This window comes from Cyprinus carpio, chromosome A1 (assembly GCF_018340385.1).
Source record: "Cyprinus carpio isolate SPL01 chromosome A1, ASM1834038v1, whole genome shotgun sequence".
Lineage (NCBI taxonomy): Eukaryota > Metazoa > Chordata > Actinopteri > Cypriniformes > Cyprinidae > Cyprinus > Cyprinus carpio.
This window is the reverse complement of record NC_056572.1, coordinates 9,602,554-9,663,708: the sequence shown is the minus strand read 5'-3', so window position 1 is coordinate 9,663,708 and position 61,155 is coordinate 9,602,554. Positions and strand designations below refer to the sequence as shown.

Below are 61,155 nucleotides of genomic sequence, written 5' to 3'. Positions count from 1 at the left end.
AATCCTCTATGGAAAGCATGTTTCACGCACTAGATCTTAGCTGGAAAAGCGGGCCGTACGATGGTCTCTTGAGGACATTGGATGCGCACGGCTCTGCTCTGCTCTGGATTCCGGTGACCTTGTGTCTTTGTTATTTTTCATAGACTAATGTGGCCAGGGAGGGAGGTAAGCTGACACCCGGCTACACAGTGAAATTGACTGTGTCGGGTGGTTGTGATAAGATCTCCCGGTCAGCATAAGTGTGGCATGCGACCCCCAGTGTGGTCCTACTCCATTCCACCGCATTGAGGGGCTAGCCGCTGCCGGGAGAGCCCAATTCCTTTATCATTAGCCATACTGCCATTCTGTCAGAAGTGCCTCCCATTGGTCCATGTTAGACAAGTGAGTGAGAAGGACAAGGAACTGTGAAGACATGAATATCCTTGTCCATTACCTATTTTTGGGTGATATGAACCAAATAGTATTTTAAATCTACAGATATCATGATATGCAATACAAAATTACTATGCCAATGTTTATGCTGTCTAAAATTACATTTTGATTATGATTATGCATCTGATCTCAGGGGTTTAGAACACTTTGAATAAAGTGCCAAAGCATCAGTTTCAGCATCATGATGTTTATATACAGTATGCAATGGTTAAAAATAAATCAAATACATTTTTGTGCTCATTTTATACATCTTCAGATCTGGGCCTCTGAGTTCAATCATACAAATGTGGTTTCCACCACAATGCGTACAAAACAGGATGTTGGAAAATAGGGATGGTTCACACAAAAATGCAAACTGTCATAATTTACTGACCCTCATGTTGAGTCCAAAGCTGTATGACTTTCTTTTTAGCTGAACGTTTATAATATTTAACAAATATTATGAAAGTGAAGAGGAACAAGTGGAGCTCCGAAAAGTTTAGCTGCAAAAGTAGTCCATAAAACTTGTACTTCAATTGAAATCTGAAATATTACGTATTATAGCTATGTTCCTGCAAACTTTATACATGAAGATACTTCATAACTAAGTCCCAAAATCCAATTTCATGTCTTTTTTGCATGTCTTGTAATTGTTTGTTACAAGTTTGAAAATGTGGAAGTGTGAAAGAGATTTAAGAGCTACTGCACAAAGCAAGACTTGTGAATAACAAGTTCAATTTTGGTCTGTTTTTAGACACATTGGACTATTTTTATGGTGCTTCCATGACATTTTATGGAGTTTGACAGCCTCTGTTCCTGTTTTTCACCATAGGAAAAAGAGCATTCTTCAAAACATCTTCTACACTTAGTAAAGAAAGTTGCATACGTTCAGAATGACACAACAGTGAGTAAACGATGACAGATTTTTAATTTTATGCGAGTTCTTCCTTCATCAGCAAGCATTTCTGTAGATCTTTATGCATGAGCCACAGTGGGATCTATCTGGAGCAGATCAGGCCTTTCAGTGGACTGAATGATTGCATAAGTGCAGGGCCGTCCACAATCAAACAACCTTACATTCAGGAACACTTTCCATCCCACACTTGATTGTACGTTATAATTTAAACCTCACTTTTACTATACAATTTCCACACTGTACAGCCATTTTTACCAGGAACACAAGGTAGATATGTAATGTGTAAGTAAAAAAAACATCACAAAGTCTAAACATGTAGATGTTACCTATAGGACCAGCAAAACACACAACACACACCTTTCTTATGATGCTTTCATCTGTGCAAACTAAAATAATTGATTGGAAATGTCTGTCCGAACAGTTTTTCGGGACATTCTGTGATGCATTTACAAAATCTAAACTTTGTGGTCACAAATCTCTGCCTTGAATGATGGAAGCCGTTGTTCTGTTGTGAAGTCCGCAAATAAACCATGGTACTTTTCTCATTTCATGCTAGTCCTAGAAATTCTGAAAGAACCCAAGTTTATGGCATAACATTTCATGGGTCATAAATAATGTTGAGGAATGCTCAAAACGTGTGCAACAACAACATTGCTTTTCTTTTCTTTCCTTTTCTTTTTTTTTTGCCACTAAAAGTTTGCATTTCTATAGAAATTAAGTCCACCTCAGATGCGGTCTGTGCCAGTGTAGAATCCACTACTCTTCGCTTGTGCATATGGCAGTTTTTTTTTTTGGTCCATTTTTATTTCTTTATCTTTTTCTAATTTGTACACATCCACAGGAGAAAAGCAAAAAAGAAGTCTTCTGAATTATATAACATAGTCATCATTCAAAAAGATCTCTTCCTTATTTTTTTTTTCCTTTATAAAAAGTCACAAAGTGTCGCTGCGCAGCGGTTGGTTGGCAGGGAGGGATTTCAAAGAGAGAGATTTGTCCATCTATGAAGAAGGTGAGAGTGTTTCCTCCACTGGCCCTAGTGAGATTCACATTTGACCAATGGGCGATTCCACTTGGTTGCCTTTTGCCTTTGAAATCCAGATTTCTCTGGATGGACATTCCACTTTAGATCTAGGCTGTGCATTGGTGGGATCAAAGCAGAAAGGTAATCCTTACTCAAAATGGAAAAAAAAAATATATATATATATATAATAATAATCCATCTCTTTGGATTGGTGTCCTATCGTTATGATATTCTCCAAAATTTCTCAAGGAGATGCATTCGGGACACGTCCCACACAGTGCAGTAAATCAAATCAATGTTCAAAGGTAGCTTGTCCGTTTGTGACAATCTGCGTAAGATGAACTCTACGGAAAATTGACGAAAGCTTTAAATGGATCTTGGAGACACTGGAACACAATAATAGTAGCAACTAAATCGAGTCATTGATGTTTTAAGTATTAGGCAAATACCTACTGAAGCACGTTGTCTTTCAGTGACATACGATGTCGTACCACCTTCTCAGATCTGTAGACCTCCAAATTTACGTCTTCATGGTCAGACCTGGCCGACCAAACCTCAAGACCTGTTCCCTTACGGGGGGCCCCTCTCTGGTGGGATGAGCGAATGGCCTGAGTGGTATCCGACTCCTTCCCATAATCCCTCTCTTTCTCTTCCTCTACTTTCTTTCTGTCTCTTCCTCCTCCTCGCCATTTTGCCGCATCCTCCTCTTCCTCCTCAGATGTGCCTCTTCATGTGCAGTGCCAAGTGATCAGATCGAGAGAAACACCTAAAGGGAAAGAAAAAAATAACTGATGAGGAAACCTGTGTGACCTGAAATCTGCATCTTTTTGAATCTAAGGAGAACTTATTTTAGTTTTAAAGAACTGATTATAATAGCTTTCAACTTTTAAAATTATGTCTCTTAAATAACTTTGGTAACACCTTTGATTAGGGAACACTATTCGCTATTGTTTAGCTGCTTATTACACCGTGTCTACACCAACAGCTAAAGTCTGTCTACACTGGATGCGACAAAGCGACCATTGGAAATCATTTAAAAATTTGTGTCAATATGTCATAAATAGAATCCAATAGTAGTTTTCTGTCGGGGATTTGTCGTGCTGCGTCTCGCCGGATCCAGTGTAGACAGCATCATTGATTATAATGAGGTGTATAGTATTTTATCGTCCCGCGCCGCATTAGCATGCATATTAGGTGCTAACCTATACCTAAACATAACTACTACTACAACAACTACCAAAGTAGGAATTTGTGTGTGTATTTGTGTGTGTGTATATATTGTTGAAACAAACATTTGGTTGTCCCAATAAAATAATTATTAAAATAAACAAAAATATAATCTTTTATTTTATATTATTTTGAATAATTTGTAATTTATTTTTATAACACGCTATATAATGTTGTATGAATAACTAATTATATACATATATCTATTATTATTATCATTATTATGTAGAATTATACTAATTATAGGCAATAATAATAATAATACATTATCATCATTATTATTATATTGTTAACATAACAAAAAGTTAAATCTAGTTGATTATTGGAGCATCTTGACCCATGCCTAAGACATTTGTTTTCATGCTTACTCTAACCTGTCCTGGAACGGCAAGGGGAGGAACACGAATTGGGAAATCGCGGGGTGTGTTTTTGGCAGGGTCGGACAGATGGCAGATCAAGCCACTGCCAGGAGGCACCAAACCAGCTGGTGTCCCTCCACCCTCTTCCACACCCCCACCCCGCTATCCTGACAGGGGGTCCGGACACGGTCGGGCCAGATTAAGAATGGGCCTGAGGGCCACAGCTACAGGTCTAGCGTCTCGGTCTACTGTATTTACTGTTCAGACGAGAAGGGGAGCCCCTCCGCATGGTGCTCTCCACTGTTCCCATCAACTCCATAATTGTAATGGTAATCCGGGGCTCCCTTGACAACGACAGAATGGATTCCCCAAGGTGTATGAGCAGCCAGGATGACAAGAGAGGGCGGAGCTGAGCTCAAAGTGAGATGCACAAGTCTAACAAGCATGAAGGACCTATTTATACATCAAAGCAAAGACAAGTTAAGATTCACTTCAGAGGTGGAAGCTCTTGGTCAATACCAGGAGGCAACAGTCTCGCAGGCACTGCACCCAAATTGAAACTGTTCTGAAAGAAAGCACAGATCTATGTGCTTAGCTTTGTACCCAAATGGAAATGCATTTTTTTTTATTATGTTTGTTTTACGAAATAAAAGTCCTTCCATGTAAAGTATGTTGGAACATTTAGAGCATATCAGCATGCATTTACATTAATTACAGCTTTTGTGTGGAGTATCCCAAATTTTTAAATTTAGTAATGTCTTAGGCCGCATTCACACTGCAGGTCTTGATGCCCAATTCTGATTTGTTGACTGCATCTAATTTTTTAATTTTTTTACTCCCAAAATCCCCACAAGGTGCTAGAACTAAATGAGGCTTAGTAAGAATTAAATGAGGCTGATTTGTATTTAAAAATTTGTATTAAAAATCCAAAATAGTATTACAATATGCACTACTGTGCAAAAGTCTTTGGCCATTATTTGTAATTTCACGAACAAAAATGATTTCAGTTTACATTTCTAAACATTTCTTTTGCCATTAATTGGAATAATGCAGTGAGATTTTTGTATGCAATAGGAGTCTGACAACATCCAGTGCTCCACACAGAGATCTGATCTCACCAAATTACATGAAGAAACAGATATATATATATATATATATATATATATATATATATATATATATATATATATATGTTGTTTTTGATTGCTTCCATTGTCCTCATTTGTAAGTCGCTTTGGATAAAAGCGTCTGCTAAATGACTAAATGTAAATGTAAATATATAAATATATATACACACACACACACACACACACACACACACACATACACACACACGTTTTTAAATTAGATTTATAACTATTAATACTTTCCGGTTATTAATACTTTTCCTCTCTTTTTGGTTTATGTCAATATTCAAGCAGCAGTATTTTGGATTAGTTGCAATTGATTAATTGTATTCTTTGGTAGACCTACAAGGAGGGCATTACAATAGTCAAGCCTGCTAGTTATAAATGCATGTTTTAATTTTTCTGCATTGCTTAGAGAGAGAAATGGTCTTACTTTAGCAATGTTCTTCAGATGAGAAAATGCAATTTTGGTAATATTATGTACATGGGCTTTAAAGTTAAAATCCGAATCAAAGACAACTCCTAAGTTTTTGCCACTTGACTTGAGTATAATCCTAGTATATTTAGCTTAGGGGTCAATTTCTCTCTCTGCACTTTTGATCCAATAATCAAAACTGCAGTTTTATCTTGGTTGAGTTATAATTAAAAATTAAATTAAATTATAGAAATTTTGTGACATCCAGTCATTTATGTCTTGGATGCAATTTGCAAGGGAATCAAATTGAACAGGATCATCAGGAGACACGGCTATAATACAACATTGTATCGTCAACATAACTATGAAAAGAGATACCATGCCTCCTGATGATGTGACAGAGCGGTAACAAATATAGATAAAAAGCAATGGTCCTAAAACTGATCCCTGAGGAACCCCACGATACCTTGTAATGTTAAGACAAGGTATTATTAATAGATACTACAAATGTTCTTCCACTAAGGTATGATAAAACCAATTCAAAACCAATCCAAGTTCCAGATAGACATAATCACTTAATCTATTTATGAGAATCTGGTGATCTATTGTATCAAACGCAGCACTCAAGTCAAGAAGCACTAGTTCAGGAACTACTACATATAAATAATACTATGCAATAGTTTAGGAACTATTGTGTATTAATAATGATTATATATTAAAAAATTAGTTTGTCTACTGGCCTGTTCAAACAAACTGATTCACTAGAATGAATTGGACTTCCCAATATGCAGCATAAGGAATAAAGAAAATATTTTAGGACATTTTAGATTCCCTAACACTAATGTGAGTAAATTTAATTGGGGAAAAATGGGGCAGATAACTCTACTTGTCACTCACCATGTTCAGTCTGAAAGCTTATTTACAAGATCTGGTGAATACAGAGAAACCATTGTCTGAATAGCAGATGTTTTTAATCATTAAGCTACATTTAGCGGCACAGGTGACAGGTGGACCTTCTTAGATGGAGATTTGAAAATGAAAATATTTCAGACTATTCATCACATTTTTAGAAATGTGATGAATAGGCACACCCAGGGCACCTGTGTTAGATTTTGCTATTAAAAATAATGTTTAGGATATAAATCAGTTTACAAAAATTGCTGACAAAGAATTCCCAAAATCCCTACAAGGTGCTAGAACTAAATGAGGCTTAGCAAGAATTAAATGAGGCTGATTTGTATTTAGTATTAAAAATCCAAATTATTATTACAATATACACTACTGTGCAAAAGTCTTTGGCCATTGTGAATAATATGAAGTTATAACATGAAGTGTAACAATGTGACATGTCAGCTACAATTTGTAGGGTCACATAGGTGATTATCTGGAGTTTTGAGTCTCACCTGTCGCAGTGATTGCACTTGAAAGGCTTAGCGCCGGTATGTTTGCGGTAGTGCCTTGTCAACTCGTCGCTTCTCGCGAACCGCCATTCACAGCCTTCCCATGAGCACTTGTACGGCTTCTCCCCTGGTACAGACACACAAACAGACATGCACACACCTGATTAAAAACGCTTCCTCATGGGGCCTTGAAATCAACGACTCAGTCCAGCCAGCCATCTAATTCATTTGTTTTAAGATTAGCCTATCAGAAGAGTGTTGACACAATTGGAGTTTATGAAATACATGATCGTCATTAGGGCTCACAGCTGTCGGACCAAATGAACTCGCACTCAATGGGCTTCCAATATGATCTTCAGTGTGTTTAACAGATGTGAGAGGCTGCTTTTGCATTTTTGATGTTTTATGTTTTCGTTGTGGATTGGAGCTGCCTTGCAGGAGAGCTTTGGTTCATATGGGGTCTCATCACTTGTTCATTAGCGCTGCTGAACGTAACGTATGAAATGGGGGGCAGGCAGAGTTTATTTGGATCTCTGGGAGAGGTGATAATTGGAGTAGTAATGATGGGTAATGGGGAGGAACCTCATATTTACTGTCAACCAGCTGGCCCTGTCTCCACTGTTGCCACATCTACAAATCTTCTGAAACAAGAATGTGGCGTCATATAAATAGCTTGACAATAAGTCAGATTTTCATGCAAAAATGAATGAAATAAATGAAATAAAACAAATAAAAAACAACATCCAGAAAACAAACAAAACAATGAAAACAACTTTCATTTTACTTTTATTTATATATTTATTAAAAATAATTTTTAAAATGTATTTGGTTATTTTTAAAACCTTATTTTTTGTTTATTTATAAAATAATTTTATTTATTTTTAAAACATAAATTAAATATCCTGTTTTACTCAGATCCCACTATGCAAGTAAAATGGACTGAATTAATTTCATGTTGTCTTCCACGATGGCCACAATTTCATTCTGAGCTGTAAAAACAACAACAAGTTATATTTAGGTCAGAATTTAAGTGCTAAATTGCATTCCCTTTTACACACATTCACAAGCTAGGCACATTAAGCAGGACAGGTTTAGACCTGTGCTCGCTAAGACCACAGCACCAGCCAATTATAAGTCAGGGAGGCATGGATGCTCGAGTTTATCGCCTAGCAACCGGGCAGGAGCGTAACGTAGGAGGCAGCAGTGGAGCCGGCTCGATCTGGCATCGTCTGTCCCTCTGTGCCACCAGCCAATTATGGCTCATACTGGCAGGGGAGGATGCAGTTGCCTGGCAACCAGGATGTTACATGATACATATATGTACAAGTGGATATAGGTGCGTATGTGCAAACGCATGCATACATGCTCATGGGAATGAAAGTGCACGGACGAGGCTAGCAGTGTAAGCTGATACCAGCGGCGAGACCTGAGAATCGTTCCCAATTATAGAGTCCCATTCGGAGACACACCAGTTGCCTGGCAACTCCCCACCCCCATCACACAACCTTTCCTCTCTCACACACACTTTTTCTCTCTCTGAGCACCCTTACAGGTGCCAGAGTCTCACTTAATTACATTTTCTCAGTAAAACTGGAGACAGAAAGACTCATTATGATCTGTGGAGCTCATGGCGGCACCAAGCAGAAAGCCTATTCCTGCCCTTCACCGCTCTTCCAAGTTTTTTTTACGAATCAGACTTCGTTGTAATGAAACGCAGAGCGAGAGACAAAGTGGAAACGAGTGTTGCCACGTTCCTCTCTTCACCCCTCTGTGTCTCCCTGAAAACTTGCTCTTATCTTGTTCCCAAACGCCATTCAAAAAACGCTCCAGAGGGCAATGTCATTTCCATTCACGCCGCCTTCATTTCTGTAGAAATCTCCATCACAGAATTTGTCCAAGTAATAACGCCTCTGAAATAGGATTTTGCCAATTGCAAACGATTTGACAAATCGTTTTGGCATCAGTTTTTTATGTAGCTCACTGCATCTTATTCAGTTTTAGTTAGCAAAGAGGAAAAACAATTTGATTGATGCAGCAAGCAATCAAACAGGACAGTTTAAACACTGATTTTATATATTAATATATTATTATTATATTATTTCTTTTGTTTTGTTTTTTTTTTTCCATTCGAACATTATTTAAAATGTTCCTCTCCAATGTAGCTCTCAAATATTATTTGTGTTCCAGCATATTTACCGTATAATACTTTTGGCTTTTGCGTGTCTCATTCACATCAAACCTGGTGTGACGTGTAAAGCTTGACTATGCATAAATTAGATTTAGGAGTTATGGTGGAGGGCAAGATTTTCAGAGAATTGTTACTTAAAGCTATTGTGTGACTTCAGAAAGCTTGGAAAGCACACAAATTATATCAAATACTATTATGGTACTTTTTTCCCCTCCTTTTTGAACCTTGACAGGGCGTCCTGGTATTCTTGTGCATTCTGGACCATCAGTCCTTGCATCATAATATGTAAGCCTAAAATGCTTCTAATACATCAGAAGGGAGCCATAAAAGGGATACTCCATCCCAAAATGAAAATTGTCATTATTCACTTACCCTCATGTCGTTCCAAACCCGTAAAAGCTTTGTTTGTCTTCGGAACACAATTTAAGATATTTTGGATGAAAACAGGTAGGCTTGAGACTGTCCCATAGACTGCCAAATAAATAACACTGTCAAGGTTCAGGAAAGTATGAAAAGCACCGTCAGAATAGTCCATCTGCTATCAGTGATTCAACCGTAACATTATGAAGTGACGGGAATACTTTTTGTACTCGAAGAGAACAAAAATAACGACTTTATTCAACAATTCCTCTCCTCTGTGTCTCTCCAAATCAGCATAGCGCCATTTTGACAAGTCTGACTAGAACGCAAGCGGCTTACACTCTTCTGTGTCAGCCACGCTACAAGGATACGTTTATGTGTATTTACGCTTTGGTTTGAAAGAAAACAGCGCATAGACACAACGCGTCTCACACAGAAGAGCACACGCCATCTGCGTACTAGTAACATTTGCCAAAATGGCGCTACGTTGATTTGGAGAGACACAAAGGACAGGGATTGTTGAATAAAGTTGTTATTTTTGTTTTCTTCGTGTACAAAAAGTATTCTCGTCGCTTCATAACATTACGGCAGATGGACTATTCTGACGATGCTTTTCAAACTTTCCTGGACCTTTACAGTGTTATTTATTTGGCAGTCTATGGGACAGTCTCAAGCCTCCCAATTTCCATCCAAAATATCTTGAATTGTGTTCCGAAGACGGGTTTGGAACGACATGGGGGTAAGTGATTAACGACAAAACTTTAATTTTGGGATGGAGTAACCCTTTAACATGTGGCATGTTCTGGTTTCAAGACTTGTGGATCTGCCCTGGTGTGTTAACAGGCACGTAGCAGGCGTAGGGAAATATACAGGCGAGTATGTCTCATTCCAGCCGGTCCATCCATCATGAGGCAGTTATTCACTCCGTGGACAGCTTTGGGACAGCCGTCTGAGTGCTTTTGGATTGAGATCGAAGAGACAGAGAATTATGGCTGTTTCCTGCGCCATTCAAATCTGCTGAGGAAGTACTGTCGCAACCTTGAGAAAATGTTTGCCGCCGTGGGGGCTGGACAGGCATGCTGCCATGGCGACGATGAAGTACCATTAATTACATCAGTTTGTCGCTTATTGTGTAAATTAAGATTGATTGTGCAAAATAAGAAAATTAACGATAAATGTGGTGGAAATTACTGAATATTTCTAATGCTCTCATGTTATTAATGTAAGAGCAAGTAAAGTGTTTGTTTAAAACTGCAATTAAACTAAACACTTAATTAAATTTACAACTACATCAAACAAATGATGCCAGGGTGTTGCTACGTGGTTGCAATGCTAAGATATGTTTTGGCTCCCTCCCATAATAAGTCTATGGTCTGTTATTTTCGGTAGACCTTCAGTAGAGTGAATCATTGACTGTATTTATGATTCACTTATTTATTCTACTCATTTATTCATGACTCATTCATTCAACCCATATTATATATACACAGACATAAAATAAAAACATATAGAAAATTTGGTTGAATTAATGATTCATTGACTCACTCATACAGTAACTTGTATTGTTCCTGAACGAATTAGTGTTTTAGAACAAAAAATAATTCTAAAGTACCAGTACTTCAATGACTCACTCATAATGAAAGTCACTATTTTAAATCAAAAGTCAGCGTTTTAGAATAAATCAGTTCTATAAATGATTCAGTGAGTCATTCATAAATCCAGTTAATTGTTTGTTCCTGAACAAATCAGTGTTTTTAAATGAGTCAGTTAAGTGAATGATTAATAGACAGTCACTTGCCACGTACTAGTGTAACTTATTTGTAATCTGCAGGAAGGGTCGCTGAAAAAATGCAAAAATCAGCAGAATAATCCCTGTAAATAATTCTAAAAATATGCATGCTTACCTGTGTGTGTCCTCTGATGCGCCTTCAGATGTGAACTCTTGGTGTAGACCTTCCGACACCCATTGAATTGGCAGCGATGGACCCTCTTCTTGTTCTCTGCCATCTCGCCGGCTCCCATCGTGCAGGTGCCACCCTGTTCTCCGTCGCTCTGTGCACCACTGCTGCCATGCTGGGGAGAAAGTGGCACCGGGTGGGCTGCCACAAGCTTGGCAGAGCTCAAGCCCACCTTACGGGCCACTAGCTTGAGCGTGAGGGTCCCGTCGGGTGAGGCACTGAGGGTGTTCGTGGGTTTGACTAAATGACGGCCCAGTTCTGGAGACGAGGGTGGTGTTAAGGAGGTGACAGCATTCAGCTGGGCTGCGTTGACCCCTAAGGTGATGTCTGGAGAGGTCAAAGTAGAGGAAGTGGAGGAGAGGGTTTCTTTGCGTGGGGCAAGGTGAGTAGGAGGAGGAGGAGGACTGGGGGGGTTGTTGAGGCTGGGAAGGAGGGGGTCTAACAGGTCTTCATCTGCATCTTCCTTCATGAAGGACGGGGTAAGAAGACCGTCCAGTTCCTCATCGAAAAGGTCGGACAGCCATTTGGGCTCCGTCTGCAGATATCGTTCCAATTCCAAACATGTCTGTGGAATAAAGATTTAGGTATTTTTATTGACCTGAACACTTCAAATAGTTTGTCTTTCTTGTGCAAGCAAGAAACACCTACACATCATAAATGGCACGATTTATTCAGAAAACAAAGTAAAGATTTTGTAAAGTGACTTTTTTTTTTTTTTTTTTTTGTAAAGTAACCTTTATGTAAAAGCATTTGTAATTTTCCAATTTAATAAAAAAATAATGTAGTGTTTGTAAAACCTTTATTAATTTTTTAAAACATTTAAAAAAAAAAATTAATAAATTGACACTTGATTTATAGTTTATTCATACAAACTTAGTTTGTAATATTTTTGAAAATTATCACATAAATTGCATAATTTATTCATAAAACCATTAAGTGTTTGTAAAACCATTCTTACGTTAATCATTCTTAAAACAGTTCTTATGTAAATTGTTGCAAGAACCAATTCAATCAATTTTTTCACAAAAACATTCTTAAATTAATCATTCGGGAATTATTTGCATTAAATATTTATGCAAGAATTACATTTTGATTTACAGAAGCTCGTTGCGCTTGTTTCATGAATTAGACCTGTTCATCATAGTCATAAAACTTACTTCACATGCTTTTTTGCCCTAGTACCATGGCCTACTGAAAGCAATGTATCTTGATGTTACTCGGATATATAAAAAAATGCAGTAGTTACTTGACACCGGATCCATTTCTTCTTTTAATATCACTTTAAATATCACATTTACACTTTGTTTGTACCTGTTAAACAACTCAAGCAATTAAATGAAAGATAAAATCATCCAAGCTAATCTACCTCATTTATGGTACGTGCAATATGATTTTTTCTTCTTCTTCAAACTAACCCCTTTCTGGGCCGTTAACTGGGTACTGAGACTGCTACTGCATATCATTTGCTTCAGCAGGTCTTCAGGAATAGATGGTTACACTGTGATTGATTACACAGGCTAGACTGGAGCTCTCTGGAGCTGAAGAAACAGACCTGGCCTGAATTGCTTGTTAGAGCGCTTTATGTGGAGCAAAACCGGCTCTTCAGACAGAAGGGGAGAGGGAGAGAGGTTGTGAGAGAGAAAGAGCCACCAGACATGGATTCTTCCTTTTTGGATGGGTTTTTATAGTTCAGCCTAAAGAACTGTGCGCAGAACAGCAGTGTCAACACAATACAATTTAATGGCAACTCGTATGCCGCTACCTCTCCATTAAGATACTTCAAGGGGCCATATAATGGACATTAAAATTTTTCTTTTGAAGCTAAATGCCAAAACCTCTTCCAGTGTACACTATTTTTAAACTGTAAACCGCTTTAAAAAAATATGTAAAATGCTCTGTTATGACAGTTGCATGTCTGATATAATCTTATTTAAGATAATGGGTAAAGCTCATATGTTATATATAACATTTTGTATACATTTTAAAGTTATTGTAGCAAAAACAGCTGGAAGCTGAAAGATGGTAATGCAAAACTAAATTACAAAATAAAATTTTTGTGAATATATTACAAATAATAAAGAAGATGATGGAAAATGGCCATGCAATACTAATACTGCTATATATATAAATATTTAAATTAATTTTTGTTTAATTACAGAAATAAAGTTGGAGACTGAAAAATGCGTATTACGTATGCGTAAATAATGCGTATGTGTAAATACTTAATTACAAAAAAGACAATAAAAATTCCAAATAATAATTTGTCAATAATTGAATACATTTATGTAAAAATATTTTAGATTCAATTTATTCTATAAATATTAGAAATAAAGTCTGAGCCAAAGTTAAAGTTAATCCAAATAATAGGCCTACTTTACAAATAAATAAACACTTTTTTTTTTTATATTGTAAATAATAAAATGCTCCAAAAGTGCATAATGTTTCTCCTTTAAAGTGCAGGTTTTTTTGTTTTGTTTTTTTGCACAGTTATCTGAGAAGGAGCAATAAAGTGAAGTTTTTATTTTCTGAAATGTTTCTCATAACATGACCCAAACCTTTTACAAAATGATAAAGAACAGTAACCTATCATCTCAGACAAACTGGCCTCCAGCTATAAATGTCTCCCTTGAATCTCTGGCTCCAAACACAACGGCGGTTCGGCGCAGCTTCTGTTGCTAGGCGATGTTGTTTGCTTGTCATTTTTTTAAAGGATCATCTGCTGTTTTTTTCTCTCAGTGTTAAAAGCATTTTAATGTCTGAACTCGAAGGTTTCAGAAGTCAGGAAAACAGAACTGACATTACCTGAGACGTCACCCAGAATATCTAAACAAGACAGAAAATGCTATAGTTAGAAGACACAGATCTTCACATAACCATCTCAGGGCAATCTGGTAAAAGAACCATTTCACTCGACTCGTTCAAAATAAATATTTGCATTTCTAAAAATCTGTTGTTTTCTCTTTCGCAAACACACATACGGTTTCTCGCTGCGCCCTGAACTGATGGGTAATTAGTCATTAAAATGAAGCACTAAAGAGATACTCTCCATTCACTGAAAGCGCTGATGGGCTCATGCATCTCTGTGCATGTTTCCCAGCTCAACCAATGACATTTAAAAGCCTCAGCTCAGCATGCTGGCAGCGGTGCGTGCTGTATGGGCCCTTTGGACACACGCCGACATGGGAGGGATTGATTTTCTAATGTGCTATAGGTCTGTAGTGGTCTGGGGTGTCATGCCTACATGCTGTTGAACCATCACACGTATGACAGGAACACGGGCAGACTAAGTCCATGGGAGTTTGTGTGAGCACGTCACATTGAGAAAGGGCAGACATGTGCATGTTTTGGGGAAAAGGAGGCAGATACATTTTGAAGGTGAAGGGTTTGCGAGTCGAGGAGAGCAGGTTTTCCTTATCGCTCTTTTGCTTTTCTCCGTCTCGCCACTCTTCTTCTCGCCCCTCCTTCCGCAGGCCCAGAGGAAGTGACATTCAGGGGATATTGTTACTTAAAATGGCAGCAAATTCAATGTGACCAGTGCCGTCTGGGTCGCTTTGGGCTGTGTGATTTAGTGGTATGGCAGACTTGGATACCAATCGAGTCGAAAGCGATGCCATAAAAGCTACACGGCAGATTTGCGAATCTCCGACAATTTAGATGTTTAATCAAAACTGATCGCAGCTCAACGCCACACTTTTGACATAAAATAGGCAATAAAAAGGCAGAGCGTCAATCTGTCGGATAACAGATGGCTTGAATTTCATGTTGTAGTTCCTGTGTGGGTCACTCATGATCTGCAAGAAACTGTGACGCAAAACGAACCTCATGTCCCAAGTCAAGGTCATTCTGTGTCTTCCCGGCATTTCATTGCAATCAGAAAGCCAAGCCAAGCTATTTGATATTCATGAAGCTGATATGTATGAATTAGTATAAACAGATAGAGTGCCAGACATAGTTTTCATCTGCAAAATCCAATTAGATGAAACACCATTAGAGTTACATAAACTTTCTAAAAATCTATTTTTCTAGATTCAATAAGACACATTCAAGCAGTTGCACAATAGCAGATAAACACAACCTGAGAAACAAGCTGTTAATCATAAACAGGCAACATTATTAAATTAAATTATTATTATTGTTGTTTTTGATTGCAAAATAATCCATATTATCATTAATAAAAAATTATAAATATTATTATAATAAGTACTAATAATATTGAGTATTATTATTAATATTTATTATTATTATTAGTAGTAGTAGTATATACAAATCATAATAAATTAATTAATTACTTTTGCGAAATATTGAAATAAATTAAATCCTATGAAAGTATACAATATTTCTCCTTTTAAAAACATTTGTGACATACAGTAGATGAGATTTAGCTACAACACAAGTGTCAACATCCCTTTACCATGGTGAAAATCACTGCCATGACTGAGCAATATTGATCATGAATACGTTTTGAAAGGTCACAAACTTTACATTTTTGGTGGTCCAATTGGTTTGAATTGGCCCATACATTCTTCAGTTCAAAAACATCACACACAACTCTGGCATCTGGGGTATATATATATATATATATGTATATATATGTATATATGTGTAAAAAAATATACATAAATAAATATAAATATAAATATAGTTAACTAAAAACCTTAAAAAAATTATATATATATATATGTATGTATATGTATATATGTATATACTGTCTGTGTATGTATGTATAACAGATATATATATATATATATATATATATATATATATATATATATGTATATGTATATATGTATATGTATGTATGTATAACATATAACAGATATGTATGTGTGTATATATATGTATGTGTATATATGTATGTGTATATATATGTGTATATGTATATATGTATGTGTATATATGTATATGTATATGTATATATGTATATGTATATGTATATATGTATGTGTATATGTATATGTATGTATATATATATGTATATATATATGTATATGTATGTATATATATATGTATATATATGTGTGTATATATATATATGTGTGTATATATATATATGTGTGTATATATATATATATATATGTATATATATATATATATATATATATATATATATATATATATATATATATATATATATATATATATATATATATATGTATATATATATGTATATGTATATATATATGTATATGTATATATATATGTATATATTTAATTTCCACTTGACATGCTGTCTTAAAAATGCAAAATTCAAGGCACAAGATGCTTATAAATATGACAAGATGTGATGCAATGGTAAAACGTGTTCTGATGCATATGTACATTGACAGGCAATTTAAAAACAGTGCAGACAGAACTCGTTCTACCCTTGGCTGATTGATTTAGAATATTTAATCAGTCAAAATGAGCATCCCCAGTGACAACCACTATACTAATGACAAAAACATCACCACAGAAATGCAACACACAAATGAAACGCATCATCTAACACTAATCAGATGTGACATTTCTTCTTTTTGTCCTAAGAAACCTGAATGGTCAAACATCTTGCTCCAAATATCTTTCAACTGGCTGTAATTTGTCATGTCATGCAGCGGTTTCAACCTTTGATTGTAAGTGAAAACCTGCTGTGCCAATACACTACTGCTTTATTGCCATCTATGGTTCCATAAAGAACCTTGGAACATCCATGGAACATTTCCATTGGACAAAATGTTTTTTTTTTTTTTATATATATTGGAAAAAGGTTCTTTAGATTATTAAACAATGTTTCTCAGGCTAAGAAAAAAAAATATTATTTAAGAACTGATCACTGGAAGGTGCTTTTGGAAACCTATAGTGCTTCTTCAGATTTTTTTAAATGTTCTTCACACTACAGTTTTAAAAATAAAGGTTCCAAATGAGTGTTTTCACAGTGATGCCATAGAAGAAACATTTTTGGTTCTTCAAAGAACCTTTCAGTGAACATTTCTTTTTTTTTTTTTTAGTGTGAAGGTTTTTTATGGAATCAATGCCAATAAAGAACCTTTGTTTTTCACTGTTTACTGAAAGGTTCTCTTGGAAACCTAAAATTGTTCTTCAGATTATTACAACACTAAGAAAAATGGTACTTTTAAGAATTGTTCACTGAAAGATTGTTTTAGGAACCCAAAATGAGATCGCTGCAAAAACACCCTTCTGGAACCTTCATTTATAAGAGTGTAGTTAGGATATGGTACACAAATATAACAAATTGCAAATAAATCATCATCACCCTCAGTTGCACGTCTTCCACCTTATAAAGCGCGCACATATCTAACAGAATCTAATGTCACTGGGTGCAGAAACCGAGCAAGTGAAGACCCCCTGCCGGCATCTCGCACCACGTCGTAGAAGGAGCGACTGTCAAACACTGTGAGGTTTGAACTGATAAAATGAGTCATCTGTGACGTGCCCCGCAGCGAGCACAGCTGAGAATATGAGAGTGAGAAATGCAAGGCCCTTCTCTGTCAGTCACATAGGTGCTCTTTTTTGGAAGCCTGTCCATTGATGCCGATTTGTGACCTGTTCCTTGCCGCAAGTTTGACACTGATCTATCATCTGTAAAGTGACGAACCTAGCTCACAATCAGTTGTTATGGCAGCGATGTTGACATATATGTCTTCCATAGTCGAACCCGCAGCATAATTATCTTTTCTGCATCTGTGCACCTATGACAACATGTCACTTTCTCTTGCATCTCAGCACGCCCTCTAGCCATCTAACCCATCACAATGCTGCTGTATATTCGGCATAAACGGAGGAACGGGTGAGCGCAATATAAAACCGGCTATCGCTCGTACTATATTAAGTTTAATATAGCATAATCTGATTTGAGAAAGGAGTCGGAGATACTCTCATACAATCTTCCATTTGCACCATAATGCTCAGCGGGAATACCGTCATGCGGTGCGCCAATTAACAGCGAAGCACTGCCTCCCTCCAGCAGACAAAGCTAATAAAACAAGCTGGTTATAAAAATGAATGAGGAGCCCGTGGAAGAGAAGCAGCACCGACATCCAGACCAAATGCAAACAGCTGTTAAGCGAGTTGACAGAGAAATGCTCTATTAATTTTTGGGAGATGATTTAGCATCAGCTGTCCCCAGCTAAAGGCCATTGGCGGCAGAGAAGCACCGAACTCTCCGAAAACATGGGAACGGGGGTTATTTGTCAGGTCAGGTTGTTGATTTCTGTCCTAGAACATTTGTCAAAAGGTCCAAAACGTGCTTGTGGAAAATAATCGTTCCCAGCGGCTGGTATACCTGCGTTTCCAATTTCGAGAATGGAAAAATTGTTCTCTGCTTGGGACGCCTGATGTTTCCGTACTGGCCTCCATTCAAAAGCATGTGCACCTTAATACATTATCCCTTGTGCTGTGCTGAAAATCTTTTACCTAATTTGGTGTTTCCATGGCCAGCCTTTTAATAATAATATTCTATATCAGTGGTTCTCAACTCCAGGCCTCGGGACCCGCTGCTCTGCACATTTTGAATGTTTCTGAATCTGACACACTCAGTTCAGTTCATGGATCTCTCTCCTAATGAGCTGATGATCTGAATCAGGTGCATTAAATAAGGGAGACAAACAAAATGTGCAGAGCAGTGGGTCCCGAGGACAGAACACAGATTGCACTCATCTATATTATCACCAAATCTTGGACTCAACATCCCTTTTGTCAACTTTTTCTTTTAAATATAACCAGTTTTGCATTTCTTTTTCTAACCGATTGATCCTAGGCCTCATAGATCTGAGCTGAACCTCAGTTTTTGAGTGAATAAAGCGTTATTTGTGGACAATTTCGTCAATATTTACTCAAAAACTGAGGTACATGAGTTTAGATCAATGAGGCCTACAATCAGTTCCAAAAAGAAATACAAACACTGTGCAAACTGAAAGAAACCAAAAGAAAACAAGTTGGTAAAAATAACAAAACCTGTTTTTTATTTTATTTTATTTTGAGGGAACACCTCAAGTGTAACAGGATGGATTAAAAAAATCCTCAAAAAGTACAAGTGTTCTTATTTATTTATTTTTTTTATTGGGTAACTAAAGTCACAAATTTTTAGTCTAATGTACCAACATTAACTAGCATTTTTTGGGGAAAAAAATCCAATGGAACCAAAAATATCGTTATTTGGTATTTTAATTTTTTGTGAAAAATATCTTTTTGCAGGTTCCTTGGTTACACCAGTCTCAGCAATCTACTATAATACCACAAAATATAATTACAACTTAAAATAAATGTTTTCTATCTCAATATATTTTTAATTTGTAATTTATTCCTATAATGACAGAGCTGAATTTTCAGCATCATCACTGCAGTCTTCAGTGTCACATGATCCTTCCGAAATCATTCTAATATGCCGATTTGCTGCTCAAGAAATATTTATTATTATCAATGTTAAAAGCAGATGTCCTATTTTTTTATTTTTTTTGAGGGAATTTTGATACTTAATGATTCCAAACTTTTAATTGGTAATGTGTTTTATTTATTTATTTGTGTTATTTATTAATTAGGAACATCATTCCTCACTGTAGATTGCTAAATGAGTAACGCAAATAGTATTTGTTGCCATTCTGACTATACCAGCTCTCTGATATACATCTGACAAAACACATGAAAGCTGATTAGCCATTGGACAGAACAAAGAAACCCTTTCATAAGGCTTTTTAAAAGATCAGGAACTGTTAGATATACACACCGACTCCATGATCTACTTACTCCAATGACACACTCCTGACGAATGGTCTTAGAAGTGAAACTCATCCAGCCTGTTCTCTGATCAGTCATTGATCTGTAATGTAAGACTTGGGCTAAAGGGAGAGGGGGACCACAAATGACCACCTGCCAGTGCTTTGATTCTGTAAGGGACTGGCCAGCTGGTGGCACCCTGAGACGCAATCCCACTTCAGGCCGCAGTCGATCGATAGGACGGGGGGAATGATGGGGCCATGCGTGATCTCATCAACAGTGGCCCTCACAACTCGCCCTGCCTCCCATTTACAGCCTCGCCAGGCGGCACCTAAAAATAACCCACATCTCATCTGCAGGAAGATCGTCGACACACACATTCACACATAGTCTCGGGCATACAGAGCTGAAGAGATGCAAGAGCCAGACAACTTTAGTCTCGAAGCTGCACAAAGACTTTATAATGAGTTAGAAGCGTTTACATGACCAAGTTACTAAACATTTGAACATTAAACAGGTCACAACAGGAAGGGCTAAATCAAACCGAAATTCATTGTTATGTTTAATATTTTACATTTTACATAATTTATATATATACACATTGTTTATATTATTATAACAATTTTATGTATTTCTAAATGTATATATTTCTAAATTTGATATGTGTGTATGTATGCATATGTGTGTATACTGATCATATATGTATGATCAGTTTAAGTAAATCTTGATAAGCAAGTAAATTAAAAATAGCAAGACTGTAGACAATGTTTTATTGCCAGCTACCTAAATCATTTGATTTAATGAAGGAGACAAAATAAAAACAACTACAACTTCCTATTGAAGTTTGCTACCGCCACACTTATGCAAAAATGCATGCTAAGTTGCGACTGGGCACTGTGTTAGCCAAGCATCTGCATATGTGTACTTAAATACGTTTCTGGTCTTGCTTGACATTGTAAACCTAAAATGATCAACACAAAACATATCAAATTATTACCCAGACTCCAGAGAAGTTTCTAAGCACCCCTACTGACATTTTCAAAGGAACGACATTGATCTAAGTGTACGAATGCTCACATTATTGGAGCGTGGCCGTTTGCTGAATGTAGGCTAATGCCTCTTGACACCTTTAAGTAACCATAAAGGCAAAGCTGGCACTCGTGAAATGGATCCTGAAGAGCCCTGTTGACATAAGCATTAGTAGGAGCGTGTGCAGTGAGGGACAAAACAATGGCCTCCACTAAAGATGTAAATGATTCCTCAGAGGACGTTTGTCATCTCCTTGCTGATGTATGGACCTGTCCTTTTCCTAACACGCCTTTCTGTGCCGTCGCATATAACGGTAGAAGAGGATAATTGCTTAATTATGCTCGTGCTTATCAAGGTACCTCTGCAAACAGAATATCTTAATTTCCAAGTTTTAGCGGAGCTGCTTGCCACAGGTCGTTTAAAGATGTTAAAGGTTCAGAGTAGCATGCATTTGGGGCCTGATAAACCAGTTGCCGGCAATATAGCAGATATGACATAACGCCAATTAAGAAATCACACTCTCTCACAGAGGCCCTGGCATATTTTTACAAGCCGAAGGAAAATAAAGCGCTCTAAGTGTTCCTATCCCTCCTGAGCTGTAGCGCTAATCTTATGTTCGCACTTATGGGGGAAAGGCAATGTAATTAGCAATAAACCAGCTCTCTGATGTGTGTGGATCAATCAGCACTAAACCATTTGAAGCTAGTTTTACAGTGGGAGGAGGAAATGGCTTGCAAAGTATGTGCTTTGGCCATTATTTCTTTTATTGTGACTGTTCCAAGCTAAACCAGTGTCTCCAATAGCATTTTGTTTTGCACCCTGTCCTCCCTATAAACATATAAATGAATACACACAAATGTAGAAGTAAAAAAAATATTATTTATTACCTGTCATTTAATATTTAACTTAATAATTGAATATACAGTACAATACAAAATATACAATATACACCCACATATACATTCCCACTCATATACATACATACACACACACATTTAAATAATAAAATGTATAAATATATACATTTAGAAATGTATACATACATTTGTTATAATTACTATGTAATATATTATTTTAATGTAATATATAAATACTTTATACTAATATATAAAATAATTTATAATATATAAATATTTAACTATGCTATAATTAAGAATATATTTCATTATTTATCATTCAGTATTTAATATAACGATGCATTATAAAATATATAAATCTAAATAAAATTATAATGTATTCTAAATATCTAAATAACACACACACACACACACACACACACACACACACACACACACACAAACAAACACATATTATAATTACCAATTAAAGACAAAAATCAGACATTCAGTCTGTAATGATACAAAATAAATTATTTCAATATGTACATAACTGAACAACTGAACATAACGAGAACCTGCAGTTCAGTAAATGAATCAGGATGCTGATTCTGATGTTCTGCTTTTGGTTTGGCCAAGAATCAATACCCTCCTAGTGTTGTATGTTTCTAGTTCACGGAAAAGAACTGGCACACAAGAATTCATGAATCAGACTACACTGTTCACACTGTATGTTTTTGATTCACCAATAAATATGGGCTAATATGAATCACTTTTTCATGAATCAGACTACACTAGTCACGCTGTATGTTTCTGATTCACTACTAAGAACCATCTCAGAGTCATTTATGTGTAATGAGCTGTTGATAACTGACTGCAGGCTCAGCTGCAGAGTTCTGATACCAAGTCAGTGATAGTGACTTTGCATTGTTTCAGGCAGTTTCGCACAATAAAGCCATGGTGCCAATATAGTGGCTTGTTAAGAACCCCGGGTTAGAGGTCACTGCATGGGTACAGAGCCCCAGTCTGACACTGCATCAGCAATTCTGATTGTCAGGTGTGCAATAGCGCTTTGTGCGCTTTGCAACTCGCACTTCACCAGTGTTCTCTCCACACTCGTTGCATGCGTCAAGGCCTTTGTCACTCTAATTGTCAGAGGGAGTTCATTTGAATATGAATTAGTGTTGACATTTTCCCTCGCAATGATTTGGGTGGAAGCTAAAAGGGAGTAGGCACTTTCCTATCAGCACGTTGTATTAATCCACAAAAATTGTGTGAGGGCTAAATCAGGATTTACAAAAGAATAAACATTAGTGGTGTGCCTTGAAAAGTCAATCCAGTATATTTTTCATTGATTTGAATGCTTGAACCGTGCAGCGATGCCTCTTGAAGGATAATAAAGGATGGGGTGCCAGAGATAATCCGAGCGACAATCCCAAAGCGCTGTACGGGGATCCTCTATCTAGCTTTAACAGGATTTGGTTGTTTATATGTTTACAGGTTGCCTTACGGGCCGCAGACTGGCAATGCAAACTAATCTTATCAAGATCCACCAATTTTCATTAAAGCACTTAGAGCATTAAGTCCCAGCATGAATCCATTGATAGCAGGGGAGTGAAGGGGTGTTGCTTATTTTAAGTGAGGGTTAACAGCTTGTTACCATACAAGGGGCGTCTGTCTGCCCTGAGGATGGGGCGACCTGTTGTGGAACGAGGCAGCAGGACTAATCCTCATAATGAGAGCCACAAAGACAAAAGCATTAAAGCATGGAGAAAAATAAGGATAATGCGTGAAAAGACTAGGCGACTTTCCTTAATGAGCTAAAGGGAAATGTTTTTTTTTCAGAAAACTTGATCTGTGGATCTATGATCACAAGTCTCAGCTTTAACAATGTAAACAACACATCCCCACCCAAACCTTAAACTGCTTTCTGTAATCGGAGATGGCAAAAAGCGTAGTGTTCTTCTGACATGTTGCATGGTGGTTATGATTATTAGGAATGGTAATTGTGAATAATGATTCAGATTCCTTAAAGGTTCTATTAATGATTGTGCTAGTACTTCTGCGGAATGCGTTTTTGGGAAAAGAAACCCAATTTCACTACCTATTCATGTCATAATTTCAATAAATAATTAAAATGTAATTAAATTATATATTATTATATCTCAAAATACTACTCAAATAAGTTTAAAGTTAAATGTTTAATGCTCGAAGTTTAAGGAGCAACCAGTTTATTCATTTTTATAAAATACTACTGACAAAACACACACACAAAATGTTTTGCATACTTTCAACACTGTAAAAAATGATTTAAGTATATACAACAAAAATTATACAGTTGTACAGTAAATACTGTGTAAAAAAATAAAGAAGTTTTTGATTTGAGCGATTTTGTGTCATTTGTCATCAAGTTGTGTTTTATCAGCATTGTATAGCTTCTGGCCATCCTGCTCATTAAACATTAACATCAGCCATTAAAAACCCATATTGGTCAACCACTTTCTTCCGCTGTCCTATAAAGGCAAAATGCCCATAACAATAAATAAATTATTGTACAAATTCATCAAGACACTAGAGATAGTGTCTCCATATCTTACCTGCATGAGTCAGTACATTCTCAAACGCATCCAGATTAATTGTGTCGCCCAAATTTTGAGTGAGAAGTTGACAACTGCACCCCCTCTATCAGCATGAACCATGTACCATCATGAAGATTCTCCCTGGTGTCCTACTCTCTCCTCCTTTTGATTTGCATTACAAAGAGCAGGATCAAAGGGCTCGGGTTGGGTAAGCTGGCAGTGAACATCCCTCTACAGCGAGCCATTGTGTTGTTATGCAGCGCACATTCAACAGAGTGCAACTGGTCTGGTGTGGGGAGATTCCCAGCGCTGCTCTGATGCATCTGATGCAACTTTTAGTTTTGGCCAGTTTCTGACCAAAAAGACAAGGGATTTTTGGGTATATGGTGGTGATTGCACAAAATTCTTTGGTGGTTTGCTTGCATGTGAGTCTTAAATATCTCAGTAACTCTAATAGTAAGAAACTATTGTTATTTCTAAAACTGAAGGCTGCTCTGTCTGAGAGGATTATGATATTGGAAGAGGTGATCAGAGAAGTCTCAGCTTAAATAATAGGTGATTTCACACATTCACATGCCTTTCTTTCCATTAAAATCAACAGTAACACCCATTTTCTTATAATAGACTACATACAGTAGCTGGCCTCGTGGGACATAAGCATATCCCTTATACTAGTGTATCTGCACGCTTAGGAATTAAACATAATACATAACACATTTTAAGACTTTAATTCCATTTTTAAATAAGACCAACATTTGACATAAAAAAGGAAGAAAAAAAGAAGAATGTTTAGCAGTTAAAAGTGAAGTTTTAACACAACTTTAAAACATTTGGTAGGGCTGGACGACTCAATAATAATAATAAATAATAATTATTATTATTATTTATTTATTTATTTATTAAATATGTCCAACAATGCTGCAGAGGTACAGTACTGATGAAAAGTTAGAGGTTATTAAGATTCTTTAAAGGAAATAATCGTTTTATTCAGCAAAGATGCATTAAATTCAAAAGTGAAAAAAGTAAAAAAAAAAAAAAAAAAAAAAAAAAAAAAAAAAAAACAAAGCAAAAATTGTTTCTCTTTAACTTTGTTCATCAAAGAATCCTGGAAAAAAAAAATGTTTTAGTTTCCACAAAAATATTAATCAGCACTACTGTTTTCAAAATTGATAAGAAATTTCACTTGAGCATCAAATCAGTATATTATTAGAATGATTTCTGAAGGATCATGTGACACTGAAGATTGGAATAATGATGCTGAAAATTCAGTTTGGCATCACAGCAATTAATGACATTAATATTACATTAACATTAAAAACATTGTTTAAGGTGAATGTGATGGAAAATGTAATGAAAAGCCTTTACATTAACATAAAAGAACTCTGCAAACAACATTTAAGACTTTTAAAATGCTATTAACACTTTTCATGGCCCTAGAGTTTGAAAAGTGTTTTTAAGGAACTGCTGACACCCTGGATCCATTGTATAGTGGTGTGATCCAGATGTATAATTTTTAGTGAAAATTGTAATTTTTTGGCAAATTTTTCACATCGTTTGATTATCAAAAATCTATCAATTCAAAAATCTTCTGACATCTTGACAGTAAAACATTTTCTGTTTCCCATGCTTCTATGATTGCGTCTTCATACACACCTTACTACAACTGCAAACAAACTCCTTTCTCCTCAGTATAACATATCACATACTGCCTACAGGGTGGAAGTGTTGCTGTAGTTAAACTCATCCCCTCTTACCGTCGATACACGCAACGGTATAATAAACAAACAAATCAGCTGAGCCGACAGCAAGCGGACACAACTCAAGGAAGTGCAGAGCTGCCGTTTTCATATTCCCTCCATCTCAGGGAAGCGCGACAGCCCCCACCTTTCCTTTCCGTGGTGAGTTCATTGAGTTCAGTCCATTATGGCAGAGCTGCTATAGCCTACTTACTGTGGCCATTTTGAGTTATCGCAAATAATTTACAGCCAAGTTTTGCATCGTCTTTAGAGTAGACCGAGGATGCAAGATGGTGTCCAGACATCTCAGAACTCCCACTCTTGGACCCATTTACTCATGCTGACCCTTCTCTGTTGCTGTATGTGATTAACATGCCAGCTAATGGAGGACAGTGAGTCACACTTTCGGATGGCAATGCTAGCCTATTGTTCTCAAGGCATGTGTGTAATGTTTCAAACTCCAAGGGATGAATATGAGAGTCTGAGCCAAGAGTGAAAGCAAAACCTTGGGATTTGAGATGGGGAGGATGATCTTTTCACACCTGCTTGATTTTGCGGCTCCACATCTGCTGTGATTCAATTGATTCATAATTGGATTCATTAGAAGTAGATGATTAAATACCATTAAGCCCAGAGCATGAATCCATTATGCGTGAGAGCTAGAGAAATACTGTATATTTACTCTTTAATGCTTTTTAAGACATCTCTATGTTCATACACAAAAATAAATGAAAGAATAACAACAACAGCGTTGGTTGATTTCAAATGAACATGGCACATATGTAAATGAGTACACACAAACTAACTTAAAGATGGTCTCATTTCAACTATTACTCAATCCCACAGGTATTTCTAGCAATGCATCCCAAAATAACTTCCGACCCAAATAGCTCCCCCATGCTAAAACAAAGACAAACCTCCTTATGCCACAAGAACTCGTGAGTGCAGGCTCTTCTCAAGAAGAATTAGGAGAACCGACGCTCTGTTTCATCTTTTTAGAAGAGTGAAAAAAAAAAGTGACATGGATTTCTAAATTTGCAAAAATGAATTACCAATTTTATATTATTAGCCATTTTTTTTCATTATACTTTAACATGAGATAATCAGGATTATTTCATTCTATTGAATGAATTTTTTATTTTTTATTTTTTATATATCAAAATAACCACAATATATACATACAGGTTGAAAATCCCTTTACTAAGTGATCAAACTTACAATTTCCAGCAAGCAGAAAACAAAACAGGCAAAAAAACATCAATGATTTGCTTAGCTTTAAATATTAATAACCAATGTCTCATTCAATCTTATTTGAGTTTCTTTTTGTGGGCGTATAATCAAGATACAAAACATGCTGCCAATATTGTGCAATCTTGACATGAACCAATTCAGCTTGACTGATGTACATCCAAACTCGGACAGTGCTTTGCCAGCCTTCCTTTCACTTCCTTCAGTAAGCAGCAACTGCAAAGCAGTCAGAAAGAAAGAATGCATTTGTCTGCTTTAGCTTAAGGTATGGGGTGGTGGTGAGACTGGGTTTTGCTGTATCCAGGTGTTATAATGCAGGCCAGTACTGGAGCCAGGCCAGGTCATGTGGAACTTAGACAACGGTAAATTGGAGCATATGGAAATAAAGCTGGCTTTGCATATATGCCACGGCTACACACACACACACACACACACACACACACACAAGCCACAGACATGGAGGTTGCAGAAGTGCTGAGCTCAGCGATGTTTCATGGAGAAATCCCTCATCTGACACTCACATGCATGCACAAATGTGCACGTGCATGCTGCTTGCATGATGAGTTTTCAGACATGCTTTCCCAAAAACGTTTATAATGTGCAAATGTCTCGTTATTGTAATGATTGCAGAATGCATGTTTTTCATGCATAACTGATCCAAAATCAATCCATGTTGAACAAAAAAAGCTGAATTTCTTTCCGTTGTAGAATAGTGACCAACTTGTCTCTGTGCAGCAATAGATGGAGTAATTGATTGAAGCTTGCATAAACCTTGATAAACAACGCCTTTTGTCGCTTTAAGTTTCATGACCCATTTTGAGGTTGAATCGTTGCCGGCGGTGATTGATGGCTTCAGATGAAAAAAAAGAGAAGAAAAGAGATGGGATATTTACAGAGGGAACATCGTCCTTCATTGTATCTCGCAAGGTCTGTTCGAAGACTTTCTCTGGAGGTATCGCAGGAGACACTGGCTGTGAGATTCCATGCAGAGACCGATGAGAAGAATGACGCCAAAACAAACTAGTGCAATAGCTGTAACAAAACGTGGTTCCTTAGCAAAGTGTTTCTTTAAAGAAAACAGTATGATTAAAAATGAGGGACTGTTCCAGATGGGACAGAGCAAGAGTGGTCATTTTTGATAACACAACCGTTTTAATTCTGTAGTGTGTCAAATTTCCAAGTGAAATTCCAAGTTCCTAGTTATTTTTAAGATTTAAAACACTGGCATATTTTGCACCGATAAATTGTGCGCAGTAATGTTTCTAAATGAAGTCTCTTATGTTCATTAAGGCTGCATTTTTTGATCAAAAAATACAGTAAAAACAGGAATATTGTGAAATATTATTACAATTTAAAATAAGTGTTTTCTATTTTAATATATTTGTAAATGTAATTTATTCTTGTGATGACAAAGCTGAATTTTCAGCATTATTACTCAAATCTGCAGTGTCACATTATCCTTTAGAGATCATTCTAATATGCTGAATTGCAGCTCAAGCAACATTTATTATTATCAATGGTGAAAACAGTTGAGCTGCTTAATACTTTTGTGGAAACAGCAATGCATTTTTTCAGGATTCTTTGTTAAATAGAAAGTTCAAAAGAACATTTTTTTGAAATAGAAAATTGTAACAATTTAAGTCTTAAATGTCACTTTTGGTAAATTTAATTCTTTCTGAAGGAAACTATTCTGACCCCAAACTTTTGAACGGTAGTGTATATTAAAGTAACTAGGGTCAATTTTGATTCCACGTTGTGTTGAAAAGACCAGTCTTCCTGAAACTTTCCAGATGAAGGTCAAACATTTGCAGTGCTTATGCACTTTATTGCCGGTCCAATCATTCCCTGCCCTGCGCCGCCTTGTGAAAGTTTTACATTCTATCTTAAATGAAGGGACAATTGCTGTCAAACTGTGCGCGAGAGCGAAAAAAGTGCTCAGTTCTACTTAGCCTGTTAATCAAAGTCTTGAGTGCCAGTGCTGTGTCTCCCGTCTGCGCTAGATTCGGGACTCATACATAAAGATGCTGCACTTCACTCCTTTTCCCCCATTCCGCAGCTCTGGATGCTGACACTTACTCCAGAGGCCTTTCGACAAATGAGTGCACCATCTCCCGTCTCCTCTTTCATCAGATGCTAACCTTTTCATCACCCTTCAATGTGGCAGCCATCATGGGCAATCATCTGGCCCCAGTCAGATTAATGATCTCAGCGCCTAGAGTGGGTTGCCTACTCACTGCTGCAGTGCAGGAGTCTAATTGGATTGCTAGGGGTCAGCTTGAGTATTGTTACAGGGTGACCCTGACAGTTGCACTTAAGTTCGACAGTGGGAAGACTGTTGTCATTGTTAAGATAAGTGTCATATGCGACAACATAAAGTAAGTGCATGTGAGTTTGTGTTACAAAGGATGGGAAAAATATTAGATGCTCTGACACAACTGTCACTGGAGGTAGTGGAGCTGTGGCTGGTGGGTTACCGGACAACGCTTCTGTCGTGATGCAATGCGAGTTTGAATCCAGCCCAATTCAACTGCCCAACACTTCCTGTCCTTTAAATGATAGAGCCAACAATTAACTATAGAATATATAAATGGGGTCAAATTGACCTGATAAGTTGTGGTTTCTGGTATATTTTAATAAAATAAAATTGCATTAAAAATACATACATGTGCATACTACCCTTTAAAAGTTTGGGATCGTTTTTTTTTTTTTTTTTTCTTCAAGAAATTAATACTTTTATTCAGCAAGAATGCATTAAATTGATCAAAACTGACATTAAAGACTTTTACTTTGTTACAAAAAATGATATTTCAAGTAAATACTGTTCTTTTGAACTTTAGGTTGATCAAATAATATTGAAAAATAAAATGTATCACAGTTTCCACAAAATATAAAAATTATATTTTATAATTTTATAATATTATAAAAAAAATTAAGCAGCATAACTGTTTCCAGCATTGATAATAAGAAATGTTTCTTGATGTTTCATCAAATCAATATATAAGAATGATTTCTGAAGAATCATGTGGCAGTTGAAAATTCAGCATAACCATCACAGTAATTAATGTAAATGTAAAATGTAATTAATGTAAATGTGAAATGTACTACAACTTAAATAAAAATAATAAACCAATAAATAGTTGTACATTTACACAGGAATTGAACATTCAAATCATTTGTGTATAAACAAATGTTTACATTGTTTCATAACCCTGAACATAAAGATAAAAACAGGATGTATTTACTGTGATGAAATCCACTGAATCCAGTCAGGTCATGCTGACACCCTTTATGCATTCATGTAGTTTTTTTTGGGTCATGCATTCTAGGGTTAAAAACAAAATTGATGTCACAAGCTTGCAAAACAGCCTACCGAATATTATTTAATACAAGATTGCTGCACAATTACTGAATTATCAGAAGCTGACAAGCATGTCATGCAAGAGCCAAATGCGACCACATTCTTAAGTAATCTTGAGAGAGCACCATATGTCTACTTGCAGGAGCCAAGACTACTGATGAAACAGGCTCTGTTTTTTACACCTGAATTCCACCCGCAGAAGTGAACCTGTCAGAAGGTACAGCGAGACATCTTGGCCGAGGCACTAATGATATCTCTGCATATTTAAAGACGCTTCACCTCTTGTAAGGCCCATTTCTCGCTCGAGTCGACTGTCTTAAAGGAGTAGACATGCTCTCTGCATGACAACTATATTGCAATAACTCCCAGAATTGACTCATGCGATGGAGAGCGCTGTCGCTTTGTCATTTTCAATTACTGATGCTTGTGAGTAGCAATGGGATCAGTGCATTGATGTTATCTCAAGCAACCAGATCATTTCAGCTCCATTACACGGCATGTTATCCAAAAATCTGTCACTGGTTTCGATGATAAATGAGGACTGCGATGTAGTTAATATGAGCCAGCACATCTGATAATGTAGAGGACTCAATCTCAGAGCTGTGCAATCAAGTGAAAAGTGTGAATGGAATATCTAAAGGGTGCGAATGAATGCATTTATGGATGCATATTGGTTTGGAATAAGTGGTTATGATGGCTAATGCTGTCTCAATAACATTAGGTGGTTGTGGATGCACTCTGAAAGTCCCTTTTTGTGTTACATTTTAGTATGGAAAACAAGTCAGCCAGTGGACAGCAAGTCTCATTTTCTTCTCAAAGCAAGCCACATGTACTAAATGAGTCCATAAATTATTCTTAAGAGGAAGAACTCTGTGTATTTTATTGAATGATCCATATGGTCTGTCTCCCAGCATGAAGACATGGCCCACAGAGCCATGTGATCCGGAAACCTCTTTAAGATTTCACGGTGATGTGGCTGGATTTGGCTTTCTCCGGCGGGCCGACTTGCACACTATACGAAGGCAGCTGTGGTGCTGAGAGAATTACATAACACACATTTCAGCAGTCATCGTCTATGATAATGGGAATCCGCTCGGATCCATGGGCCTAATCGAGGAGACGGATATGTGAGAGCTTGTGGCCACTGCCAGGACTGGCCCGAGCTTGGGTTGAAGATGATTTTGTGGCATGCAAAACTAAATTTCAAAGCAACCAAGAATTGGGAAGTATGTGGAAATACAGTTTCATCTTTACTGTCACTTTTTCTTTCCGGATTCTCAGCAGCCAGCTGAGAGTTTCAGAGTGGCAGAGACTGCAGCACTGAATATGCATGCTTGGCACTTTTGCTCAATGCCTCCTGTCAATCCTCATAAGCATGCAGCTACAGGAGCTATTCTGCAGTTTGGGACATGGGGCTGTGACACAGGATAGATTTCAGAGGGGAAACGAGAAACGTGGTATGTTTTTGGATGTTTTTCTTTGAGGCTTTGCATTCAAGTTTGGCTACTGTAAAAAAAAATTAGGTGCATAAACATTTTTCACTCATAAATTGCTAGTAAGAAACAGCAAATAACACACTGAATGAAACATAAATTTTGAAGTAGAACAATTTAAATAGTATTTTCTTGTAAAACATACTCCAAAAATCTTTTGTTTACATCTTTGAAAAAACAACTGACTTCATGTTTGAGTCACTGAATCATTTATTCGACTGATCTGTTCAAATCATTCAGTAACGTCACTACTGTGTGTTTTAAAAAATAAAAAAATTATTTATATATATATATATATATATATATATATATATATATATATATATATATATATATATATATATATATATATATATATATATAAAAGAAAGAAAACAACCAAAAAAGTAACAAAAATTATATATGTATATATATATATATATATATAATTTTAGTTACTTTTTTGGTTGTTTTTCTTTTGGCTTTGCATTAAGGTTTGGCTAAACTGGAAAACAAAATGGTTAAATTTGTATAAATAATTTTCACTCAGAAATAGTTAGTGAATTTCACAAACATTTACAAAGAAACAGCAATTAACACAATTACTAAAGTAGAAAAACTGAAACATTATCTACAAAAACAAAAAAAAATTTTTTTTTTCACTTTTTTTTTAAAATTATTTTTTTAAAGTGTAAATGGGAAGTATGGGTTAAACTGGGATGGTTTATTATTAGACTTTACTCCCAACTTTTCCTTGGGGCGTTTAGTCAAGAAAGCAACGTAATGACTTTAGAGAAGCGTTCCTGTAAGTAGTTGACACTGTGAAACACACAATGTGCTGCCGTAGCACAGTGCATTAGGCTCTTTGGAGAGTCATTACAGTATTAGTTACAGAGTTTGCCCTGGCCTGATAAAAACGTCTGTTGTGGATCAGTGTGCGAAAAGATCCAAAAGTACAAAAACATTTTCTTAACTAGATCCTGATTACAATCCTGACATGGAAATATAAGAACCTCTTATAAAAAAGGGTCAAACATCCTCGCTGTAATTATAGTATTACCACATAAATTAAATGTTGTAAAGGTCTTTCAGAGAGCTGTAAGTGTAATTTTCCTTTTTTGCTTGTCAGTCAGACTTCTAATGCTTATTAGAAGTTCATTGCTTGCCATATGACAAATCGTGTAAGAACAGCTGTGAAGCACCATTAACTAGCGCCATTAAATGACTGAAATCTCATGCTGTGGGAAAAGTACTATTTTTAATATCTACATCCATTAAAAATGTTTTCTTCATCTCATAAAGCAAATGTTACTTATTAGAGCTGGGTAACGTGCAATGCAACAGTAGAAATTTTATGATGTTTACAAGCCTAATAGTGGGCAGGACTACTTAACAGTATGCAATTAGGAAAATACAGAACAAGACATAACAGAGCAATTAAAAGTCACTGTTTTGAGTGTATTGTTTATAAGTCTTTGCACTGATCTCAGAATTATCATTTGTTATGAATAATCTTTTGATTGGCATCAATTTTCAAATAAAATAAAATATGTACTGTTGCAAAATACTTAAATATTTAATTCATTAAATACAAAAAATATATATTATAAAAATAATAATAAAAAAAAAAAATAATTGCATTAATGGTCAGTTTCTGTTTTTTATTTTGATAGTTTTTCAGGGACTATTTCTACAGGTAACACCAGGTGAGGTGAAAAGTGACTGTATGCATGAGTAACTGAATCATTCATTCAAAAGATTCTTTAAAAAACTGATCCATTCAGGAGCGAAGCAGGAGTGAGTCAGTGAATCATTCACTCAGATTATTTGTTCAGAAACCCTGACACATGATGTAATGCCACTTCTGTGTGTTGCAATGGTTCTGCAGTGGCTTTGTACATTTGTCTTTGGTGAAAAAAAAAGACTCAATATTACGTCTAAAATGTAATTTATTATTACATTCTTTATTATTGAACTGTTGTATAAAAGCAATATCACACTTGCAACCATGCTGCTTTTTGGAAACAACCAGTAGCGAACTGTGACTCTTGAACTGGCTAGGAACAACAGCACTCTTGCTCATGTGAAATTGCACATCATCAGTGAAAAAAAAAAAAGACTTAAAGGGGTCATATAATGCAATTTCAATTTTTCCTTTCTCTTTGGAGTGTTACAAGCTCTTGGTGCATAAAGAAGATATGTAAAGTTGCAAAGACTAAAGTCTCAAATCCAAAGCAAAGGTGAGTTTTGAGCAATGTAGAGAGTAGTGCTTGTAAATGAGTTGTTTGTCATTTCTCCGATCACAAATGCAGACATGGTTGAATGTTTACGTGACGCGATGCAACGCAATGCTTAAAAAGACAGTATAAGTCAATATAATCAGTAATTATTTCCCCACTGGATACAACAAAATGCCTCATTTGTAATGGGCTTTATTGGTTTTGTCTCGTCGTGCCGGTGTTCTGACGATTTGTGCTACCCTGTCAGATTTTGCTACGTCCCATTAAAACAAATAGTAGCATAATTCAGAAGCAAAATCCTTTATTAACATGTACACCTACCCCAGCGATTCTCAATTCCAGTCCTCACGCCCCCAAACTCTTTATATTTTGCACGTCTCTTTGTTAACACACCTGATTCAGATAATCAGCTCGTTAGAAGTGAGCTCTGTGCATGAACTGTGTTCCCATTGACATGGTCCCTACACAGTGTTTATTGCTCCCTACTCCCTGAGCAGGGGAAATCTGATGACGTTTACTTCACTTCAGAACATTCATTCATGGATTTTCACTGCGCAACGTCTTCACACACTGACAAGTGTGACATCATATACCTCTGTAAATAAATACAATTTAAATTCACGTCTCGCACACTTCAATGCACTTTGAATAGAACATATATGTTCGCCTCGAACTGGAATCATGGTGGAATATCCTGTGATGTCCACTTCGCAGGGCACTTACGTTCGAATAGAACAAACGTCTAAAGCATAAGAGAAACATACAAAATGTGCAGAGCAGGAGGGTGCGAGGACTGGAATAGAGAACCGCTGACCTACCCCAACCCTAAACCTACCCTTATAGTAGGATAAATACAGTGTTGGTAGCATTATTTGTTAGAACACTGGGAGACACCATCACAGTATGGTAAGGGGCGTAACATTTCCATCACACGCTTGAGGTATTCAGCACATCACAACGCACTGGATAGCTGGCCAATCAGCGTACGCCTCGCTTTTCAAAACGATGAGCTTTGTAAAAACAGACGCATTTCAGAAAGGCGGGGCATAGAGGAGAAACAATAATGTATAGTATGTGAAAAATAATGTGTTTTTTAACCATAAACCACATAAACACATTTCATTACACCAAATACACAAAATAATGTTCTTTTTAGCAACATCATATGACCCCTTTAAAACAGTGAATACTATTTTAAAACTGAAAGTAGAAATGATATAAAATGAGTAATATTGTAATACAAGATTCTGGTTATTTCACCCACCCCTAATACTTATTATTGTGGTTAAACGGGGAAACATCTTATACAGTAATTCTTTTACCACACCACACCACAACATGCTATTGCAGCTGCAAGCAAGATTTTATAAACCAAGTCTAAAAATATCAGACAGTTGAAATGAAAGCGATGAGAACAAAAGACATTTCAAGTTCCCCTATGTCCCAAAATAGATGTTACGAGACAAAAGCACTCCAGAATAGTCTGATGTGGCACTGTATCCCATGAGTTCCAGAATGGTCATTCGGTTTCGATGGAAACAGACGCCATTCTATTCTCTGTTCCAATATTGCAGTTACCCTTCTCCACAGGAGTAGATGAGTCACACTGACAGTCTCTTCAAGGTGAGATTTTTTTTGGATATCCTCTGTCATGGCTATAGGGCATGTGATGGTTGATGGAGTGGCTTTGGGCAAGGAACTTTTGTTCTATATTGAATCTTGCGACTACACAATCCCTCCTCAACACTTTTCAATATCTCCTGGCTTGACAAATCCGGATACCTGACTCGAACATAAAACAAATTGAATGGGATTTTTCTTGTAATATCATATTTATGACCTGAAATGGCCTCTGAGTTCTTCGAGAGCAAAGTGTCAATATGTTGACTGACATTTCGCTTAGCTAAAGTCAGGATGATTTTACACACAGTCTCACATGTCATCTCCATCCACATAGAGTCAATTCTAAAAACACAATCAGAAGCTTAACCTCAGGTTAAAAGCTGCAACGTCTAGAGAATAAGAACTCTTGTAGGCCTATTAAAGCTTGGAAGAAGGTCTCTAACTGTTCTGGCCTATTTCTTTCCACTTACTAGGGATTTAATGGTTTGTGAGCAATATTTGCTGCTCTGGAAGAAGAAGTCTGGTCTTTAGGGTCACTTAGCAATATAGAGCACCAAGGGCACAAGAGCTCTGTTGAGGTCAAATATCAGATGTCTTTGAGCATTTCTTATTCATACAAACCACTGAAAGTCAATAGCAAAGCCAAACACTGCCTCTCCAGCTTAAATACACACACCTACTAGTCATACTACCACTACACACTGCAGTTGAGATATCTATGAATTTATCTTCTTCAACATCAAGATCTTAGGTTAAAAATTTTAGGAATTTTTAAGTGCATATTTTAGTTTCAGTAAATGGTTACCGTTCTACAATTTGTAATTACCTTTAGCTTCTTTGTAGTTCACTTAACTGTCCTGAAAAGTTGGTTTTTAAAAACACATATTTCAATTAATAATATGCATGTGCATATGAATTATCATATTAAATTTATACGCTCTTACATACAAGCATATCCATTTTTAAAATGGCAAATAATGCATGACCATCTCAAAACTCAAGGTTAGAGGCATAATGACCAAATATTACAACCAATAAACCATGGTGCCAAAGCACCCACCATTGCATGCACATGCATTCACTTTTTATACTGAGAAAAATGCATGGCAGTGCAATCACAACCCATAGGATATAAAACTGGCCGAGCAATCTAAAAATCAATGCACGTTGTCAAGGCAATGCATCGGCATCAATGGATGGACCATGCGTTGCGCCTTCAGCACTGCGGAGAGCTCAACTCTGCGCAAAGCATGCCTCCATCCATGCGCTCGCGACGCACCACAGTCATTACTCACATGTGCACGGACGGTGCAAACCAATTCTGTTCCCTAAATGGATTTCATAAATCTCAAATCGTTATGAATGCACGCCGGTGCTTAAACCAACGTCCATGTGGATGTCAGTGTGCTTTGTCCACGCGCCGGATGGCTCCATCCTCGTGGATGGGGAAAAAAAGTGGCATTTACATGAAAATGAGTTGAATGTACGTAAGACCCTTCACAGTTGCATAGATATGCGCACTATATACTTAAGTCATGCACGTTTAACTGCAAGACACATTATGAGTTAATCACGCGCCTGCATTTATATATAATGCAGTAGAGCCGAGTCTGTGCAATGCCGAGGGGACTGGAAAAAAAGTCAAAACAAAAATTCCCTTATAAGACAGATGTAGATCTATAATTCAAACAGTCTCTCTTTGTATTATTCAGATCTTAATTTCCCAGCATGTTTAGCTACATTGCACTTGGTCGCAAGAAGTAAACTGTATAGCATGAAAACATTAACATATTTCAACCACATGGTATTTTAAAACGCATATGCAATAGTATGCAGAGTTGCAATTATGCAAAACGCAATAAATATTGTTTGTCGCGTCTTTCTAAGTTGAGTGAACACGCACGAGCGCACTGACACGCGAAAAAAAGTTGGACAAATTGCAAATACAGAGATAAAAGCAATTCACCTGCTGCCAGTTTTCCTCCAGAGACGGCATCGCAGAGAAGTAGCCAGTGTCATGAACAAGTTGAAGTTCTTGAAAAATACTGTAATTGGCCAGAACATCCATGTTTGTGCAGCTAAACGGTGCGTTTGAGAGACTTTGATTCTCTGCGCGAGGAATCCGCGTTCGCTTCAGCGCGAGCGACTGAAACATTCAGATCAATCGCGAAATCCGAAACGTTTCAGTTCAATTACGGTCACTAAAATATGTTTAAAGTAAATTATCCATCCATGCAGGTCTGTTTTCTTTCCTCACAATGTTTCTGGAAGGGGAGCAGCAGGAGCACAGTAGCTCACAGGTTACTGTGTCAGTCAGTGTGTGGAGCCAGCGTAGAGTCTGCGGATGCCCGCGAATCGAGGGGGCGTGCTTATCTGTCAATCAACTTCGTGCGTAACCATATAAGGAAAAAAGGGACGAGAACTTTAAGGGCGATTCGGAAAGGCGGAGCTAAACTCGGATAGCGGGAGGAGTTCGATGCTGTTTTGGACCTCTGATTGGTTCTTAGACTTGTCACTCACAACATACAGGCCTTTGAAAGCCGAGCTATTTTTAGACCGCTATATAACACACGAATCAGCGTTCGAGTCTCATTCGAAGCAGGAGCTTCCAGAGAGCGGCAACGTGGTGGCTGAAGTCTGTTCAACACACTGAAGTTGTAAAAATACACATTTAGAAAAAAATTAACACTTTAAACGTTTAAAACAAACATAAACAGTGCTCGCATTCTCACGGTTAAAACGGCTGTCACTGTTACTGTGATAGTAAAAAAGTTTTTGCAATCCATGTTTAATGATGTATTATCTCAAATGCCGTTTTAGCGCACAAACGGACATAAGTACACATATCTGTTTAATAAAAGTTAAAAACGTCTGCAGAGTTCTTTCAGATAGATAAACGGCTCAGTATGAACTGCTTTTGAAAATTCCTCAAGGTAAAAACCTCATGATACATAATATTCATGCATATGACCTATTCATATTTAAATGTTTCTTTAACATACTTCAAATTTTTGTAAATGCTATATGGCTTATCTATCTATCTATCTATCTATCTATCTATCTATCTATCTATCTATCTATCTATCTATCTATCTATCTGTCTGTCTATCTGTCTATCTATCTGTCTGTCTGTCTGTCTGTCTGTCTGTCTATCTATATGCACTCTGTAACCCTGACTTTTGATTTGCCATGTGCCACTTAACTTGCATGTTATTTACATGGAAATCAGATGGCATATAAGCTTGAGTACCTCTTTGAACTAAAAGTACTCCTCAGCCATCTCACTCACAACATCCCTGACCTTGTGTCATGCATGTAATTAGATAAGTAGAACCTATAAACTGTGAGAGGCTCTGAAAGGAAAATCTTGACCAAATCTGTTCGCTCTTTTGCTTCAGCTGGAAAGAAAAGAGGGGGGAGAATCGTGGAATAGGCTTTAGTTGTTAGGGCTCATTTGATTTGAATTATTCATATTCTTCACCAGATGATGCTTGGCTCTTGGTGAGCATGTGTTATTTCTTTCATCTGGTACCTGCACTGTAGATGGAAGGAATGAAAAATGAATTCATGAATTCACCAGTGAATCTAAGAGTGACCTTAAAAAAGAAAAAAACACTCTGGAGACGGAGGAGGTAAAGAACAAATGTGTTTCTCTCCTCTATAACAGTTTTCATCCAAAACGCTGGGATTTTCCTCTGTGCTATTAAAACAGAAGGCTGGAGGACAAGGAGATTGTTCCATCAAAAGTGCGATATTGAGGTTTTAGTATATGAACTAATCTCACTTGTCGATTTGACTGACCCATATGGATGTGAGATAGCATATGGTTCTTTGGATTTTATAAAGGATGCTTTTTATACATTCTTCAATTCAGTGCTTCACAGAGTACTTGGTTGATTTTCTAAAGAATGAAAAAATAAAAAAATCTTATGAAGGCCAGGTTATAAAAGAGACTTTGTCAAAAAAAGAATGTTTTTAATGGGAATAAAAAAAAAAAAAAAAAGTCAAATAGCATAATGCATAAATAGCGTAAATTAAATATTTGTATTCATGTTGATCCATGCTTTTTTTTTTTTAATTTATGCAATTTTCAATAAAAGTTGCTAAAGAATAAAAGGCTATAAGACACGTAAAACCATCAAGTATTTATGTTTTTTAAAGAAATATTTCAAATTTTTAAGCATGAATTTCATCAAGTTGTCTTGGGGTTGTACTTTTTGACATCTGGCAAACTGACCTTGCTGAAAATGTCATTAAAAAGGTCAAAGGATCTGAATTTTTATTTAGCCCAAGTAACTTTAGAATTTCAGCCTTTTAATAATGTTTTTCTTTTTAATCATACTTTTTTACTTTCTCAGGAAAGTTTCGTGTCTTCACAAAAAAATATTAAAATGAACTGAGAAACTGACATGTCCATCATACCTGAAGAGTTGTATTCATCATTGTCTGTAAATTGCATTTTTAATGTGTTTTTGAAAAATTTAGATTTAGAAGATGAGCTTGATGACTTTATTTTTCTACCTTGAGATCTTATTTTTAAGAGAGTGTGAGAAATTTGTCCCTCCTGTTACCGGAGCAAACATTCATCTCTGCTAAATCAACTGTGCATGTTAACTGCATGTTATGCAAATATGTGGAAATGAGTCGTTTGGAGACAGTTTGATTTGAGCGAGAGACTGAAGAGATAACGTAACTAGAAGAGTGACCGACTGTGAACGACAGTTGGAAAGTGAGAAAGTGTGGTAATTGTAATCTGTCTCCGTGTAAAGCCTACTTTTTCCTTCAGCGTGTGTGAAATGTAGCTGATTTGCTCTCTTTGTGTAAGCCAGGTTTATGTGTGCCTCCCCAGCCCACCCCTGTGCATCCACAGTGGCAGCGAGTGCTGTAATCTCATTATTCTGCTCTGGGAGGCTGGCTGTCGGCCCTGGAACTACGATTTACACATGGCATTTCAACAGGGAGGGGAGGGCCTGCTATCGATGAAGCACTCTATGACATTTATCCATTTGACACGTTCCCTTCTCTCTCTTTCTATTTCTAACTTATATGCACAAACACCAAATGTAATTGCCATTTCACTTAATCTATAACACCGCTATATAATGTTTATTGGCACTAGCTTTAGCAAGCATCATAGGGATTTCAACAGACTAAGAGTTAAATGGATATTTCACCCAAAAATGTAGAAGTCTTGTTGATGAGCCATGTTAATGTCAAGAACCTTAATGAAAGAAATATTACACATCTGGAAAAAAACTAAAGAAATAAGGGTGCTATATTTTTTTGTGTTCCACAGAAGAAAGAGAACCATATATGGTATACAGGTTTGCAACAACTTTAGTAAATATGACAGAATTGTCATTTTTGGGTGTAAAATGCCATTAAACTTAACATCAACTTAAAGTATACCCTAGTGTGTGTCTTAATGTACATTTCTGGTATCATTGTGCATGTTATTCTTAAAAAATAAATAAAGAAATTGTGGATCTTGACATCCATTCACATTAGTATTAAGTCGGTGACTGTTACACAGGCACTGTGACTCAAAAAAGGTTGAAATAAAATCAATACATAAACTTAAAACTGACACAGAGTTGATGATTTTTTTAAAGGTGCTGCATGTCCTGAGCCACAGAATTCATATTTTCTTCAGAAAATGTAAAATTTTAGTTTTTAAATCGCAATCTGACTTGATTTATTCCAAAGTAATGAGAAGTGAACTCGCACTGCCCTCACAGAAATTCTGCTTTTACCCTTCTGAGCACTGCACATCTCTGTAAGTCTTCTCGCTTCTTTTCCAAAAACGCTGTTAATTTTACATTAATATTAAAGCAGATGCACAGATTTTAAAGGATGTCTAAACCGAAGAGCCAATTACCGTCACCGTACTGCTTCAGAGAACCTGTCATCTGACTTATCTCAATAAGTACATTCATATTGACCTGATTTTATGGCAAAGGCCATAATGTGTCCATAACCACACAGAGGCACTGACAAATACATTAATCTCCACTCTCCTGCATTTCGTTTCAATGCTGACATAGCTATTTACTGACAGTTAGTGGTATTACAGCATTAATAATGGAAAAGATGTCATCCACCACACCACCATGAAAAGGCTAATGGCAGCAAACTGCATATTTGGAGTTTTTCATCTTTCTTGTAATGCCACAGTGTAAGACACGAGAATCAAATAGAATTTGTGCATGAAATTAAATTTATTAGCTGCTAATGATGGATGTCTTTTTAAAACACAACTAACACACAATTGTTATCTAAAACATAATATGATGCATGATTTGCTGTATAGGAAATTCATACTGGTCTTTTTGAGCACTAAGACATTTTAAATATATACAATGACATGTTAAATCAACACTGTTCCCCCATATATAAAATATTAAACAATATGTTGCTTATCGTTGGCTTTGAGGGCCCAACATTGCAGCATGAATGGTTTATGTGGATACTGTTTAGGATTATAGGATTATTGTTTTGCTTTTTGACTTAATTTTTTGTCTTAATGTTGTTGTATGACTATGGCTTGTAGAATCTTTGTGTTATACAGTCTTTAACAATAAATGCAATGATAACATTTAACATTGATAATTTATAATTTAACTGATACTTTATATATTATTTAGGATGTTACTGTATTTCATTTATTGTAAAAAAATTTAAGATTATTTGAATCATATTTTAATAATTTATTGAATTATATTCTGTAGTCTATAATATTCTGTTTTAGAATATTAGATTATTCTTTAAGAAATAATTTAATAATTTTCTTTTCTTTTCTTTTCTTTTCTTTTCTTTTCTTTTCTTTTCTTTTTCCCTTGTTTTTTTTTTTTTTTTTTTTTTACTTTTATTTTTTTTTTTTTTGCTTCTTTTCTTTTCTCTTTTTTCTTTTTCTTTTCTTTTTTCATTTTTTTTTTTTTCTTTTCTTTTCTTTTTTCTTTTTTTTTCTTTTCTTTTCTTTTCTTTTCTTTTCTTTTCTTTTCTGGACAAAAAAACCTGTTATGAAGATTATTTTTGTAGTGTTTTGAATGTTGAATAGCCACAGAGCATAAATGTAAGGTTGGACTTTATTTTTGTGATAGACTTTTGAGGCTTGATTCTGATCATTATTTGCTCATCTCGAAGAAGTACAAGTAATGGAAATATCATTATTGTCGACTCTGAATGTTGAGGCTGCCGTTGCACAAGAGAAGAGAATAGAGTGCAACAAAATGCCCTCTCAGCTCACTCTCACAGTTAATGCTGCGCTGGTGCTTCTCATGCCAAGTGAGAGGAATAAACAGCAGAAAGCAGACAAGAGAAAATGCAGACATGACCACAAAGGGCAGAGCCTCTCAAGCCAATTAAATGAGAGAGAATGGCACAGACAGGAAATTTCCTCTGACCTCCCTGCCTTCCTCTGAAAGGTTACAGGGATGCAAATGTAGCCTCTGTGGAGAATATTGATAATCGCGCTTCCCTTTTGTTGGGCTGTGTGGTTTTGTAATGGGCCCAGGAGAGATGGGATTTTAGATGTCATTTCTTGAATGCAGTTCAGATAATTAGTGATTCTGCAGAAGCTACTGGAGGCTTGTATGCTTTATACTTAGTGTAAAATATAAAAAATTAGAAATATCACAAATTAGATCTCCTTAATATCTCATGGTTTCTTGTAGGTGGCACTGAGATGAGTAATAACTTTTTCAGTTTCCTGTTTAGGGTTTTCATCTTGAGAAAAATAGCCCAGTAATCTCACAAGTGTCTCGGCATTGTCTCAAATTGTGCTCAGATATGTAAAGATACAAAAGTCTGCAGTCTGCAATCAAAATGAACTCAGTTTAATCTAATTCTCCCTAAATCAAATTACCTCAGCAATCCAGTTTTGTTTTATGCTCTGTGCTGAACCTGAGCAGTAAAACTTTGAGTGAAGGTTTGAGAACAAACAAACATGCACACAGACACTGAGTGGTTGCAATCAATCCACTGACGAGTTCAGTGATAATGTATGCAAGTCAATATATTTAAATAAGTCATCTGCATGAAGACAAAAGCCATTTGAAAGAGCATAATTTTCATTGATCAAGCTCCCTTTAGATCTGTATGTTGTCAATTATTGCTAAATAGCTTTAACAAGCATTTAAAAGAGCCTTGTGAGAAATCAAAAGAGTGCTTAGTGGGAATCTACATAAAGACGAATCTGCATTGATCCAAACCCACTGTAGCTCTTTTTGTGCTGGATATGTGAAATGAAAGAAGGCAATTATAACTCTGCTTTGTATAATGTTGACATAATAGAGAGTTTAATTCAGATGTGCCCTCAGATGAGCAGTGAACAGTTCATTTATGTGTGTGTGGACTGTGTTAGATTTGTGATGTTTGCATGGTGACTGAGTACAAAAGAGAAGTCAGAGGTCACAGATTTGAACCATTCATCAGAAAACCATAGCAACGGTCACAGCATAGCAACTGTCAGGTAATGATATTCACTGACTGGTGTGTGTCTTTGTGTAGAGGGGGAGGGTGGTGTCTTTACACAAATCATTCATCAACTGGAGAGTGACATATGCCTCTTTAAGTCACATTAAGGTAAAAATCCTTTAGATATTTACCATAGTTTTCACAAAAACACTATGTTTACTACAGTTATTGTTACTGTAACAAAATGGTGGTTTGTTTTTTGCAACCACTGTCATAAAAAAAAAACCTTTTTCTTTTTTGAGAGTGTACAGAAAAATTCTGAAATGTAGGTGTTTGAATTTAAATGTATTTTTATGGAAGTTATAACAATTTCAAAGCAGCAGCAGTAAGTGTGGCATTTTGGTGAAATGGTTGCTATAGTTATGAAAGGGGGGATGAAAATGGAAGTTAAATTAAAATGAAGGTTGTTATTTTAAGTATTTTAATCTAAAATAGTTGATATTACATAAAAAAGTGCAACACAGAAACAAGTGCATAATATTCACTGTGCATTACCTTTTGAAATTTCTATTTTATTTATTAATCAATTATGCATTATACAATATTTTGTTTTGAAGAGAGCCTGTAGACTTTAGTCTCCATGGGTGCTTTATTTAATTGGACCCAAAGTGGTGGAAATACAGTCAGTAAAATTGTTTTTTAAGCTGCTGAAACATTGAAAATCTGTAAAATTCTAGTGGATAAAAACTCTTAGACTTGGCCTAGAACATCCAAATGCTGTTGATGCTGATTGAAGTGTACTGAAACTTTCTCAAGGCAATGTATGTAGGCAGGAAGACATCAAGGTACATACAAATCTAATGTTGTTACAGGCTGCATAAATGTGTCCTTTGATGCCTGTTGTATTGTGCTTGTGAATGAAAAAAGAAAGGCATCTGATAGAGCTGATGGGGAATAAAAAAAACTATGCATGAACTATATGCTTTATTTTATGTATAACTTATTCTTTTCCTAGATCACATTATTTTAAGTCTGAAGGTAGTTTGCTGTTGAGGAACCTTCAAACAAAAATGTTGTCTGTTAAGTCACTGACTGACCGAACAGTGAGGTTTCAGACACAGGCTACACTTCAGCAAAAAAGGAGAAAGATTGTCTGTTCATCCATTTATCCAGCAGCTCAGGCCATGCACACGCATCTGCTTTGACTCTGGACAGTCTTTATCATGAGTGCACAGCTCCCTCAGTTCATGCGAGGCTACTGATAACAGGTTTCTCCAATCAATATACAACATGCCCCTGCAGACCATCTCAGGCACTGTTTTCATCAGCACTATATGATTCTGTGAAATAACTTCTTTTTAAATTATGTCGTTACTCTCAGGCTTCAGTGGAAATCATAACTTGTCCAGTCTGAGGTGAACAAAGGCAGAGAATCCAAAAGCTGCACTTGTCCACAAGTGGATGGAGCTATTAAATCTGTATCGAGGTCTACAGGTACTTGTTATCAAGACACAGATATTTAACAAAAGATAGTGCCACTCTATTTATTATAATGTTTTAATCATTTTTATATATATATATATATATATATATATATATATACAGGTGCTGGTCATATAATTAGAATATCATCAAAAGGTTGATTTAATTCACTAATTCCATTCAAAAAGTGAAACTTGTATATTATATTTATTCATTACACACAGACTGATATATTTCAAATGTATATATTTTTTAATTTTTATGTTTATAACCGACAACTAAAGAAAATCCCAAATTCAGTATCTCAGAAAATTTGAATATTGTGAAAAGGTTCGATACTGAATACACCTGGCGCCACACTCTAATCAGTTAATTAACTTAAAACACCTGCAAAGCCTTTAAATGGTCTCTCAGTCTAGTTCTGTAGGCTACACAATCATGGGGGAGACTGCTGAATTGACAATTGTCCAAAAGATGACCATTGACACCTTGCACAAGGAGGGCAAGACACAAAAGGTCATTGCAAAAGAGGCTGGCTGTTCACAGAGCTCTGTGTCCAAGCACATTAACAGAGAGGCGGAGGGAAGGAAAAGATGTGATAGAAAAAAAGTGTACAAGCAATAGGGATAACCGCACCCTGGAGAGGATTGTGAAACAAAACCCATTAAAAAATGTGGTGGAGATTCACAAAGAGTGGACTGCAGCTGGAGTCAGTGCTTCAAGAACCACTACACAAAGACATATGCAAGACATGGGTTTCAGCTGTCGGATTCCTTTTGTCAAGCCACTCTTGAACAACAGACAGTGTCAGAAGCGTCTCGCTTCAAAAAGGACTGGACTGCTGCTGAGTAGTCCAAAGTTATGTGCTCTGATGAAAGTAAATTTTGCATTTCCTTTGGATATCAGGGTCCCAGAGTCTGCAGGAAGAGAGGAGAGGCACACAATCTACGTTTCTTGAGGTTCAGTGTAAAGTTTCCACAGTCAGGGATGGTTTTCGGTGCCATGTCATCTGCTGGTGTTGGTCCACTGTGTTTTCTGAGGTCCAAGGTCAACACAGCCGTATACCAGGAAGTTTTAGAGCACTTCATGCTTCCTGCTGCTGACCAACTTTATGGAGATGCAGATTTAATTTTCCAACAGGGCTTGGCCCCAGCACACAGTGCCAAAGCTTCCAGCACCTGGTTTAAGGACCATGGTATCCCTGTTCTTAATTGGCCAGCAAACTCGCCTGACCTTAACTCCATAGAAAATCTATGGAGTATTGGGAAGAGGAAGATGCAATATGCCAGACCCAACAATGCAGAAGAGCTGAAGGCCACTATCAGAGCAACCTAGGCTCTCATAACACCTGAGCAGTGCCACAGACTGATCGACTCCATGCCACGCCGCATTGCTGCAATAATTCAGCCAAAAGGAGCCCCAACTAAGTATTGAGTGCTGTACATGCTCATACTTTTCATTTTTATACATTTTAGTTGGCCAAGATTTCTAAAAATCATTTCTTAGTATTGGTCTTAATTTATATTCTAATTTTCTGAGATACTGAATTTGGGATTTTCCTAAGTTGTCAGTTATAATCATAAAAATTAAAAGAAGTAAACATGTGAAATATATCAGTCTGTGTGTAATGAATGAATATAATATACAAGTTTCACTTTTTGAAAGAAATTAATGAAATCAACTTTTTGATGATATTCTAATTATATGACCAGCACCTATATATATATATATATATATATATATATATATATATATATATATATATATATACATATATATTAGATAGATAGATAGATAGATAGATAGATAGATAGATAGATAGATAGATTGATTGATAGATAGATAGATAGATTGATAGATAGATACATAGATAGACAGATAATATCTATATAATATATGATGAAATAAAAGATGTTTACATTATATTTTTGCATTATACAGTATTTTGCATTTTATATATATATATATATATATATATATATATATATATATATATATATATTTAACCTCCAGTTAACCAGATAACCTCTGTTCCTAGAGTGTCTCTGCCATGGAATTCTATTAAGATTTCAGATTAGGGAGAATTGTGATGGTGAACAAGGATGAAATCCTTTTGGGACAGTGAAGAGCCTCAGAATCCATGACCTCCAGAAATGAGAGAGAAGGATAGATAGCTTTTTCAAGAGGATTCAGAACTCTTTGTTCTTGTAGATTGAAACTGCGGTACACATGTGATTATATGGTTTAAAGCTAGATTTAACCAGGCAGAAAATCATAGCAGCTGTAGTATGACGCAAGAATCTGGAGAAACTGTCTAACACGGCATCCAAGCCGTAATTCCGCCGGTCATATAAACTTTCTGCTTGTGCTGTTCAAAACAAAAGCTACCAATATTGATTCCTTTAAAAGCTTAAAATTAGTCTGGGAATATTTTTATAGGGTACATGTGGTTTAAAGGTTCTGCTGATAGCAAGGTTTTGTTTGAACGAGTCATCAAGGTACAGTATTTTCTTTTAGTGCATCCATACAGATTTTCAAGTTGTGCTTTGTTATTAAGTCCACCTCCATAAATATTATTTGTTTTTCATCCATAAGTGGCCAAAAAAATAAATAAAATAAATTAACCTAAAGCAAATATTGTCTTGTTCTATGTTTCACTGTTTTAAAGCTTTACTCTCAATAATTAATCCCAGTTAGTTAGTTAGGTTTCAAAATGATCATGTTAACACAAGCAATCAATGTTCAACAAATTTTAATTGTTTCCTTCAGTCACTGAAATGCAGTGCATGCAGGTTTATACCACTGGACATTAATGTTAAACAAATGGCATGAATGTTAGATATGTTTGAAAACAATATATATATATATATACATTTGATTATATTTATATCTGCATTAAAAAAAAAACCTGAAAAAGGTGTTAAACCAGTTTTAAGCATATAGTTGCAAGCCTTTTATTGCATAGACATCACTTCTGTGGATGTAACAAAATTATGAATGACACTAGTTTGGTAAAGATTTTAGATATCAAGATAAATAACATACAACATTTGAAAGCTTTGACTTTTACCACTTTGACCATCATAAAGAAACAGGCAAGTTTTTTTTGACAGTAAAGCGTTTTGCAAGTGTTTTGCAAATGAATATAGACATAAATGACAAGTGGTTGGAGGTCAGTGTTGGGTGAATGGCATCCAGTGTTGTTCTTCAAAATATCTTTGTATTCCAAAGAAGAATGAAAGTCATACAAGTTCAACTAAGTTTAATTTAACTTGTAACATTCCATTGAACGTTTTATTTGTCAATTAACAAGAGTTTGCAGCGCAATTGCAGATGTAACCTACTGAGATAACCAACACTAAGTGCCCTACCGAAGGGCAAAACAACGATTGGGCAGGAAATGGTTCATAGCAGCCCCTCAGTGTTCTTCTAGCCTGCAGCATCTGTGTCAGAACCCTAACCGCTAAACCGTCATCATTCCAGAGCATGTGGCCTATACTGCTCATTTTATTGCAGACGAAGGAAGAAATGAGCTAAATCATATAGCTCAGCCATGCTGCTCACCAGGAATCACTCTAGGAAGACGTCGCTGTGCTCATTTGCAGTAATTAGACCCTTCCTGAGATAGTTCATCAGGGATCGTCTCTCACCCAATCAGCTAGACATATACATCCTCCTCCACCTGTCTGGACTGCAGGAAGCTCTCCAGGTAGCTGTCAAAACCAATGTTTCATACACTATACGAGTTGCACTACCATGCCCTCGTTTGGTATCATACCTTCTTCAACTACGGGGGCGGTAGTTCTCTCCGCCTCGGGGCCCATATCATCTCTGTCACGGGGCCCGTACCTTCCCCCGCGGTGAAGCTCATGCAGTATTGATGGAGGAGTAGTGCTTTACGGGGACACTGTAATTACGTCCCTTCATAAGGCCAATTTTGGCTGGGTGGGCTCATAACCTTCCTTGGCTGTATGTGCATCAGGGGGCCCATGAGACAGAGTTCATTAGGGTCTGACACCACATTTGATGGGGAGTATTGGGCCGAGGCGAAGCGTGCTGTTTATCTTAGGCCATAGAGGCTAATGATGGGGCGTACTGTGTGTGTGTGCGCGCGCACGCTATTGAGCCGGCCTTGGGGGTGGAGAGATTCCATTAAAAGGCAAAAGGCAAGGGCCACCACTTTCATTATTAGAGCTTTTGAAGCTGGCTGATTGCTCACATCTCTGCATACAGCTGGGGGCTTATTTTTTTATTTACACCCCATCCTGACAGAGACGATGGCGCTGCTCCTCCAAAAAAGTGCTTTAAGGGCAGTCATAAACAAATATCGTATATGACATGGTGACATAAATGCTAATTAAACTTTATATGGCCCAACTGTCGTTCCCTAGATAAACTGTAATTCATTTTACCACCAAGACTAGTGGAAGTAAACACACATATAATGAATACACACCTACATTTGCACTTCCTGAAGAAATTACAATGCTTTTATAGCAGAAAAAGAATATTGTTAATGTTTCATAGTAGGTACATTTAGGTTTATACGTGGGGGTTTAAATGTTGCATCTGAGTTGTCAACATGTTGCTGTGTGGTTGCCAGGGTCTTCTGTGTAGTTTCTAATGTGTTGCTAGAGTCTTCTGGATGGTTACTTTTGTTGCCAAGTCTGTATTTTCTGGATATGTAGTTATCCTACTTTAATAATGCATGTATAAAAATAAAATATACCATTCAAAAGTTTGGATTTAACACGATTTAAAAAAAGTCTCTTATGCACCAAGGCTGCATAGGAATATTTAGAAAATATGATCACAATTTAAATAATTGTTTTACATTTTGATGTACTTTAAAATATATTTATTCACGTAATGGCAAAGCTGAATTTTCCAGTCTTCAGTGTCACACAATCCTTCAGAAATCAGTCTAATATGCTGATCTGCTGCTTAAGAAACTTTTTTTCTAATTATCAATATTGAAAATAGATGTGCTGCTTAATATTTTTTTATTTAGATTTTTTGGAAACCATTTTTTTCTACATTTATTTAAAATAGAAATTTTTGAAACGTTATATATGTCTTTACTGTCACTTTTGATCAATTTAATGTATGTGTGCTAAATAAAAGTATTAATTAAATAATAATAATAATAATCTTAATGCCTCCAAAATTTTTGAACAATATGTATATCTAAAATGTATTAGACTTATGATTTTGGCTGGTGAGGAAAAAAAATTATATTCTCTAGTCAATAATCACATGATACTATAGGATTGCAAACACCCCCCCCCACAAACACACAAACAGCCTTTTCCTCCTCATCCATCTTCATCATCAAAAAGACCTTTGAAAGACAAAATGTCATTAAAACCCATTAAAGAGAACTTAATGACAATAATATATTCATAAATGAAAAGAAAAGCCATAGCAAAGCAAACAGTTGGCCTCAATCAGTCAAGTGAAGCCACATCATCAAAGTGTCGATGGCCTTGAATAACAAATGCAGTGCAGCTGTTGCTTAGGACAGAGCGTAATGGTTTCCATAGACCAACGGGGGGCACGGAAGCCCACGCAAATGTGTTGATCTGATGCATAGAGGCAAACACAGCAAATGGAAGAGTGCTTGGACAATTAATAAACACGGATCTCAAATGGACTTGTGGTGATCACCGAGAGACCAGCTGAGACTGAGTAGTACAATTAGCACGTTTAGTCGATGCAAATTTTTCATGCATTGCTCTGTTGCACTCCATGGGTGTGAACTAACATCCCGAGGAGTCTGTCAAAAACCTTGCTTCGATCACGCAGCAGTGGGCCCCAACGGTAACATCACAGCAGAGCAGCAAAGCAGGCAGTTAGGGAAGAGGGTATTATTGCACTTAGCCAAGGACTGCTGTGCGTGCATGTGAGTGTGTGTGTGTTCATTTGCTGGCCTGGCTGCAGGAGCTACAGCCAGATTGCTCTACTGAGATAGGAAGATCTTAAAGTAGGCTAGATCCAACATGCACACGTTCCCCTGGAAAATCCCTTTACAAAATACTATAATCTCAGTCAGGACCTCTGACCCTGTTCAAACAGCAACAACCACGGTGGCAACACTGTCCCCTTTGTTCATCTAAAACACTATTCTGTCCTCAGCAACAGCTGTAGTGTATAGATACAGCCTGAGGCCACATGTTAGTTTTTGCTGTGCAGAGTCCTGTGATTTTGTTTCTAGAATGAGTGTACAGAAATACAATAACTACGACAAGTAAAAAATAACAACAAAGTAAAAATAAATGTGATATGAAAGTGTCACAAAATATAAATGTTGTCTCGCTCTGTGTGCCGCACTCTATGTGACACCTTAACTCTGTCCTGTGAAGGCAATTTCAAGGTTTCCCAGAATCTACCACAGCGTATTAGTAATATATAAGATTTGTTTCAAAACACAGTGTGCTGCCTGCCTCTATAGTCAGCTACCTGTTAAGGCAGCAGTCATGGAACAGTCAAGTGGCTGGCTTCAAATTTTCTGCATAAGTGGCTACTTCATACATCTTACAAACAGTGCAGCTTACACAAAGTGTGTGAGACTTAACTTGATTTATTTTTCATACACGCAATGTGAGAGGAATGCTGATACTCTAAATAGCATAAATATATGGGTGAACAATATACTTCTCAGGATTTTGCTTGCAAAATATAAAATTAAGACACATTGTGAATAAAGTGAAAGTTTGTTAAAATTTGTTATCACAATAGTATTTTGGTAATATTCAAGTGAATTATCTGAATTTAGAAATAGATTAATTACCTTCTATGAAGCTACATTATAAGTCACTTCAACAACATTGTTCATTACACGTCATATTGAGTAGAAAATAACAGATTCCACTATAAGACAAAATGATATTAAGAAATATTGATAAATATCACAATATTTTTGTTTATTATTATCATTTTATATATTCTTTATTTTGTGTTCTTTTAGTGAAAAACAGTAACATGCATTGTTAAACTTGATAACACTTTTACTTGATGAACTTAGTATTTTTTAATTTTTGTACTGTATTTTATTCATGGCATTCATGGCATTTGTTTCTAAATCTGAATCATTAAGAGTGCTGACTGAAAAATATTTGGATAAAAAAAAACATCTTTAATGCTATAATATATATTGAATATTCTCAAATGGCTGAAAACCACTTTATATTTTTTTGTCCTTTTTGGAGCTCTGTATGCTGTTATCGTGTGGATGAGAGCAGTGTGAACATCCTTCAGAATTTTTTGTTTTGTGTTCCATGGAAGAAAGCAATTTGTGTGTGTTTGAAACAATATGAGGGTGATTAAATCAATTTCCGTGAACTATTATTTTAATACAGCCATCTACAGTAATATTGTGTGAATTTGAGCTGCTCTAAAGTTTGAACAAATATTTTGTGGTAATGTTTTATCTTGTCTAAATTGTTTTGGTGGTATTCAAGTGAGTGCATCAGAATCAGAATCACTTCAACACTGTTAATTTCACATCATACCACATAGAAAATGTCAGATCCCACTACAACACAACACGAGATTAAGTCAGCAAGAGTTTTTACAAATGTCACAAGATAATCCCAATGCAGTTTCCTTTTTAATGAGCTAGGAAAGGTTTCATTGCTCTTTGTCATGATATAATTAAATTTGTGTTCGCTGAAGTCGTACAGCTATCAGGTTTGAAAAATTTGAGAAAAAATACAATTCACTCCCAATCCTGTCTGAGCTATCGCTGTTGTTGAATGCGATAAATTGAAAACCTCAAATGAACCAATGGCTGTCATGTGTGGCTATTCCCTCTAGCATGGTTGGGCTGGGACCTTATGATTGTCTTATGATTGCATTGGATCCTGATGGTTATGTGGAAAGTGGTGTCGGCAATAGGGGTGATTATTTCTGCTTGGACCAATGGGGAGCAGGTGAAGTGCTGGAGTAATTAATATCTGTCTTTTCAAGCCTGTATTGTCACGCTCAGGGCCTGTGCTTGGAGAAATCAAGAGTATGAGGGCATTTTCTTTGCCTGTGGGAGCTGATACACTAATGCATGGAAAGACAACACTCATGCACATAGACAAACACTTTCACATTCTTCTCTGCTCTGTCGATTTCAGTTTTGGGCCAAGAATGTGTGCCTTGCTAATTCCTTTACCTTTCCTTTTGCTCAGCATTTGCTTTGAGTGGACAGTGCATTTTCTGCGACCCGCAACTTGCCTCATTCAGCCTTTAGAGCACCAAACACTCGTTATCAGAGTGCTAAAGTGCTAATATCTAAACTGGAAGCAAATGATGTGGCATGACATGACATGACAAACACAATCAGCTGTCTACACAATGAGCAACATCACATTATTATTAGCGTTCATGTTTTGATGCATTGCTCATAGTGTAGAACTCATCAATGCTATTTACCAGTGTTATTTTACTATAATTGAGATACTATTAAATTATTAAAAAAATAATATAAAAATATTTTTCATATTTTGAATTAATAATTTTGTTGTGTTTTGTAATATTTTTTCTAATTTGTATTTTTTTTAAATGTCTGTATGATTTACTTTAAATTTGATTTCAGTTTGAGTTATTTTAGTATATCAAGTTAGACTAAATTAAACCGAGAGATGTTTTAGTTTTGGTTGAATATATTCAAATTAAATTAAATGAAATTAAATACGTTTAATTTTATTTATTTATTTATTTTTCAGTTGTAGTTTATTTCAGGTATTTTTTTAATGGTTTTAGTTTATAGTTTTAGTTAACTAATAACCCTGCTACATACTAAAGTATATACTTTGTAGTGAAACTGCAAATTTTAGTTTCATACACTTAAAAAGCTGGAATGGCAATGTTTAGCACTTATTACTCGTTGTTTTACAGCTAAAAAAGTTGGCAGAAAACTGTCACAAACTTCTGTAGCGCAAGAATTTGTGGGCAATATTAGTCAAAATCATGCATGAATGCACACTTTACAAATCCATTGGAAATTGTATACCTTTGGCACCTTTGGCACTATTTTTATCATTCTATGATTTAAGACACACTATTCCTAATATCACACACTATTTAAGATGACTAATATGCAAATTGGGATGTTGCCACGGCTAGAAGAACCGCGTACCAACAAACTTTCTATAACTCAGCTCTTCTCAGGCAGCCCAATCACGGCGTGTGTTATCTTAATTGGAAGGCACTGAAGGATGAAAAGACACTTCTGGTGATGAACCAGGCACAGCATGTCAGAGAGACATACAAGCTGCAATATGACACTAAATGAAAGCCAATGCTGAATAAACTTTCCTTGACCAGAAATATGATTTTATAAGGGGTTAGTCAGATGGCGGAATCCTAACTGTATCATATTAAATTGCTGGCTGGTTTGTGTTAAAGGAATATAGTTCACCTAAAAATGAAAATGTTGTTGTTATTTACTCAGCCTCACGTTGTTCTAAACCTGTTACTTTTTTCTTCCACAGAACGGAAAAGTGTTTTTCATGCTTTTTTCCCCATTCAATTACAGGGAACAGACACTGAAAGTTTCAAGCTTCATAAAGGATGCAAAAGCACCATTGTAAAAGTGTTAAAATGACCCATGCAGTATATTCCAAGTCTTCTGAAGCCATTAATAACTTTGTGTGGGATTCAGACTGAATGTTAAAAACTTGATATCATTAGAGAAGCCGTAATGACCAATTTGTGAACAAAGCATTCTTTTGAGCTGGATCTTTTCAGTGGAATCAGCTGTTTTGACTTTTTTTAAACAATTTGTTCACAAAATGAATAGATTAAATTCTCAGTTTCAGCTCACTAATTCTTTCGAGTTTAATTTTATCAATAAATTAGTTGATATGATTGACAAAATGATTTGTTCACTAATTGGATGGGTTCAGTACTCCGGGTGAGCTTACTGATTCTTTTTGAAATTAATATTTGTGATTAATTAGTTGATTTAGTTTACTAAATGATTTTCACAGATTTGATAAATTGACTTAGGTTTAACTCACTGATTCTTTAGAGCTTGATCTTTTCAGTTAAACAGTTGATTCTATACACAAATAATTTGTTCACAAATTGAACTGATCCAGTACTTCGGTTCAAATCACTGATTCATTTGAATGAGATCTGTTCAATGAAACGGTTAATTTGATTCACATAAAGACCAATTTTATGATGCTTTTACTGTGCTTTTTTAAGCTTGGAAGATTCAGTTCTTAATGATGTTGAATGTATGGCAAAGAGCAATTTGTACAATAACAATTTCTCCTTCTGTGTTTCACAGAATAAAGAAAGTCATACAGGTTTAGAATGACACGAGGGTGAGTAAATGATGACAGAATCTTAATTTTTTGGGTGAACTATCCCTTTAAAGACTTTTCAAAATGCCACAAACATCATGCTTATTTTTGTTCTTTTTAATATCCTCCCTCTTTTTTAATCAAATCTAGATTTGAGAGTATAGACTCATCAGTTGTCACTATTAAAATGTTGATTTGGCTTTTGCTCTGTGTGATGCAGAGATGGCTGTGATGATGTTTTTCCTGCAAAACAATAACAGCAATATGACCAGCCATGCTAACTGCGCTGATCTAATCAGTCTCACGATCTGTTTTCTTCCGGTACTGTCGTTCAGAAGCAGACTCAAATAAGCTCCAAAACACCTCAGCTCAGATATTAATCCCTCCACATGCTCAAACAGAAGGAGGGAAGAAGACAGAAAATGAGATAGATAAAGGTAAACAGAGGAACAGATGAAAAAGAAAGAAAATGAGAGAATGATACACATCAGATGAGCCAGATGACTTGGCGAGGGTGATTATCGGCTATTTTTAAAATAAATAAACGAATAAATTATATATATATATATATATATATATGTATATAAATTATTTTTAAAATTATCACACCACACATTTTTACAGTGTTGCTGACAGGTAGTGACATGGACTTCATCAGCAAGTATATTTTCTATTTTTCATGAAAAAATTCAGAACCCCTCTCTATTTTTTTTTTTAAGAGTTATGACATATTGCATAACACTACCGGCATTGAATATATGTATTTTCTAGGTGAGAATTTACTTGTTTAGACTTCAAATAAGTGGTTTGTTAATAAAGATAAGGTCTAGTTGATTTTTTTTTTTTTTTTTGATGTTTATGGAGATGTGAGCTCCAGGGTGTCAGCAGCCGTTCAGCGCTCAAGAACACCCGAGAACAGCTGCACCTGGGTCAGATCTTCTGGAATTTGCCACTGGCTCTGATGTCTCTATAGTGGTTAAACATGAGATATAATTTGTTTTGGGTAAATCTAATGGCCAGTCTTTGGTCTCATTAATCTATTATTTGTTCCAGAGCAAATAGTTTTGGCTGAGGGCGAAGTCTCATAACATTATATCTTATGTAACTTTAATGCTGTATGTCAGGAGCTGCCTTTGTAATTTTGTACATAATATTTTACAAAATGTTAAATAATATTTTATATAAATAATAGTAGTATTTAATTATAGTATTTAATATTGGGAAACGGTGTGTCTCTGCTAAAACAACAACAACAAAAAACAAACAAAAAACAGCTAAAACCAGTCTAAGCCAGTTAGCTGGTTTTAGCTGGTCATCCAGCCAGGTTATAGCTGGTCAACATGCTGATTTTAGAGGAGTTTTGACCACTTCTTTAGCTGGGAGACAATAGCAAAGGTCTTAAAGCTTAAACCAGCTAAAAGTTGCTTATGGACAACTCTATGAATGTCCTTGAGTGGCCCAACCAGAGCCTGGGTTTGAACCCGATCAAACATTTCTGGAGAAACCTGAAAATGTCTGTCGGCCCTCATCCAACCTGAGAGAGCTTGAGAGGTGATGTGCAGACTTTGTCGCGTCATATCCAAAAAGACTTGAGGCTGTAAATGTGCTTTAACTAAGCACTGAGTTAATTATTTATGCAAAGTGCTTTTTACATTTTTTCCTTTTTAATAAATTTGCAAAGTTGTCACGAATCAGTTTTTTTTCTTTGCGCTTTGTCATTAAGGTGAATGGAGTGTAGATTGATGTGAAAAAAGTAATTTCAAGGCTTTTAATTCCCTTAACATAAGGCAGCGACAAATACGAAATGTGTAAAAAAAATTATAAAAAATTAATAAATAAATAAAAGAGGGTATAAATACTTTCGCAAGGCACTATATGTACACTATCATTCAAAAGTTTGGGGCCAGAATGTTGATCTAAAATATGCTGCATTTACTTAATCAAAAATGCTGTAATATTCTGAAATATTATTACAATATAAAATAACTCTTTTGTATTTGAATATATTATTAAATGTAATTTATTCCATGGATTTTCAGCATCATTACTCCAGTATTCAGTGACACATGATATTCCTTCAGAAATCATTCTAATATTCTGATTTGCTGCTCAAGAGATATTTCTTATTGTTATCAAAGTTGAAAACACTTGTGCTGCAAGTGTATAATAATAAAAAGTATTTTATTAGTAGTATATTATTCTATATAAATATATAAATATATTTTTATATTTACTATATACTTATTTCTTTAATAGTGTTGAATGAAAGGTTTCATTATACTTCCACAAGAGGATATTCTCCCTGTAATGTACATAAAATTCCCTGTAATGTACATTAGGAAGATTAGACCCTTCCTGTCAGAGCAATCCACCCAACTTCTTGTCCAAGCTCTTGTTCTCTCCAGACTGGACTATTGCAATGCTCTCCTGGCGGGCCTTCCTGCATGTACTATCAAGCCTCTACAACTGATCCAGAATGCAGCAGCGAGGGTTGTCTTCAATGAGCCGAAAACAGCCCATGTTACTCCTCTCCTCATCAGGTTACACTGGCTACCAGTAGCCGCTCACATCAAATTTCAAGGTACTGATGCTTGCCTACAAAACGACCACTGGCACGGCGCCAACTTACCTAAACTCACTAGTTCAATCTTATGCACCCTCCAGAAGTTTGCGCTCTGCAAGTGAAACGACGCCTTGTGTTTGCCATCCCAAAGAGGCTCAAAATCACTCTCACAGGCCTTTTTCCTGGACTGCTCCCAGCTGGTGGAATGACCTCCCGATCTCAATTCGAACAGCTGAGTCTTTACTCATTTTCAAAAAACATCTAAAGACTCATCTTTTTCGCCTGCACTTAACTAACTAATACTAGTACTAACCTTTTTTTTTTTCTTTTTCGTTTCTATCATATTCAAAAAAAAAAAAAAAAAAAAAAAAAACCTGGCAACGTGTTTCTGTACTAGACTAACTGAGACTTGTCATAGCACTTGTATACCGTTGTTGTTTTCTCGTTGATCTGATTGTTTCTACTGTTCTCATTTGTAAGTCGCTTTGGATAAAAGCGTCTGCTAAATGATTAAATGTAAATGTAAATGTAAAAACAGAATGTTATTCTCTGCACCATGGACAGGTGTTTTGCATCATAACTGTTACTATATTGTGTGTTTTAGCAAGCTAAACACTTGCCATAGAATGATTTAGAGAACAGAACGATGAGGGTATGCGAGTGATGAGCTGAGGAGAGCAGCTGGACTCACGAGTGCTTGTCACCTGAGCTGTATGTGTCGTCCTCTCAGCCCCAGCAGCTCTAATTGATGATGCAGCGTCTCAGTCATGCTCTCCGGCCAATCTGCCGCCTCACAGATGGCTCTGTTTGGGCCACATGTGAGAGCCACTCACTCAATATTTGCTTCTAAAGAAAGTGTTGGCTTGTTTTAATAACGCTTCGTGTTTGGTCGGTGTGAATTAGATACACATGAGATGTACATACAGGTGGCTTGCTTTGCCCGAGCCCTTTTTTTTAGCACCCTGTCAGATCAGATTTAGACAGCTGGCTTGACTCTGATGTTATACGGACAAGTAGCATTGTTTGGTGTTGGCTTGTGAATATTATCATGTCTATATGTAACCATGGTAAATAATCACCACTTGGATATAAGGACAGAAAGATCGATCTTTCTTATAGACAAAGAGATAGATAAACACACTGCAAAAGGTAATTAATTATTCATTTTTATTTAATTGATTTTCTTAATGAGAATTTAGCCTTTTTTTCTCATTGCTTTCGAAAAAGAAGTATATAAATATAATATAAAATAAAAATATAAAAAGTAAAGGAAAAATGTAAGAAATATAAAGTAAAATAAGAAAATTAAATTAGATAGATAGATAGATAGATAGATAGATAGATAGATAGATAGATAGATAGATAGATAGATAGATAGATAGATGAGTAAATGATGACATAATTTTCATTTTTAGGTGAACTATTCTTTTAAGATATGTACTGTATTATCTGAATATTTTATGCAATTAAATTAGTCTTTTGGACAGACAGACAGACAGACAGACAGATAGATAGATAGATAGATAGATAGATAGATAGATAGATAGATAGATAGATAGATAGATAGATAGATAGATAGATAGATAGATAGATAGATAGAAAGAAAGAAAGACAGACAGACAGACAGACAGACAGAGATAGATAGATTGTTTTGTTGGTGCAGGTCATGTCATAACAAACAGGTGTCTGGATCAGAGCATGTTTGCTGTGGTGATGTCCTCATAAAATCCTGATTAATGACTAGTAATCAAGTTAACACCTGCCTCCTACCTGCACAAAATCCAGCCCATGGTGCAGGACCCAAAGCAAGTAACACTGCTAATTAAATCGAAGAAGTTAGGTTGAGATTTTTAAATTACACTTTTAAATGAACACTTCACTCGCCACAGTCAAGCATGTAGATCTCAGAAATACTGACCTGATATCACTAACAGATACAGATTCACAACATTATCATTCTTCCATCAGAATGCTCTCTCTCACTCTCACTCTCATTCAGCGGGCACTGCAACAGCCTGATCACATCTGATGTGCCTTTAATAGAGAATGATCTTACCACAGCCAGACAGCAATCTCTGCTTAAGTAAACAGCGTGTGAAAGGTATTTCTTTGTGTCAGTGGAACCGCTGAACCTGCGTACACCTTGTGTTCTCAGGCTTGTCTGAATAAGGAAAAGGTTTGT

At 36.2% G+C, this 61,155-nt stretch overlaps 1 protein-coding gene across 2 annotated transcripts; it reads right to left on the bottom strand.

The window, feature by feature from the left end:
• Positions 1-599: 599 nt before the first annotated feature.
• LOC109077898 (Krueppel-like factor 7) lies at positions 600-38,559 on the bottom strand. 2 transcript variants are annotated; one of them, XM_019093218.2, is made up of 4 exons: positions 38,179-38,559; positions 11,329-11,947; positions 6,880-7,003; positions 600-3,114 (listed from the first exon to the last, which is right to left on the bottom strand). In XM_019093218.2, the coding sequence occupies exons 1-4, from the start codon at positions 38,365-38,367 to the stop codon at positions 3,063-3,065; spliced, it is 984 nt and encodes a 327-aa protein (XP_018948763.1). In that variant the 5' UTR covers positions 38,368-38,559; the 3' UTR covers positions 600-3,062. The 2 variants fall into 2 exon arrangements, with proteins under 2 accessions (XP_018948763.1, XP_042597739.1); XM_042741805.1 differs by lacking the exon at positions 38,179-38,559 and adding an exon at positions 24,554-25,107.
• Between the last annotated feature and the right edge of the window lie 22,596 nt (positions 38,560-61,155).

Excerpts from the sequence above, each read along its gene's own strand:
- LOC109077898 (XM_019093218.2), bottom strand. The coding sequence starts at position 38,367 with ATGTTTCAGTCGCTCGCGCTGAAGCGAACGCGGATTCCTCGCGCAGAG. Across the intron at positions 7,004-11,328 it reads GCATCAGAGGACACACACAG|GGGAGAAGCCGTACAAGTGC; the intron begins GTAAGCATGCAT and ends TGTCTGTACCAG. Across the intron at positions 3,115-6,879 it reads AAGTGCAATCACTGCGACAG|GTGTTTCTCTCGATCTGATC; the intron begins GTGAGACTCAAA and ends CTTTCCCTTTAG.